Source organism: Salvia hispanica, chromosome 3 (genome assembly GCF_029641045.1).
Source record: "Salvia hispanica isolate PSC_SH4W2 chromosome 3, Shi_PSC_v1, whole genome shotgun sequence".
NCBI classification, from domain to species: domain Eukaryota; kingdom Viridiplantae; phylum Streptophyta; class Magnoliopsida; order Lamiales; family Lamiaceae; genus Salvia; species Salvia hispanica.
Window position 1 is genome coordinate 60,821,388 of NC_142694.1, and position 71,569 is coordinate 60,892,956.

Below are 71,569 nucleotides of genomic sequence, written 5' to 3' on the forward strand. Positions count from 1 at the left end.
TAACTTTGAGGAATGATTGAAGCTTGTACTCTAATTGAATTTTGTATCTTCTTAATTACGTGGTGTGTCTTTTTCTTGTATATTATCTTGATTGGGGTATTTAATTACAGGGATAAAAATTTTCCTTGATGACTTTGGAATCGACTTGGAATAACCGAAGATCTATGAAATAATTTTGAATTCTGGCTGGAATCAGATATGTTGGACAAACTCAGTGGACCGCTGAATTCACCATGCCTCCAACTCGGCTGACTCGTCAGCGGACCACTGAGTTCACCTTCTACATGATGCCATTGCCAACTTTTACAACTTTGTGTTGTTTGGAAAATGCATGACTTGAACTTGAACAACTCCAATTAGCATTCATATGCCTAGCCGCAGATGATATCATGGATTGTTACTATCCTGTAATAACCTAACAATGCAATTAATTTTCTCATTACTTCTTGTATGAGGTAGGGCCAATGGAAAATTGTATTAACTTCATTGACTGTTAATATAATTCTATTTATAAATTCAACATTACATTTACAAAAACTCGTAACATCCTTTACATCTTCACACTTGGTCCCAAACATATTTTGTTAGTAGAACACACCAAATCAATCAGTTATTGGCCAAATAATCAAAATTACCCAACTAATGGTTACATAGTCCGTTTATTGAAAAATTTCTTTGAAGTAAATCCAAGTCAAGATAAAAGATAAATAACATTTAGAGTCAGTTACTTTCAAACCATAAAATTCTAAATGTGTAGCTATTCCAAGACTAATAAAATAAAACAATTTCAAAATAAAATATGTTCAACATAAATAAACTAGATAAACCATTATGAAGAATTCTGTCAACTTTAGGATCATTGCCTTGTTTTGCTTGATACGTACCTCTCAGAGCTTTTAGACGGATTAATAATTAGATTCTAATACTGTATCATAATATAACGTATTAATGGATGACAAAAATAGGCCCTGGTAGAATTAATCTAAACCTATAGAGAGATTTGACTTCAAAAGATATGTATATCTTGAAAATCACAAATTTCCACCGAAATCTTGTCACTCTCTAAAATGGAAAATGAGCAACAATGCAATTCATTTCCTCATCATCTTGTATGGGGTAGGGCAAAGGAAAATTTTCATACCTTTTTATATTAATTTTAAATAATTCAATTTATAAATTCAACATTATAATAAAAATTTTCATACCTTTTTGTATCGAGTAGTGTATATTAAAATTAAAGTGCATGATATATATTTTTGATGAAAGTGAATAACTTATTCACTTATTGCCATTTATTTCCACTTCCTTAATTATCTCATAATATAAACTCAAGCATAATTAACTCTCTATATTCCCAAAAAACCTTCCCAAAATAAACAAAATTCTCTCATAGGTCACTCACTAATGGGTTCCAATAGGATCTGAACTCCATACTTGGGTTTCATGGTGAGCACAACTAGGGGAGCGTGACGATAATTTGGGGAAATAGTGAAGCTGAATTTGGATATGAGCATTGCTAATATGATCTTGGCCTCCATTAGGGCAAACCCCTGCCCCACACAATTCCTCGGCCCGGCCGCAAATGGAATAAAATGGCGTCCTGCTGCGTACGATTTTGATGCGAATCGATCCGGGTTGAACTCGTTCGCATCTTTCCCCCATATTTCTTGGCTGTGATGGATTGCTAGCACCGGAATCCATATCGATAGCCCTTTCGGAATGAAAAGATCGCCGAGTTTTATGTCTTCGAACGCCATTCGAGGTAGAAGCGAAGCCGGAGGGTACAGCCGAAGAGACTCATTGATCACCATGTTTAACTGCATGTCACAAGGGAGATGGTTATTCACTTTTGTACAGATGAGATAGATCATCACCAAGTCGATGTGGAAAAGATGACAGAGATTTTTAACAATGTACACTATTGGAAAATTTAAGAATCCATACATGTGATCGGAAAGTGACTTAGGTATTGTGTAACCGTGGATGGATTTTAGACACGAAAATGACACTCAATAAATTCATATATCAAGGGCACTATCGAAAGTAGGTGTTTGTTATTATTAACAGCTGAAGATGCACTGAAAAGCCTTTGAGAAGTTAAAGTATTAGATCAAAATAAAATCTACTTTAAGAGCAAAATGTTACTTCTTGGGCTTAATATTTTTAAAGAAACTATTGGTATTATGATGGTGGCCTAAGATAATGATACAGTGACATGCACTAGAGTTATTAAAACTATAAAAATGAAATGTTGGTTTAATATGGGGGAGAAGTTCAAATATAGAATATAAAATGTCCATTAGCAACAAAAAAGTTTATATCACTAAATGAGCATTTATCTGAAATGGAAAATATGAAAGCTATCAACACTAATAAAAATTTGTCCTAGCTCACAATTTAAGAAAACCTAGTTAAGAAATCCAGCTCATGCTGCGCTAGCTTCATGTAGTTCAAATGTGGTACAGGATAAAATTAAAAAATTAATGACACGATATTATAATAATAGTAAGTGATTTGTGGACTATTGTACGCAAACACAAAGTTAAGGCGAGATTTTTATGAAAAGTGAAATTCCAGGGCAATAATTTAATAAAAAAATTATTCACATTATTCTGATCAACCTAAGTTTTATTTGATGTTGACTCATTTGTCCACGTGACATGTCATATTGCTAGTAGAATTGTTTAACTATTTTGTATTATTATTTTGAGATAAAATTTCATAAGCTCATATTATTCCCTTGTTCATCCATGAGGAATAGTCAACTTAGTGGATGGCATATGTTGGTGAAAAATAAGAAATATAGAAAATTGAGATAAATGAAGTGCGAAACTCACTTATTTTTAGTTTGTAGTATTTGTTAAAATTGAGAAATTTGTAAAATATAAAATGAGAAATACCAGAGTGAGGTTGGAGAGGTGGTGAACGCAAAGAGGGGAGCCATTGCAGAGTTGGTTAAGCTGAGCTCTGATTCTGTGCTGCCACGTGGGATTGGTGGCGAGGAGCATGATAGTCCACGTGAGCAGCAGCGCTGTGGTGTCGTGGCCCGCGAAGAAGAAGGTCTTGCATTCGTCCATGATGAGCTGCAGATTGGATTTGGATTTGGATTTGTTGTTGTGCATCTGATTGAGCAGCATTCCGAGCAGATCGTTGCCGTGGGAGGTGCTCCGCCCGATCTCGACGCAGTCTCTGCGGCTCTGTATGATCTCCATCAACAGCCTCTCCACCTCGGTCTTGAGCGATTTTATCTCTCTGTTGTACTTGCTTGGGAAGAATCTGTTCACACTCAGGACTCACCATTATTATTGTTTGTTTTTATCTTAATTACTACTACATAAAGATTATTGATTGGTATACGGTATACCTGCTGCCAGGAAACCACAAATGGCGGGTGGATCTGGCGCACAGATTTTGCAGAACACTTAGGCGATGGAATATTTGCTTCCCCTTTTCGTAATTGGTGTCGAATTCAGTTCTGGAAATGATATCAGCGGTGAGTCTGGTCATATATTCTCCGATTTCGATTTCTGTTTGGCCGTTGGCGATGGCTGTTTCCAGTGACGTCAGCATTTGGTTCGTGCAATCAATCATGTACCCTGCATAGCTCTGACCAACAATAATACTAATAATGTAAGTATATAGGAGTAATTAATAAAGAAGGAAATGAAGGAAATGAACCTTGAGCTTGTCGCCCATGAAAGCAGGAGCCACGATATGGCGCTGGTGGAACCAATCGTCGCCGTTAGCCATCAAGAGGCCGCGGCCAATGAAATGCTTGGAGCCCTGCTGCTGGAGCCAAGACTTCCCAGAGAGGCTGCTGTATTTGGAGAGAAGCTCTTTGATGAGGTGTGTTTCGGTGAGGCACAGGCGTGGCTCCACTCCGTTCCAAAATATGAAGCGTTTTCCTGATTAAAATGAATGAATTAGCAAATGATATAGTAGTCCTACTACATACGTACGTACCGTATGTTTTGGACCAGAGGATGTAATGGGGGAGGAGGCGGGAGACGATGTCGTGGTGGAGGGAAAGGCAGTCGTTGGCGGTGGATTGGGAGAGGAGAGAAGCCATGTCTAAGATGTTGCCGAGGAGAAAGCGGGGTTTGGGGCCACGCACACCTTGTTTTTCCATTATTTTCTGAATGCGTCGAGGACTCACCCAGTAGCATATAATGCTTGAATGGACTACTTTCAACACGCATAAAACACACATACATATACCCATACACATCCATCCTACCAATTCCATTCTCTCTCCCTCTCTCTACACCACGTACATATATGGAGTATTTATAGACTCTGCGACTGGTTGTCTGCAGGCTAAGAGAGCTCTGCCGTGACTCTAATATTTATATTACTATCACCACCAATCTAAATTTCTTACTCCCTTCGTCCCAAGAAAGATGACCAATTTCTTGGGCGGCAAGAGATTTATGCATTTTTATATTATGTGAAAGAATAAAGTTTGGAGAGAGTAAATAAATTAGAGATAAAAGGATTTTTAGTTTTAATAATGAGTTATGGACAAACTAAAAAAAATAAAGTGTATCATCTTTAATGTACAAAGTGTATTAAATTAATAAAATAACATTACCATAATATGATTCAGATGCCAACTTTTTTTACTTAGGGGAAATATGTATTATATGGTTTGAATATTATTTGTTTGTTTTCATATTTGGTTTGGTTCTATTCGGTTCAATTTGATATATACAAATTAGATAAATTAATATCCAATTTTTTAAAATAGTACTATTCCCTTGGTTTACAATTAATTGAAATGAGCTAACTCGGTTTAGATTTTAAGAAATATAGTGGAAATAGAGAAAAAAAAAAAAGGTTGTTAGTATGAGGGTCATACTTTTATATAGTATACCATCGTTCACAAAACATAAACAAACTTATAAATGATACTCCCTCCGTCCCGGAGTATTAGACTCACTTCTTTTGGGCACATCATTTAAGGAATTGATATTTAAATAGTAAAAGTGGAGAGAGTAAAGTATGAGAGAGGGAAAAAGTAGGGAAGATAAGAGAGAAAAAAGTAGGTGGGGGAATAAAATAAGATAGATGCTTTTTGCTAAAAAAGGAAATTAGTCTAATATGTTGGGACATCCCAAAAAGGAAAGTTGGTCTAATACCTTGGGACGGAGGAAGTACATGTTTAATGTGAAATTGGTAAAGTAAGAGAAAGATGAATTAAAGAGAAAGGGAAAAAAGTAGTATCAGTAGTTTATGGGGTCCACATAATTAGTGGTGTGCAATTGGTAAAAACTTTTAAACTTAGTCTAATTTTAGGGGACGATCCAAAATGATCAAATTAGTCTATTTTTTTTAGGATGGGAAAAGTATTAATTTTATAGTAAAATATTAATAGGATGGGTTAATGAAATTTAAAGTCCATTATCAAAAATAGCAAAAAATGCAGTAATTGTGGATCATCGAAAACGAAACTTTGCTGTACCCTACTGGAGTATATATATTAGAAAATAATAGAAATTATATAGGTGCTTTTAAATAAGGATGTTGTGATATTCAAATTTTATGAACATTTTAATTGTAATTGGCGGTGGATGACACTAAGTGTTTAATACTAAAACTAATAAACAAGTCAGAGCGAAAATGTGTAAGTTGAAAATTGGGCACATTCCATAAGAAATGAAAACTTACCGAGGTAACTAATTTTTACACGGAGAGCCCAAAATGAAAAATAAAAACTAACGGTTGTGGATGGATGTGTTATATACTCCCTTCTGTCCTATAAAAACATGTCATATTTCTTTTTTCTTTTTTTTTTTCTGTTTTAAGGGTGTCGAAACGGATATCTACGGGTACCCACAACCGATTTCAGCTTCAAAGGCAGTCCCGGATACCTGTCCCGCACTGTGTTGGGTATTACCCGATACTCGATCCGACCATTTTTTTTTTGTTTTTTTTTTAAATCTTATTATTGTTGTTATAATATGCTCAATTGTTGATAATCATCCGTAAATATCCTTTATTTAGATGAATTCATCTTAAAACAAATAAATAATCCAAAGTCCAAAGATGAGTAATGAGTGTCCAATCATTCATATATACATGTATATGTATGTATATCTAAAGTCTAAACCTTCTACTATATAATATACATAATATATGTATATGATTAGTATGTTACTGAATATGTAAATGCAGATTCTAAAAATTATATTAGTATGGGTACGTGTAACTGTAATCAGAAGATTATAAAAGTTAAATAAACTTAACTCTGATAAAAAAAAGTATAAAAGAAAAAGAAAATAGTGTTGTGAGTGTATATTTAAAATTTTAAATGATGACATACAAAATTCTAATATAATTATAAACAATCTGGTAATTGTCGGGACTAACGGGTATACTTGTTCGGGTATCAGGTATATCCGATACCCACAAATTCCAAAATTTGAATACCCGATCCCGACCTGTTACCCGTTTCGACATCCCTAGTATGTCTTATAGAAATAGTCCATATTCATTTGTGACAGCCCTTTTTCATCTCTTTTACTTTCTATAGGACGGAGGAAATAATTTTATGTAAGTTTTGGATTTCGAGTTTTGAGATATATATTTATGCAATTTTGATTTTTTGGTTGGTTCAGTTTAATTTAATTTATGTTGATTTTAAATTTTTAATTTTTCCCGCTGAATTCAATTTTGTCATAAACTCGAACCAAAAACTGGGTGATCACCCTTAGAAGTCATTGTTTAGCTGAAATCTTCAATATTAATAGTCTTTGTGAACATAATACTTTTATTTCTTTTACACCAAATCACTCATCTACAATGATAAATTTTGTAAAATGGACAATAATATAAAAATATATATACCCCGTTCCATCGCAAGTTATTTTTAACATTTTTGATTGTCCCACAGTAAGTGATTGATTGTTACTCCCTCCATCCCCTAAATTTCGTCACCATTTGATCCGGTACGGGTTTTAAGAAATGTAATATAAAGTGGGTTGAAAAAGTTAGTGACATGTGAGTCCTACTTTTATATATTAGTTTAAAATAAAATGTGAGTGAGAATGAGTTAGTGCAATGTGGGGTCCATTACCAAAAATGGTAAAAGTGAAATGTGACAAATTTTTAGAAATAGACGAAAAAGGAAATAGGTGACAAATTTTCAGGGACGGAGGGAGTATTAGCTAAAAACGAAACATCTAATATTTCTTTTTTTACTCTCTCATATACTCCCTCCGTCCATGAATAAGAGTTCCATTTCATTCTGGCACGGGTTTTAAGAAATATTAAGAAAAGTGGGTGGAAGAACGTTAGTGAAATACGGGTATCACTTGTATATATTAGTTTTAAATGATTTGTGAGGGGAATGAGTTGGTGGAATGTGGGGTCTTCTTACCATTTATAGTGATAATGAACCGAGACTCCTATTCGCGGACGGACAAAAATTGGAAAACGTGACTCCTATTCGCGGACATAGGGAGTACTTTATAAGTCTTTCCTAATGTATAATTTCTACTTAACTCAATAATTATCATTTTTCTTAAATTTCGTGGCAAAAAATTTCCATCTGTACTGAGGAAATATACGACTTCAAAGGTTGGGCCAGATTAATTTATTGTTGGACTGGAAATTGCGAGAATTAATTTAGAATTGTGCTTTGAGAACTTAAATAATTAAATTGCAAGTAGATTAATTAATTAATCTCATGTGCTCCTTAGGGCATCCGCAGCGGTGCGTTGCCGCTGAGCACCAAGCCGTCCGTCCGCCGATGGAGCTTGTCCGTCCGTGCCAGCGGCACGGCGCTGCTCTTAGCTAAGAGCACGTCCGTGCCGCTGAGCACGATTACGTGGCAGCTGCTGATTGGCCAACGGCATAGCCGTTGGCAATTTCATTTTTTTTTTTTTTTAAATTCAAAATTTATTTTAAAAAATATTTTTAAATAAAAAAAAATATTTTCCCTCTTCCCAAAAAAAATATATCCGTTTTCTACCCACTTATAATTAATTTTTCAATTTTTTTCCCCCAAAATTCATATTTTCATCTATAAATATCCCCACTCCAACACAAAAAAAATCACATTCTCATCTATTATCTATACTATCATCATCTACATTCTCTCATCTTTTTTCCTCCTACTCTATCATCTAAATTCCCACCACACTACACAATGTCCGGCTCCGGCGATCACCCCTCCGGCAATCGCGGTTGGAACCACGATTGGTTCGACTCGGCCGGATATAGTCCGGAAACCCAATTTACGGCCTCTCCTCAAACCCAAGGTTCGCAAGCTCCGGGTGGCTACCGTCCTTACCCGTTGCACGACCTAAACGCCCCCGGGTTCGGGTGGGCACCCGAACCCGGATCGGGAGGGAGCAACAGCTCTACTCCTACTCCTACTTCTGGTTCTACTCCTCCTGTTCGTGGCACCCGCACCCCGTACACTCCGGGTGAGATGATGGCGATGTTCAAAGCCTACTTGGCAGTCTCCGACGATCCGGACGTCGGCACGAACCAAACCGGGGAAACTTATTGGTGGCGCATCACTCGCCTTTATAATGAAACCCGGCCGGCGGGAACCATATATCGCAATGATAGTATGGTTCGCAATTGCATCTACAGATGCAACGAGGCAATCGGGAAGTTCCAGGGGATTTACCTCCAGGAAGAGCGGTCGGCGGGGAGCGGCACGAACGAGCTCGACATCATCACTGCCGCCTTGGCGGCATACCAACGGGAGGAGTACAAACCGTTCAAGTACCTCGATTGTTGGCAGGAGGGGCGCCAACATCCGAAGTATAGGGGCGGCATAGCAGCATCCTCCTCCAGCTCCTCCAGCAAATGGTCGAGGTCGGTAGCTCTATCCTCCTCCGATGATGTGGCTACCCAGCTTGTCGGAACTAACTTGGGTAGCCCCGACGCTGGCCCGAGCGGTTCCCGCCGGCCGGTCGGAAGGAAGAAGGCGACGACCACCCGCCGCCGCGCCCCGACTCCATCCGCCGCCGCCCGCGCTCCCTTTGTGCCTCCTCCACCCCCGACCAACTCGTTGTGGGCCATCTTGAGTCAACTTCATATGACCGATACGTCTCACATGACTCCGGAACAACTTGCAACACATGAGCAATTGATCCGGGGTCTCAAGAGGCAATTGGGGTTAGAGGAATAGTCTTCCACGTTTGTAATTTTTAATTTGTAGGATTTTAATTATGTATTTTTTATTTTAATTATGTATTTTTATTTTTAGTATTTTAATTATGTAATTTGTATTTTTTAGGATTTTAATTATGTAATTTTTATTTTATAATGTATTTTTATAATGTAGAAATGTTTTTAATAATTGGAGTATTTAAATTGAATAATAGAATGGTGGGACCCTTGAGCTTGTCCTTAGCTAAGAGCACGGATGTGGGTGTTGTGCTCTTAGCTAAGGAAAAGGAATAAAAGTGGGTCCGGACCCACCTCCGTGCTCTTAGCTAAGAGCACGGATGGGGATGCTCTTACAACTTAGAAGTCACACGGATCGATTGAAATTATGTTTTTTGGAGTGAGTTTAAGAGACTGGACTAAGAGCATCTGCACAACAATGTAGGCACTTGACAGCATTGCAAGCTTTGAAAACCGACCGCGTGCTTCTCTGCCTCATTCATGGATAATCACCCAAACTCCATTGCATTGGTCGCATGGCCACATAAAATTTAATATAATTTATTTTTATTTATAAAAATCCATGAACTCTTGCTGTATAAACGCAAAGTTGCAGTATATAGGATTTTGCTTAATTTTAGTTTGATGTTCTTACCTTTAGATGGACTCAAACTGGCCTGATGATGAATGTTAACGAAAAAGTTAACGGAGAAAATAAGATGAAAGGGGATTCTTTAATCTAAATAAGTTTATTGAATTTTTTATTTCTTACTGTCTAATCTGATTATTTCTTCATTAATATAATTGATTAATGGTCTATTGTTAATTATTCTTAATTAGTAGAATTATCGAAGGCTAATTGAATTTAGCATGGAGAGTCTAAATCTAAAACTACAACTTTACAATTAGTAATATTTTTAGTTGTTACTTTCCATAATATTGATATCAATTGAGTAATACTATGGTGCCAATTGGAATATTTAGATCATTCCATCGCTAAGATTATTTCAATATTGGATGTAATTTAAAATATGTTTCCCCGTCCTCGAACATGAGTCTAATTTTTTTCGACACATGTATATATTAGTTTTAAATGAAATGTGATTAGATTGAGTTAGTAGAATGTGACGTCTCTTTTCTAGTTATAGTTAATTATGAACCGAGACTCTACCTGGGACAAAACTCTTGTATTATAGCTTCACTTTAGAAGAAGTTGATTTTATTTTTCCAAGAAATATAAGAAAAAATCATTGTCCTTAACCATAATTTTGTAGAATAAATTTGATTAGAATCTATAAAAATGATATTTCCTCTATCCCATTATTGTTGAGTCATAATCCTTTTTGAATAGTCTCATAGTTGAATTATTCTTTATTTTGCAAAATCAATACAATTAATCTCTTTTATTTTACTAGCTCATACTTCGTTTTCTATAATACTTTGTTCTCATCAACTTAATTAATTCCCTAAGTAGTTATTAAATTATACGTATAATTTCTTTAATTTCAAATTTCTATTTAATTAGTTTTTTGTTATATTTTGTAAATAATGGAATAAAAATTTGCAGACATTTTAAACTAACTTTTGTTTCAGTGTTATAAAAATAAACTAATAAAATACTAACTAAAGCTATAAAAAACGAAATACTGCCACAACGGCCTTAAATTTAAAATTCAAATACTACATTCAAATCCTCAGTGTCTCCCATCATCTCAATCTTATTCTTCGCCCAATCTAGAGAGAGAGAGAGAGAGACGGGGGCAGTGACAACAACGTTGATAGCCATAGCGGCGGTGGCGCTGGCCACAATGGCGGACGCAGAAATATTTTTCGGGAGGGGCTATACAGTAAATTTTTTAGTTGACATACACTTCTTTCGTCTTTAAAAAATAGAGATTTTTACGATGACACGAGTTTTAAAGTGAAATTGATATAATATGAGATATAAATTGATAACTAGTTGAAATAGTGTTATTTGTAATGGATGGAGTCCACATCATTAAATAATACTCCCTTTGTTCCATAATAGATGTTACATGACTCACATTTTTCCTTTTAATTTGTCCTGTAAAAAATGTCACATTTCCATTTTTTTTAAAAGTTCTTTCTCACATTAATATAAAAATGATATTTTCTCTCTTTATTTAACATACAAAACAAAACCTTCTAGAATCTCATGTTATCATCTTTTATAACATGTGCTAATAGTAAATTAAAGTGGAACAATTACACATTTTTTAAACACTAAAACATACTAATATAAGTAGACCACGTATAGGTTTAGCCTATAGGTAGGGGACTTGACATTTGCAAATTTTACCATATTACTATTAGTTTAATTAGCCTTATCTCATCTTCTTCTTCAAGAAGCAACTAACAGCCCATTTTTTTTTATCAAAACTTCCTTTTGCGATTTCAAGTTTCAGCCCCTCCTTCTTATTCAATTTTTCACATTTTAGACTTCAGATACATCAATTTAGGGAGGGCTAAAGACATTTTTTCAGATATTTCGAAATTTTTTGAAGTATGAAATATTAAAAAAAAATGATTTGGGGAGGGCTTAAGCCCTTCCTCCCTTGGCTGTGTGTCCGCCACTGGCTGGCCAAGCCCTGTCTGGAGAAGGGGCGATTACGATCCAGATGACGATTTAGACACCGCCGCCGCCGATTCCTCCACCGTCGTCAAGGCCATCTGATTCAGCCAGAAATTGAGCGATCTCGTCATCGAGGAATACTATTGTGCGTTAATTGCGTGTTTAATATATAATATATATTTTTTTAACTTCGTAATTAACTGCGCCTTGATGCTTAATTTGTTTGTTCCTTTTGCTTTGCCACCTGAGGATTGGAAATTGTAAGTGTTTCTCTCAAAAAAAAAAAAAAAATCATCTCTGTCTTATTCATGAACTCCTTCTCTCAACAGCTACGGCTGAAAAATTGTTCCCCTTCCTACCGAGGGCAAACTCCACTATGCCGGAGGATCTACTCGGGTTCCATATCATACGCAGGTATTTAATCTGATTCTGTTTTTACTATTTATTACGATTTGCTGATTTACCATGCATTGCTTCTTTATTTGAATTCACGAAAAATTGAGCGTTTCCCTTTCCCCCAAATATCACGTACACAACTATTGGTGAAATCTATCAATATATAAAGTGACAGTTTTTTAAACTGCCACCTGTCACTGTTTTAGGCGGGAAAATGAAGTTCTGTGTATTTTTGTTTTTATTACTTGGCTTCTTTCACGTGCGATTGTTACTGTTTTTACACGAAATCTGAAAGCAATTTATGGTTCCAAGATTTGTTATTTTGTTTTTTTTTCGTTTTTTATCTATACTTTTATTGGTATGTGCACTTAAACCTATTCTATTACAAATATAGAGATATCAGATAAACTTATATATTCATTTTTGAAAAGGGATTGAGATACATATTTACTCCAGATTCCAATGCAATAAATATCTGAACAAACATAAAAACAAAATATTAGTCTGCATACATTTAGAACCTGAACAATAGGACGAAGAAATCTCATTTTTTGAACCAAGCATCTTTGCAAAACTCTAAGAGCATCCACAATGGATGCCCGATCGCGCGCCCGATCGGCCGAGATCGGGCTCGGGCGCGGTCGGGCATCCATTGTAGCCCTCGGTCGCGAGATCGGGCGCCCATTGCAGAGCCGCGCCCGATCACGCCCGAGCCCGAGCACGCGTTTTTGATTTTTTTTTTTTTTTTTTTTCTTTTTCAATTCTATAAATATACCTTCATTTCACTCATTTTTCACACAACTCTCACACATCTCTCTCAACTCTCTCTCCATAGCAATATCTCTTTCACTCACTTTTCCAAAATATTTCCCGGGGAAGATATTGGTCGGTCTATGGAACGCGCAATGTTTGCTTTCGGGAACCAGATTCTCGCCGGTATTCGTGCAATACATGAGCAAGAGCAAGCCGAACAGCAGGCCCAAGAGCAGGTCCCGAGGCCCATCCGCCGACGGACATCCGTCCGTCGAGAGCATGTCCTAGCTCATCAACGTCTGTTCGAGGACTACTTCGCCGAACATCCCCGGTGGGGCGCGCCGGTTTTTCGCCGACGGTTTAGGATGCGGCGAGAGCTGTTTCTCCAGATTGTTCACACGTTGGAGGCGCGCGACGAGTACTTCCAGTGGCGGGAAGATGCGGCCCATAGAAAGGGTCCATCCCCGCTGACGAAGTGCACTGTTGCGCTTCGTCAGTTGGCATACGGCACTACGGCGGACATGTTTGACGAGTATCTTCACGTCGGGGATACAACTGGCCGGGAGTGTCTGGTAAATTTTTGTGCGGGCGTTATTGACGCCTTCGGCGCCACATATTTGCGCAAGCCGAATGCCCAAGACTGCCAGGACCTGCTGCGGATGCACGATACGGTGCACGGCTTTCCTGGAATGTTAGGGAGTATTGATTGTATGCACTGGGAGTGGAAGAATTGTCCTGCAGCGTGGAGAGGCCAATTCACCAGTGGGTATAAGGGTACCCACCCGACGATGATCCTTGAAGCAATCGTTGATCACAGTCTTTGGATTTGGCATGCTCACTTTGGCGTGGCGGGGTCCAACAACGACATCAATGTGCTGAACTCGTCCAGTCTCTTCACCGAGCAATGCAATGGCAACGGTCCGGTTATCAGCTTCACTGCCAACGGACGACAACATCATATGGGGTACTACTTAGCCGACGGCATTTACCCGAGATGGCCAGTTTTCTTGAAGACGATCTCCTGTCCAACGGGTGCGAGGAGAGAGTTTTTTGCGGCAAAGCAGGAGTCTGCACGGAAGGACGTGGAGCGAGGATTCGGTGTGCTTCAAACGCGTTGGGGAATAGTGAAAGGCCCGGCCTGTTCCTGGTACAAGCATCATATCGCCAATGTCATGTACGCGTGCATCATCTTGCACACATGATTATTCACGACGAAGGTCGTGCAGCTAGCCAGTGGTCCGACGATGAAGCCGCTCCGAGCGCAGGTCATGCAGCCCCGCCGGTCGTTCGAGGTTTACCTTATGGACTCAACGAGAGATTACAAGCTCATGAGAGCATGCGCAACCAACATGCTCATCTTGATCTCATGAACGACATGATTGAAGAAGTTTGGGCATGTAGTGGTCGTTGAAATTGTACCTCTTTTTTGTGTAACTTAAAAAAAAAAAAAATTAAGTAATGTATGTTTTTTGCTAGTTCTTTAATTTAGAAGTCTAATTTTGCTATTTATATGGTAAACATAAAAAAAATTAAAACTAAAATTGAAATGAAAAGTGGATAAGAGATAGGGCATGCAATAGGACTCCACCATTGCAGAAAGATAGAGCATGCTGACGTGGCAACCACTAGGGCTCTCACTGGGGCATGCATTAGGGCATCCATTGTGGATGCCCTAAAGAAGAATTTATTTTGATGGATTTCGACCCAGAGAAATATGAAGAATTCGTTTATACTTTAATAATTGACAGAATCTTGATTCAATTTAAAATTTAAAAAAATACTGAGAGAGATTCACATTTTCTACCAATGCAATTAATACCTGTGATATGAATAGTTAGATAATAAAATCACATATTTATAACATAAAAAATAGGGGGGGGGGGGGGGGGGGGGTGGTGGCAGGTTATTAAATGGAGAACAAATGACTACAAAAGTCATTCATGCAAATCAATAGCAATTACTTTATCAGATTCCAATGCAAGGTCTCATTGAACAAAGTTAAAAAACGTGTTAGGTTCTATATTTAAAATCTAGATTATAAGTTTAAAAGTCTGTAATGATAAACTTTAGTATTCTATGAATAGTATTCTAGATCATGAAATGATAAGCAGTTATAGAAGTTAATGTGCACCCATTAGGACTAAGTTCCTAACCTATTTGTGAACATACTTTATATTCATAGATTAAATAGAAAGAATGTGCAGAATTGTAGTAAGCATATGATTAATATTTTTGTATTAATCATAGATGATAGAATGTGTAGCAGTCATAGTATTAAAGTAAAAACAATTAAAAAGCAAGAATTAGATACCTCTTTTTAAAAACTAAGTTCAGAATCAGTAGGAGTAGGCTTTGTTGCCTCTCATACTTGCCATCTCATCTTTTTCTTTTTTCTTTGTAATAATAATACTCTGTTTATTAAGATGTATACTAAGATTTACTTCAGCTAATAAACTATTTCATTTATACTTTACTAACCGTAATATTATGTTTCCAGGTGGTTGTAATAAATTCTATATATTAAATGTAATCGGTTTCCAACTGACAGACTATACTAAACTCTATTTATTCTAAGATTTACTAAACCTTTTATATAATACATATTTAATATTTTACTAATCATAATAATATATTTCATGAACGATAATTAATTTCTGATTCTTTTTTAATGTGTTATTTGGAAGGTCCTTTCTATGATTATGTTTTTATGGGGAACATGCATACTTTTGGAGTACACAACAGGCCCACCTTTTATTAGAGCATCCGCAATGGTTAATAGGCCAGCCATAGGCCAGCTATTCTCTCCTCTGCCACGTCAGCAACACTAAAAAAACCACCTGCCACGTCAGATTTAGGCCAGCCATAGGCCAGCCGCAATAAAAACAATTCAAAATATACTACATTTACGGAATTAAAATTGCGATATACGGAATTAAATTTACGACACATATACGGGAAAAATAATCCATTCCATTAAAAAAAAAGTACAAAGATTTAAAAAAAAAGTACATGATTTTTTTTAAAAAAAAAAGGGTTCAACACCCGAGCCCCGCCACTCTCTACTCCTCATCGCCGTCGCCGTCGCCCTCCTCGTCGCCGCCGCCGTCTCCGCCGCCGCTGCCGCCACCCGTGGTATCTGAGCCCACGTCGGAACCCCCCAGCCGTGACCTCGTGATCTCTAAATCAGCACGCATGCTCTCGAGCATCTCGTAAAGAAACCTCTTCTCCGTGGGGTCAGTGGCGTTCTTCCACTCTCGGAAGACCTGTAACATCTGAGCCCGCGTTTGGTTACGCGAATGGAGAGTGTACTCGAGTGGGGCGGCTGGGAGGGCGGAGGACTGGACCTCGCGGGGCGATAGGGGGGATCCGCCCCTCGCAGCCCGCAGCGCCCGCTTCTGTCCAACCGGGCGGGGGCGACCAGTAAATGAAGGAGGGGATGGAAACTCCTCAGCATCCGGGGGGAGGTCGTGGGATCTGTTGGAACCGGCAGCGGAAGCGGGCGCATAAATTAATCACATAATAATCAGATCTATTTAGCAGATTATTTAGACAAAAGCTATTCGCGTAATTATCACATGTATCATGCTCATAACTTGAATCAATCATGCTTTAAGAATATTGGAACCTAAAACATGCTTTTCTACGGAGCAGAAAAATACCTAATTAATTCTCCAAAGAATTGAAGATGGCTAGCTTCTTCTCCACGTGATGCTTTGAGTACTAAACCACAAATCTTCTCTCTGGTTCCCGAACTGTATCCCAGTATCAGTGTGGGCTGATCTTACTAGAATACTAGGACTTAAATAAAGAAGACAGAAAAAATCCTTTTTGGAATAGGAGAGGAATTCGAAAATTCCTACAGCTTGTGACAGCTGAAATTTTCGAAAATTTTAGCAAATAAAATTGTGTTATTTCTGTCTCCTTTATTCTCCTATTTATATTAAGTTCCTTTTGGGCCCAGACAGGGATCTATGGAAGGTTTTGGATATGGGCTCATCCAATTTACTTTTTACTAATTAAATTGAACCCACAATTTAATATAAGTTATAATTGGAATATTACGAGCAGCCACTACAGAAGTAATATTGAACTCTCCCCATCCAAATCCGAAATTACAAGTAATCCGGGTTTCCGTTTTAACTTTCATTTCCCGTGCTTAAGATTAAAATGTCCATTAATTAATTAATGTCTGCTATTGACTTAATTAATTAACTTCTTATTAATTCCAAGAGTGGACTTAGCATGAAACGCTTATTTATTATTCATAGAGTAATCACACTCCAACTAGCTAGGTTCCGAATAATAAAACCTTGTTTCGCGCTCCTCTTGAGGACATTATCAAACGAGACTCAGCTCGCGCACGATTCAATATAATAGCAATCCTAGCATCGCTAGATATCGATCACCACTACCCAATATATCAGGTTCATTGGGTTACGAAAAACCCGCACCATTTGATAAGTCAAAGTAGTGCATAATCAATACCGTATGCTCAATGCTAACCTACATTGATTAAGAAACAAATATTTATCAAGACCTCGCCTTTCAGTAGATAGCCTAAGGCAAGTCTCGCTATTAGATCCGTTCAGTGCTATACCACACCAATGTCATCTTATTTCAGTAAGGCTTAGAAATATGCGGACTGACATTGCAACCTTTCTCGATGGATAGTCAAATTCCATCTAGGTTGTGAAATTCATCTTTTTCTTTGTTTTAGAACTGACCGTATTACCTTAAAGTGGACGACGCCCACAACCGGTCTACTAAAACAAAGACATAGACTTTGTTAAGTTAACTTATACACTTAAACATGCATTAACATCCATTAAATGTAAAACATAACAACATTATGACAAAAATAATCTGTTTTATTTATTGGAAAATAAAATAAGAGTTTTACAGTATTCAATCACTCGAAACGTGATTTCTAGTATACAAACTCTAACAATCTCCCACTTATACTCAAAACACTTTCGAGTATACAAAAAAATGTGCTAACGTCTAAAATCTCCCACTTATACTGAAAGCGGATTGAGGTCTTGAATTAGTCGAACTCCCATTCCTTCAACATGGCTTTCATACGGCTTTATCGCTAATGCCTTCGTGAAAGGATCTGCCAGGTTGTTCTCTGACTCAATTTTGACCACTTGTATGTCTCCTCTCTGCACTATATCTCGAATGATATGATACTTCCTCTCTATGTGCTTGCTCGCTTTATGAGCACGTGGTTCCCTCGAATTTGCCACAGCACCAGAATTATCACAATAAATGGTGATGCTCTTGGGCATATTCGTAACCACACCTAAGTCCAGGAGGAAGTTCTTAAGCCATACAGCCTCTTTTGCAGCCTCCGAAGCGGCCACATATTCGGCTTCCATGGTAGAGTCTGCAATGCATTTCTGCTTTACACTCTTCCAAATTACGGCTCCACCTCCTAAGGTAAACACATATCCGAAAGTTGATTTCCTCGAATCTACATCAGATTGAAAATCTGAATCTGTATATCCTAAAGGACAGAGCTCGGCTGCATTGTAAACTAGAACATAGTCCTTAGTCCGATTAAGGTACTTGAGTATGTTCTTTACGGCAGTCCAATGTCCTTGGCCGGGATTAGATTGATATCTTGCTACCATGCCAACAGCAAAGCAGATATCGGGTCTAGTACAAAGCATAGCATACATGAGACTACCAATTGCCGAGGCATATGGTATTCTTCTCATCTCTGCTATCTCAGATGCTGTCTTAGGACACATCTCTTGAGATAAATGGATGTCATGTCTAAAAGGTAGAAAACCTTTCTTGGCATCTTGCATGCTAAAGCGTCTAAGTACTGTATCGATGTAAGATTCTTGGGATAAGCACAACATTCTCTTACCTCGGTTCCTAAGAACCTTGATACCGAGAATGTGTCCCGCATCACCCATATCTTTCATCTCGAACTGGCTGGACAACCAAGTTCGTACTGATGACAACATCTTTTTATTGTTTCCAATTAGAAGAATGTCATCTACATATAAAACTAAGAACACAACATTTCCTTTTTCAACCTTCTTATACACACAGCTTTCATTGGGGCATTTTTCGAATCCAAACTTTTGAACTGTTTGATCGAAACACTGGTTCCATGATCTAGATGCTTGCTTGAGGCCATAAATGGCCTTCTTAAGCTTCCAAACCATGTGTTCCTTGCCTTTTACTACATAGCCTTCGGGTTGTTCCATGTAGATGGTCTCCTCAAGACTCCCGTTTAAAAACGCAGTCTTGACGTCCATCTGCCATACTTCCCAAACCATGTAAGCTGCTATAGACAAAAGTATGCGGATCGATTTGAGCATGGCCACTGGGGAGAAGGTCTCATCGTAATCGATGCCTTCCTTTTGGGTATACCCCTTAGCCACTAGTCTTGCCTTAAAGACTTTAACTCGTCCATCGGGTCCACGTTTACGTTTGTATATCCATTTGCTCCCAATGGCAGTACAGCCTTCGGGTAGGACAGACAAATCGTAGACGTCCTTGTCTATCATTGATTGTAGTTCCGAATCCATTGCTTTCACCCATTCGCAATGATCGACATCTGCCTGCGCCTCTGCAAAATTCCAGGGATCAAGTACATTGCTGTCCGGGGAGTGATCCATGCACTCTCCCAAACCAATGTATCTATCGGGCTCATGAGAGACCCTCCCACTGCGGCGCGGCACTACAATATCTGGAGTGTTAGTTGAAATTTCTGGAATTGTTTGTACACTAGGTAATTGTTCTTGGTTAATGGAAGTTGTAACTTGAGTGAGCTCTTCAAGAGCTATCTCACTGCTGGGCTTATGATTCATTATATAGTCTTCCTCTAAGAATGTGGCATGAGTGCTCACAATCACTTTCTGATCTCTGAGACTATAGAATTCATAAGCTTTCGTTCCTCTAGGGTATCCTATGAACACACAAACCTCCGTCCTAGATTCCAGCTTAGTTGGATCCTTTTCCAATACATGAGCCGGACACCCCCATACTCTGAGATGTTCCAGATTGGGCTTACGCCCATTCCACAACTCATATGGGGTAGTAGGAACTGATTTAGAAGGTAAGTTGTCTAAAAGATAGTTTGCTGAAAGCAAAGCGTGACCCCAAAACGAAACAGGTAACCGTGCATAACTCATCATCGATCGGACCATATTCAATAAGGTCCTGTTCCTTCTTTCAGCCACGCCATTCTGCTGGGGTGTGCCCGGCGCAGTCGTTTGGGATTCAATTCCCGCCACTGATAAATAGTCCAAAAACTCGGCACTTAGGTATTCGCCTCCGCGATCAGATCGCAGGCACTTTGATACTCTTACCATGATGCGTCTCTACTATAGACTTAAACTCCTTGAACTTGTCAAAAGTTTCAGACTTGTAGCGCATCAAATAGATGTATCCGATTTTCGAGTAGTCATCTGTAAAGGTGACGAAGTATCGAAAACCACCCCTTGCCTCGGTTGACATTGGTCCACACACATCAGTATGAATGAGCTCAAGTACTTCCTTGGCCCTATTCCCTTTTGACCTAAAAGGTCTCTTAGTCATCTTGCCTTCGAGACAGGACTCACACTTCGAAAACGGTTCCTTCTCAAGACCTTTAATAAGATCTTGATCAACCATCGCATGAATCCTTCTTTCGTTGGCATGACCAAGTCTAAGGTGCCATAAGTACGTTTCATTCATTGAAGTTGAAGGTTCTTTTCTTTTCTTAGAAATTTTTGATGTAGCATTGAGTTCTGATTTACGTTGATTAAATTGTGTAGAAGTGATTGTGTACAGATTGTTTTCCATGATACCACGACAGATATAAGAGCCATCTTTCTTAATAACGCAATTGTCATCAAAAGAAATCGAATATCCATCAAAAGACAATTTAGAAACTGAAATTAAATTTCTTCTAAAAGAAGGTATCAACAAAACATTCTTCAAAATCAAAAATCTATCACTAGAAAAACGCAAATAAACGTCTCCCACTACAACGGCCGCCACTTCCGGAACTTCTCCGAGTCCTTCAGCAACAAGAAGCACTCCCAGAAGGTGAACTCCTTATACTTCCCCTCCAAGGGGAACTGACTCGCGGCTATCCTCCTGGCGTCGTCCTCAGTCTGCCCACTTCTGAGCTGACGGAGGGCGTTGGCGTACAAATTCGCAAAACGGCCAACCGCGGCCCTGGTGCGCTCCCACCCCTTCCGGACCTCCTCGTTGCTGAAGTCCTTCCCGTGCGGGCAGTGCCTCTTATAGGCAGCACTGATCTTCGCCCACATGTTGACGATCCGCTGGTTGTTCGCAACCAGTGGATCGTCGCACACCTCCAACCACCCCTTGGCCACCGCGGCGTACTCATCCTCCGTCCACTTCCTCCAGCCGGTGGTAGTGGGCTGCGAAAAAAGTACAAAGATTTAAAAAAAAAAAATCGAAAATCGGTGCTGGCCGATCGGGCTTCCACAATGGCGGCTAGCCGATCGGCTAGCGTTTCGGCCAGCGACGAGCGATCGGCGAGCCCACGCCGATCCGCTCGCCGATTTTGCGCTGGCCGATTGCAATGGTTCGGCTAGCCGATCGGCCAGTGCGACGAATCGGCTAGCCGGTCGCTAGCCGACCATTGCGGATGCTCTTATGTAAGCCCACGTTTTTTCCTCTATAAAACTTACTGATTATCCTTCCAAAATTACTATCAACTGAAACAAGCAAATGAAATATTAGGTAGTTCAGCCTTTTTACCTCCACATTTCTTTCTTCCCAAATTTGTTCTCTTTTCATCTGCTTCGAATAAATCTTCTTCATTTCATGATTTTTAGTGGCTTCCTTTCAAATCTGCAATATTCAAAAAGTAGCATTGTTGAATAATTATTTATTACATTGCCAACATTCATATGAACTGAATCGTGCAACTGTTTATTGATCTTAGCTTCAGAGTCTTTACCTTATTGTTTTATGCGTTTTGAAACACACTCTTGATCCTCTGTAGTGGATGTTTTTCGTTCTATGTTTGTTAAATTTTCTTCTCAAACCTGCAAGATACAAGAAAAGTTAGCAGCCTTAAGAGCACTCCCAATGGGTCGGCGTTGGAGTGAATTCGGCGATAATTCGGTGATAAAACTCCCTTATTATCGCCAACTCCCTTATTATCGCCGATTTATCGCCGAATCATCGCCGCCCACTGTGGGCGCGATTCGGCGATAAATCGGCGATAATTTTTTTTTTTTTTAAATCTTTGTTTTTTAAATCTTTGTTTTTATGGTTTTTATTTGTAGTTTTTTTTAAATCTTTGTTTTTTAAATCTTTGTTTTTTATGATTTTTATTTGTAGTTTTTTTTAAATCTTTGTTTTTTATGGTTTTTATTTGTAGTTTTTTTTTTCTCGTTGTATTATATTTTCCAATGATTAATACAACGATGAATTGTTCATTATAAATCTATTTATTAAACACATTTGTAGGGAAAATTAAACAATATTAAAAATGATGATGTAAAAATGAAATGTTGAGTTAGGGAGAAATAAGGGAGAAATAAGGGAGAAACCATTGGAGCAGTTGGCTAAAAGTTGGCTAAAAATTGGGGATAAATTTTGGTGTTGATGTGGCGCTGATGTGGCAGGAGTTAGGGAGAAATAAGGGAGTTTTTAGGGAGAGCATTGGGAGACGTTTATCTTCAACTGATATTCATATGTTGGAATATAAGTTTCTTAACTAAATTTTTATTAATACTCCCTCCGTCCCAGAAAAGATGTCACACTTGTGGCGGCACAAATTGTTTGACAGAAGCATTATATGTTTTTGAGTTAATAAGGTTTTAGAACTAAGTATGAATAACTAAGTGTTGCTTTTGTTTAAAAATCGTTTGGGCCTTTATTTTCGGCTATTGTAATGTATCTGAGATTGGGCTTGGCATTTTATTTTTTTTGGACTTTTCTTTATAATTGAATTGGATTGTGAGTTAAATTTAATAAAAAATCATCGGCCCCTTTGTCAATTTATGTCTTAATTTAGAAAATTTTGGATTTTTGTAATGAAATTGTGCTTTTATGTTGTAATTGTTTTGTAAATGTGTTAATTCTCTCTAATTTTCTAAAATTTTTAAATAATTATTGATTTGTGATTTTATTATAGTTAATTTACTTTTATTCATCTAATAATAAATTTTTTGGGGTAGTTGATATCGGTGGATCCGTTGATATTCCCATTGTATATATAATTAATTTACACATTCCTTTGTGTTTTCTATATTAATTTCTAAATTATTTAGTTATATACTCGTATATGATTAATAAGATGTTACTATTCTTTACTACTCTCTTTGTCCTTCTATAAGCTAGACGTTTTTTTTCGGGCTTCGACTGTTGTTTTGCGAAAATAATAATAAATATTTAAATTGAAAGTGGATCGGAAGTAAAGTAAGAGAGAGAATAATACAGGAGAGAGTCATATTTACATTATTCTCTTACTTACATTACTTTCTCTTCACTCTTACTATTTTTCATTATTTTCGCAAAACAACGGCCGAAAAAAACGCCTCACTTATAGTGAGACACATAGAGTACATTTGTTTCATTTAGAGCATCCTTAACCCCGTCCCGGATTTGGGCCGCAAGTCCCTCCACGTCATCATTCCCTCAAATTAGGGGTTCCAGGCCACAACTCCATTAATCCCGCAGGCCACAACTCAGACCACAACTATTCATTTGCACTATTCACAACTACAACATATTTTAATCGTAAAATAGAATTTGAACAATTAAAACCGGGAAAATTCATTGTTCAGTCAAAAAATAGAAAATTAAAAATCCGAGGAAAAAATTTTACAAATCCTAAAAAAAAAATTATTAAGACCTAGAAAATAAAAATTACATCCTAGAAAAAATATTAAAATAATTTAGAGGATAGAAATGGAGAAATTGGTGGAAGAATGTTGAAGAAATGGATATAATAAAATGGCAAAAAAATAAAAAATAAAAATAAAAATAAAAATTTTGGGAGTTTGCGGCCTGTCCCGATGCATATAACCCTGAGCCGGGCCGGACCACGGGAGCGGCCCAGGGACGGAACTGTGGCCCCGGGACCATCCCGGGCCGTGACTCTCCCCCCTCCAACGCTGAAATCGGGCTGGGACTCGCAAGTTGCGGCCCGGCCCAGCAGCGTTAATGATGCTCTTAACATCCACATAATTGCACTTTATTTCTAATTTTTAAAGTTGAAGAATGATTTTAATTGGTTCATCAAAGGATTTTACTTTTAACACGTGAATTTAATTACTTTATAATACTATTCTAAATTCTTTAATCCTTAGTCGCACACCTCCTCTTTGTCATTTAATTTATTTTATTTTATTTCACTCATATAAAAAATTTAAACGGTATATAATCGTTTTGGTTTATATGAAATATTTCAAAAGAGTAGGTTGAGAAAAGTACATTTCTCTTTTTATTATTGTTTATAATTTTATGAATACTTATTAAAATATTTATTTTAATTAGCACTATAAACATAATTATATTATTGTTATCCCTTTTTATATTTTAATATACTTACCTTAGAATTTATCTTCATTATTTGAAAATCTTATGGCCCGTGCATAGCACGGGTGGTAAAACTAGTTCGTTGAATCGTGTGGATCTTCAATCAAGTCAGACGAACAATTACATATTGTGATCGAAGAGTAGTAAAGACTTTCGGTGGAATCAAAGATGAGAGCCGTTTTGTTTCCATTCTCACAGCCACCTTTTCCCGTATCCTGTTTCGATCTGATCTTGGTGGCATGGAGAAGCTTCTGGATGAGATGGAGTCACTAACTAAACCCTAAACATCTTTGTTGTCGGCTATTATAATCAGTTGATCTCACTATATGCTCATCTAGGGCAAAAAGATGAAATGATAAGGTTTGTGGGCTTTACAAAAATTGTATGTAAAAAGCAAACTAACAAAGACTACATCACCATGTTTTGTACAGGGATGGTTCTGGTTGCCATCGATGTATTTGTGCGTTAACAACCACCACCCCTTCTTCCTCCTCCGTACGCCATACCTCTCTCTCCTGCTTTCACTCTACGTCTCTCTAATCTGCATACACACCATATTTCCCTCTTCATTTTGCTATTTTCGCTAAATCAACCTCACATTTTATTGCTTTCTTGTCTCTAAACAATAGTTTCATTACTTCTAATTTTGGCAAGTTTTCTCTCGTATAAAATAGATCTACCCCACACCCTACTAAACAACACTTCAATTACTTTTTCTTTTTATCTTTTTTCCTATTTTATCAATTTTACATTAAAATCTATGACGTACCAAAATATCTACTTTTACATTCTACTATTTTTTTCCATCTACATTATTATACATTTTTTTTTAAATATGAGCATTTAATAATTGATAAAGAGAATATATACATAGACCTCGGCGATACTCCCTTCGTTCCATGTTAATTGAGTCATTTTTATATTTTGGGAAGTTCCAAAATAATTGAGTTATTTCTATTTTTGGCAACTCTCTCTCTTACTTTGTTCTTTCTTATTTTATTCGCCACCCGTTTAATGCATTATTCTTAAACTCCGTGCAAAAAAGAAATGTCTAAATTAACAAGGAATGAAGGGAATAATACTCGTCCTTTGATGATACGGGAATAATACTCGTCCTTTGATGATACGAGGTAAAAGTTAAATGCATTCCAAAATTAGAAACTAATGTCTGAATTTCTTTGACATATCCGTATACATTCCTTTCTACGGCCTGAAAATATTTTTCATGTTCCCATGTTAGAGTAAGATACTCCCACCATTCAAAAAAAAAAATAGTGCCATTTTATTATTTTGTGACGTCTCATTTCTAAAAATGAAATTTTTCTCTCTCGTACTTAACTCATTTTTTCTTCTCTCTCCAAAAAAACAATTTTTTGATGACGGAGAGAGTATCATTTGAATCTATCCAAGTATTAGATCCAGATGGAGTAGACTGACCTATCACCGGCCCATAGCAATGATGAAAATACGCGATTGCTTGTGTAGGATTGAACCCTCATTGGTGTTGCTTCACTAGTTGCCTTTATCTCCATCCTTATGTCCAATTAACTCTTTTTTTTTTTTCTTTTTTTTTTTTTTTTTTTTATCTTTTCCCATATCACGCCATTCATTCTTTTTTCTTTGAAATATCTACAAATTTAAATGCCTTTATAGCCTCGTGCATTAACCATTCTACCATTAGATGTTACTCGCACGCACCACACAGTTTATTTTGTCTTCTCTCTCCGCTGGCTCTCTTTTGCTTCTTTTCAGCAGATTTCTTTGCTCAATTTAATTTTGTAGCACGCTAGGAGTAACTTTAACTACATGATTCAACTAATCACGAGAATGGAGCATCATTGCATTGCTTTCAGAATACGTTATCATCTTTTTACTCCACATGTATACAATTTAGTCGACCATTTTCATTTTCTTTTATATGAACACAATGTCCAAATATTTTTTATTATTATTAACATGTAATTTGTAAGCACATTTTGATACTAAAACTAAAATTTAAATTCTTTCAAAAATTACTAAAGCTCAAAATCTATAGTTTTAGTTATATTCAAACTTCCAATTCAAAGTTTAATTTAATAATTTCATTCTATGATATCTAATTTAATAATTTCATTCCATTGTTACTCCGTTTGAAAACCAAATATTGTAGCTTTTGATCTTTTTCCCTCAATATAAATTTATTTTATATTAGCACAAAAGGCTTTAGAATAATTAACTAGGATTCACGAATTGAATTATGATCAGCGTTTTTATATATCTATTTTCCATTTGCTAATTGATTATTTTTTTGGCTTAACTAATAATCTAGACTTAGTGTTTCTAGTTTTTTATATTTCAATTTTCAGTGAAAAATATTAACTAGACTTCATTATATATTATATACTTCATTGGTCCACGATTAAAGGGCACCTTTTAACTTGGATGTAAATTTTTAATAAATTATTTGACTTTGAAAACAAAACAAAAAAATTAGTGGAATGTAAAATCCATTTTTATATCCCCTCCGTCCTGGAAAAATTTAATATGTAGACTGCACGAATTTTAATGAGAAATTGGTAAAGTAAGAGAGAGAAGAAGTGAGTAAAGTACGAGAGAAAAGAAAATGTGAATAAAGTATGAGAAAAACTTTCTATTTTCTTAATAGTTTTCGTTTATGGAGGGAATACATAGTTTTACAATAGAATGTGAAAGTAATGGGTTAGTGCATATAGTATGAAGTCTACTTACTATAAATGGAAAAAAATATATACTTTAAAATTGTGGACATCATAAAATGATAAAATTTGTTTTTATATTCAGGAATAGATAAAGTAATAAATAGAGTAATAATAATATGTCCCTTAAAAATATAAATTATTTTCATTTTTGGTCGTCTCTTAAAAATAAAAACTTTCTAAACTATTTATTTTAGGACGTGGACCTCACAATCCACTAACACCATTCTCTGTCTTCCTCTCTCTCTCTTTATTAATTTTCTCTTTCTCTATTTTACTTTATCAATTATCCTCTCTTACTTTACCAAGTGTGCATTAAAATCCGTGTCATTTTAAAAGTTATTATTTTTCAAGGACGGAGGTAGTAATAAATAGTGTAATCAAGCACATCAAATTGGGTAATTAATAGAATTTCTTCCGTCTCACTCAAGATGTCCACCTTTCCATTTTAATTGTCTCATTCAAGATGCCCATTGCTATATTTGGAAATAAATCCCTCTCTCCTCTGTTCTCATTTAAATATTAAACTATTTTTTTTCTATATTTATTTTACTTAACAACTCTTCATAAAATCCCATGTCACTAAGAATATGAACTTTTTAAGTGAGGGAGTAAGTAGTATAACTAGAGCACAATTAATTGCGGAATAAAGAACTAAATCTGGTGATGGCTAGTTCAGCAGAGTTGCATTTGCATAATTAAATGATCAAGTGATAATTTTGTTGATTGGGCCAGAACACAAAGTATATCTTTCATTTAAATCAATTTATAAGTATAGTTTACATTACAAGACACTCACACAGAGTTAGCGAGAGAGCAGATTGAAGTTCTATTTAAACTTGTGAAATTGATGAAAGGCAACTTATCTCTGTGGAGTGTGGATACTAACTATGTATGAATCATGTAATGGAAATATCGATACCAAACTATCCTCATCAAATCAGATCTACTGGAGGTTCGAAGACAAGAGGTAAACAGCTCAAGAGCAACACGAAGAGGGAGAAATACAAAAGGGATTTGCGAGGATCCGAATACCGTCTAACAAACGTGATTCTTTCATGTTGACTTGCTTCTGTAGACGCATCCTTCACTTGCACGATTGGGCTCGTAACGAAGCCATACGATATACCCACAAAAGCTGTGCCAAAGTGCGCCCTGCAAACACCATACAGAGTCATTGTCATGATCATCACAAACATATGTTTTTATTCTTAAATAGTTTAGAGATACCATCTCTTCATCAGTTTAATGCAAGTGATACCGTTGGCTCAACAAGATTATGCATGACAGGACAATGAACTTCAAAGAGTCTAACAAGGCATGCTTATGGTGTTTAAGGTAAATGGTAGCTCAGTACCAGTCGTCAATAGGGCCGAAATTGCTTAGGACACATATACAAGCTGTCGTGATAATGGCATTCCGAAACATTCTTTCATAAGCATCCCCTGATATCTCATCTTTGCTTTGAAATTGGTAAATAAGCCAAGCTCCAATAATGGCAAACACTGGTTCCTGCATAAGGAAAGTCGGGTTATATATAATTCAGCATACATGAAAGTTAAGCATTTGGGATCTAGGGTCACACTGTCCATGACAGAAAGTGAGTAACTGGAAATTTTATAGATTTTAGCTGAATCTAAGCAAAAAAATTTCCATGCAAAGAACCATATGCATCAAACGTATAGAAATTTCTATAGCCATCCGAGACTGATCATCGAATCTCCTAGATCACATAACTTCGATGTGGAACAAGTTGTTTTTGGCTTTGAACCTGTTCATTTAGTTTCCAGAAGGAAGGAAATGTTATGGAAAATGTGTAAGTGCAAAAGTGACTATGCATTAAACCTCCACTTGATCAGCTGCAACTCTAGAATAATAACAGATGACTAATAAATATGTGAAGACCAACAATATGCAACTGCAAATTTTCAGTGATTAGCTTACCGTACCACCAACGGATGCCTCTGGCGTGTGAAGAAAGCTGAATAGGTTTCCAGAAATTCCTCCAAGAGCATATAGCAGTAGGAAGGTGAATGAGCCATATTTTCTGCATACTTCAAGGCCAAAAGTGAAAAGGGCCCTGCTCCCAACGGCTATGTGAATGATACCAGAATGCTGCAAAGAACTAAGCTTCAGGCAAATAGAATTACTTACACAGAAAATACTGTAATATAGGAGAGGGACGTATCGGAATTGTAGCAAACAGACCATGTAATCTTGCAGAGCTACAAGTCTAACAAAATCAAGTTCGAGCAATTGCTGCAATTATGAATCAATATTTCAAATTTGCATAATTTCTGAATCTAATTCTTTTTAAATCGATAAAATTTAATCATCAAGAGAGATAAATACTGCTGTTCCTCCTGCTTGTCTTCTTAAACACGAAGTGTTCTTGTTGCAATATATTAACAGTTAAGGTAGAGTGAACATTGTAATCACTTAACGACGAGAAAACCAAAGAAGGGGTCAATAGCTGATAAACACAAATGTGCTCCTACCCTCCTATAGTAATACATTTGAGGTACACAATTAAATAGCCCAAGCCACATACTTAGAGTAGTGTACATTGAGTAACATCTCATATGTAAACCGAATATACTTCCATGTTTGCGATAGTTACAGATAGATTTAAATAGCTAGCATTTCTGGTTTCAAGCACATAGTTTTAGCAGAACAAAACCAAGGACAGAAACTAACATGAAGCCCTAAATACAAGAAGAATAAAGTGACAATAGGAGGTTAACATGTTGGCCTTTTTTGCAAAACCACTTATTTGGAATGTCCAAAATTTTATTCTCTAGTCTATACGAAACATTTTAAAATTTCAATTTCAGTTATCTAGGTTCCTGCATCTAAAATATTAATTTATTCGCAGACTTTAATCTAATTGTTTTCACATGAATATTTGTCAAACGGAGCTAAACTAATTACAAAAATGAAGCACGAACCAAGTCATCAATCTTGTACCAGAAAGATGGGTGTCACTAGTCTCCACCACTCTCCCTGTAGGATCAAGTTATTTATCTTCGCTCCATAAACCGTGGGCAGTGAAAATAGCTCGAAAGTAGAGCTCTTTACTGGAGTGGCAATCTCAAAGAGGAAAACCGCTATGTTTATTGACACCAATACACCACTGCATTAATGAAACAATTATTTATAAACAAGAAGTTAATATGAACCTTGGTGTGTAATCAGTACAGTGCAGCAGATAGACGTGAAGGGAACGCATATTACATTAAATAGAAATCAGAGGCATCAATGCAAGATTTTTCTTTGCCTTCAATATTGGCGAGTGTTAATCCCTTATAATTTTTAAATGACATCTCTCCAACCATTCCGAGGTCCTTCCCCGCTGAGCTATCTACTGACTCCTTTGTGTCTTTGTTAAAAATGGTTTCTGATTCCACCTCTGAAAACAGGAAGATAAAAAAGAGGAAACAGTTAGCAAATGATCAGCTGTATCTTGTTAGAACAAATTTTTTTTGTGGTATGACCATATTACCACCTTTAATTTTGACAAGATAATTCTCTAGAGATCTGAGTCCATTATCTGCTTTGACATCATCAATTTCACCAAATGATTCACTCATCTCCTTAGAATCTCTTGAAGAAGGCTGTTTTGTGTAGTCGTGAAGCTTTTCAAGAAAAGAATTCAACGAACTCAAATGCTCCACAGAGGAACTCGTTGCTTTTGTAACTATGCAATATTTTTCCATTCGGTGACTCCTGGTAATGGAGGGGCATAGTAAGCCTTCTTGTTTCCTCGGTTGCAGAGATGCTTGAAGCATGAGCTCATCCACTTTCGTTCCAGTTTCACATTTCCACCTGTTTCTTTTTATTGCTGGAAGGAAAGCATCACATGAGACAAGCTCCCCCTTACCTAAATATTGCATGTTGCAGAATAGAATTAATAAGAGCTGAAAAGGAAGTAAAATCACAAATAAGTCCGTCTTGGTTCTTTCCCTATTACCTTTTGCACATAAGAGATTATTATCTGTACAGAACAAACTACGAGTCCCCGAAACTGACGCCATGTATATCTAAATCAATAACTGCAAGCATAAAAGAATTTGTTAAAGTTTCATGGACATGTATTCTGCTAAGATACCAAAACAGTGTAAGAACTATTCAACAGTCATCAGTTTTTGAGAGCAATATATGAACCATAGTAACAAACTCCAAGGCAAGAATTTCAGGTGAATATGCGACGAGAACAGAAACACATTTTCAGCATTTGATCCATCACATAACTCACTTTGGAACCAGCAATAAAGACTAAAGAGAGGCTCTGATCACCAACGAATTAGCATCCGAGGATGATTTTTAAAAAAAATCGCACCAGCCAGAATATATGAATCTACAACAAATGTCAGACATCTTAAACAAGATACATGAAGATAGCACTATCGAGCAAACAACAGCCTTTATGCAATTAACAATCAAACGAAGAAACCAAGAACCCAACAACCGATACTCCCTCCGTCGTATTCCATTTTAGGATGTCCAACTAAGTTGAGTCATAATTTTTTTTTACAAAAAACAAAACATCCAATCACTCTTAATTTATTCCATCACCTAATTAACTCTGTCTTTATCTTTCCTAATTTATTCCTCTCCCCGCCTTTTCAACACAAATGCCCAAAAGTTTTGAATCAATTTAGTTGGGACAGAGGGAGGGTGACTTATCATAATTGTAAAGTTTTCTAGTCGGCTCCAACACACCTTTTACGCTCTTAGCTTTTGCAGCTTTACAAAGTGACGACGGCAGTCACAGAAAACTAGTGAGACTTATCGTATGCAAACATCAAACATAACCCCAAACAAATTTTGATTGAGTCATTTCAACAAACAGGTAACCTACCTACCTTAAATTGTACTAGGAGGAAACAAGCGAGGGAGAAACGTGGTTGACAGATTGTAGGAGATCCCACACCCCAGAGAGTGTAGCTTCATAAAAAGCAAGTTTGAACTCAAGTCTATGTGCGTACTTGGACAAGCACGGAATTCTGCCTTATCATCGCTTCACCCAACCATTTTTCGACACGTGTACGACTTAATCCAACAGCCACTGCTTTTCTTTCTACGCGATCTTGTGGGCCCGCCGAGTCAACGTCTAGCTCCCCTCTCTCAAGATTCTCACCAATCTAACATTTTCTCAGTTCCGCTTGGATTTTACTAATATAAGTATCATTCATTTTAAAAATATCTATCACTTAAAATGGGGGAATAATTAATTGAATTTGGATAGAATATAAGTATCCTAATAATAGAATAGTTGATTATCATCAGCGACTCTAAAATATTAAATTTTATAATCTTATCAGTCGAACTTGTAGATAATATAAATGGCTTACAAACAAATTTTGTACTACCTCCGTCCGCAAATATTAATATTATAATAGTAGAGACATTTCTTTCTGACATGGAGAATAAAAAAAAAGTGTGTAATATATTAAATAAACGATATTATAAAGGAGAGAGAGAAAAATAGAGAGAATAATCTCACAACGATGACTTATGAATCTCCTTTAAATTCTTTCTGCATGGTTGACTAGGCTTGCTTTGAGGTAGTCACCGTTGCGATTCTGGAGAAGACGTTTGTCGTGGACCGCTTGTTGGATGATTGCCCTTTGAGTCTTTTTTCTTATTCTCCCACAATCTGTTCGCCTCGTCGGAATCCCTGTTCTATAAAGTCCTATAGATCTTGAGAACTATAGTAGAGTCTGCATCCGAATACTCCAGTATTCGTAGCCTTCTCCTTTGCAGACTGGTTCGAGTGGTTGCGCAACATTCATCGAACTATCGTTATTGAACCTGGCTTTAGATGCCACAAATGTTGGAACTGGAAAGCAGAGAACAGTCCATAGTAGTGAAAGCGTTTCTTTTCGGCCGAAATTTAAGAAAAATTGTGGTTACTGAGTTAAGTAAATGAAGAATAAAGTAAGAAATGAAAAAGGTAGAAAGATGAACAAAGAATAAAATAATAGAGAGTAAGAGTAAGAGACAAAAAATGTGTTGAGTTTTCCTAAAAAAGAAAATGACTCCTCTATTATGTAATGTACCAAAATGGCAAAAAGACTCCATTACAGTGGAACAGGGGGAGTATATCATACGAAGGAGTTGGAAGAATCTATGAGAAGTCAGGAGAATGAGCCTGTAGGAGATTTGGATTTTGCGACGCAAGAGTAGACTACCCCGACACCGTCGTCGTCGATCAAGAAGAGGAGGTCCTCGCGACGAACGCGGCCGCCGCCATGGTTCGGCGACTTGTTGTCGCACTAGCAGTAGTTATTTCATTTGTTTTCTTTAGTTAATTTCCTTTTGAATTATTGAAATTTGAACAATTCAGTCAATTGGGCTTTAAGATCCTTTAGGGTTTTCTTTGTTGATTATTTCTCTAATCGAATTGTCGAATCAACCCTAGGGTCCTTAGATTATAAATAGGCTTATGTTATCGTTTTCCTCATGATTGAACAATATAATTTTGCCTATTTCCTTATTTATTTTCATTCTTGCAAACCCTAGTCTTGGTTGTCGACGGGAAGGACTCCCGAGACTTATATTATCCGTTATCCGGCATCTCGTTAAGGAGAATATCCTTAACAGTTGATGCTTTCACCGAACTCATGGCTGTCCAGCAATACGGTGTCAGACGAACGTAGAATCTAAGTACGGTACCCACATTCGCGATGACTCGCGGCATAGATACGTCGCTTGCACTGGATGGACAACCGATACTCCTGTGCTCGCGACCTTGGAGCATCTCGGGGCGTCTGTGGCGCGAATGGAAACTCGTATGGATGAATTCGATCGTCGATTAGTGCTGCCTCATTCAGAGGCGGAACCCCTATATAATACCCAACCACTGGTTGGTTTACAGACCTTCTTCCACAATCTTTGCCGATCCTGATCCCCACGAAATCGGTAACCGTTGTCGCCTCTAGGCCGCCTGTTTTTGGACCGACTGGGATACCTCCGCTTTTGACGCCTCTCGCATTGCATGTGGCGACGAACACCTGGTTCACAGCATCCAACCTACCCCACATTGAGTCAGCCCTACGCCGGGTACAAACTGCAGGATTCGGGTCAATTTCTACAACCATCAACCGCCCCTTTGACCACGACTTTCCCATACCCTAACACGGGATGGAATTTTGTGCGGCCTACATCCGCGCATATGCTAATTCCGAACTCCTGGGATCATCCCAATTGGAGACCGGAGATTGACCAGGGGCAGTTCCGATAGCCCTCGTCGTGGGATAACTCAGCATGGCGTTCGCCGAACGGGCTTCGACCCAATGATCACCAGAGATCCATAAGGATGAAACCCCCTAGGTTCGACGGGTCGAATGCAGTAAACTGGATAACAACACATATATGACACGGCACAATAACGACACTATATTAATGTTACTCCATTTCTTAACGTGTAACACGAACACGACACTATGCTAATACTAAGTGCTCTATTAGCCTAAACCTAATGAAATTTTAAAATAAATAAAATAATAATATTATTATAATATTATTTCTTAACGTGTAATACGAACACTACACAAAATTTTTGTGTCGTTATCATGTCGACACGACAAGGACATGAACCCAATAAGCTTTGACACATACCCATTAATTTCGAGCGGGTTCGTGTCGTATTATCGCGTCGTGCCAAAGATTGTCAGCCCTAAGTGTTGTTTTGTGAGTTAATGAAGTGAGAGTAAAGTAAGAGAGATGAAAAAGTAGAGATAGTGTTGTTTTCAGTTAAGAAAACGTTTCATTTTTAATGGGACAATCAAAAAAGAAAAACGTTTCATTTTTAATAGGACATAGAGTGTACACGTTAGCAAATAGTTGCATGTGTACAACTATAGCTCTAATGGATATTAAATGTCCATTTACAGAATATGGCCATTTCTTACAAGTAGAAAATGCTCCAAGTATATCTATGATATTACAAAGACGAGCTATGACAGTCAGTGCATCATTTTCGGGAAAACTCCAATTCCGAAGCATGCTCATACAAATGAAAAGACATAGTCAGTACATGGTAAGTTGTATGCGATAAAAAACTACAAACGAATAGTGTTGTGAAGAGTGCGATGAATAGTTACTCACATGTAATAAAGAAATGTTTTCAAAATCCAACATGATGAAGCACTATTACTCTTCTTTTTCAGAAGCATGTGAGAAAGGCGTAATAGGAATTAATTTGACATCTTTTAAACCTCATCATTGCACGATTTATGCACACTTGTCAAAGATCTTGGCAACACACCATTGATGCACTTTTATTAGCATTAAATAAACTTGCAAGTATTGATGCACTTTTTATTAGCACTAAAAATACCTGCAAGTATACATGGTAGATCTAGTATAGCTAAAGGTTAGTACCGGGATATCGAACACGAGAAATAAATTTACAGACTATCTACCACATACTCAGTCTCATATACTATTTGGACACAGTTGAGATTTGATTAAACTAAAAAAAAACAGAAAATAAAAGAAAGTAAAGAAAGCAATTAAATGAAAACAATGAAACAGTTTCGCAGTTTGAAGTTAACTTGGTTTGAGAAAGCAGATGAGACAAGGGAATCCTAGGGTAGTGATTTCATCAACTCATTAGTAATTCTAATTATTTAGTTGTATGTTCATCCGACTCAAGCTCTACTAGGAGTTATTCCTATCGTTTATCAACACTCATGTCACAAATATTGCATTGACATATAAAATATAAATCACTCAAAGTCATCACCAATAAGAGATTAACAATAATCAAAGTAACAACCAAGCAGTTAAATATAAACCAAGGAATAATTAAAGTAAAATGAGTTCTGAACATTAAACAAAATAAAAAGAACTACATAGAGTCAATTACTTTCATCCCCTAGGATTCTATAAATTAGCTATCCATAGACAGATAATCTAAATAAATATAAGCAAAATAGACATGTTCAATCTAACAAAAACTAGATAAAACCCGGAAGAATTAATCATGTTCTTGCTTGATCTCCCTTGAATTCTATGCTCCTTGTAGAAGATGGAGGAATTTATGTGTAAGGTAGGAGATGGAATTAAGGCTCTAAGATTGGTGAATAATATGAGTTAGGTTATGGGGTATTTATAGGCATGAAAAAGGTTTGGAGAAGGTAAATTTTGTTCCCTATAGTGTAAGGAAAAGATTTGTTTTCACAAGGTAATATCTTCTTTCCTTCCCTGAATTTCCGCCTAAATTCCCACCAGCATTTGACAGCTTTGCGCGGCTTTAGTAGAATGGCCATAACTTTCTTCACAGAACTCCAATTGAGATGATCTAGGTACCATTGGAAATCTCTTTCAAATAAAAAGAGAATGACATGTAGAACGCCCTAATCGGACTTCAGGATCGCCGGCAAATTGAGTTTGAATACAGCTGTCGTGCACCGCGTTTTCCCAACGGTCGCTGGCAAGGGTCTAGCGACCGCTGGAGAGAGTCAGAGCCCTCTGGAGTCTTTGCAGCGACCGTTGCATTTGTTCCAGTGGGCCGCTGGGCGTCCCTTCAGTTCCAGCTTCCGAAAATTCACCATTTTATGCCCTTTTTCTGTTCTATTTTGCACATTTCTCACAAAACACGTCAAAATACCAAAATAGACAAAATATACTAATAATGGACGTGTTATGCAACTTTGACACTCAAAACGGACCAAAAAATGGTCTTAAAGCCGTGCAAAATCTGAGCGTATCAAGTGTACAAAGTATATATAGTATAGCTAAGGTCAGTACCGGATATCGAACATAGGGAAAACAATCACCAATTGACTACCTTCTACTAAGCGTCTTTCACTATTTGGAAAACCGAGAGAATTTTGAATTTTTGAAAATAATTTTGTTTTAAAAAGCAAGTAAACAACTAATTGCAAGTAAATCACAAAGATAAAATATGTGAGATAAGGGAATTCTAGGGATGTGCCTTCACAGTTATGGTCATACAAATTCCTACTACAATACCCTAGCACAGTTCTTACTTTAGTAGGACGAGTCACCTAAGTTTTGCCCATGGCACAAGCATAGATTACTAACACTAGGGTTGTCAATCTTAGATCCGTAACTCCTAAAAGCTCCTAAGACCCTTAAGAAGTTCCCACTCTCAATTAACAGTGTCGTTTTAAGGGAAGCTAATTGTAGTGTCTACTAAGTGGACCTAACTTGCCAACCTCCTCTCACGATTATGTAGCAAGTTATATTAAATCATTCACAGAATGTGTCACTCAAACGTGAAGCATTATCCAACAATTATAACGAAAATGGAAAAAATGTCTCCTCTTAATTGACGATTATCAAAATTATCACTTAGGGAAGAAACGAAGTAAAAATAAAATGGATATTAAATAGCAAAACAGAATTTTATAACCAAAGTAGTTACTAACACATCCCTGGAATCCTATTAGTTTAATTTCACATGATAGAATAATCTAAAAACATAGATTGTAGGAAAAATAAAGTGAACATAAGAACTAAAGCAATAAAACCCAAAGGTTGAATCCTTGTAGCCTTTATCTCTCTTGATTCCTTCTTCAACCCCTTGCACTATGAAGAACTCTCAAATTTATGCTATTGAATTAATTGGCAAAAAGAAGATCCTTAATGAAGAGGTTTGAGGGGGAATATATAGTGCTAAAATCGTTCTTCATCAATTTAGGAAAAAGGTGGCTAAGTTTGTTAAATCTTGGGGAGAAAGTAGGTCAATTCTGTGCGCCGCGTTTTCCCAGCGTGCTGCTGCACCTTAGCCAGCGGTCGCTGTGGGTTGATTCGTAGCCTCTGACTCATGGGTAGCGGTCGCTGGCAATCGTCCCGTAGCTTATGGATCTTTTGAAGCGGCCGCTGGACACTCCCCAGCGGTCACTGGGCGTGTCCTTCGTTTCAGCACAACTTTCTCCGGAGCGAACCGCTACTGGCTCAGCGGTTGTTGGGCCTCAACGCTCGCTGGCTGTGTTGAAGCGGACCGATGGGCTTCTCGAATGCTCTAGATTTTCAACATCAACTTTTAACTATCGTTTTAGGCTCAAATATGCACATTTCTCACAAAGCACGTCAAAATACCAAAATAGATAAAACATGCGGACATGAATTGTGATTTTGACATTAAAAATGGACCAAATAAAGACCTTAAAACAGTGTAAAATCCGAGCTTATCAACCATTCATCTCCATGCAGAATGGTATCAAACATGCTATAATGAGAACTCCCATGCAAAAATATACTCCATCCGTCCTAGCTAGAGGCGGACCTACGTTGATTAATGGGAGATCCTTGAAACCCACAACAATTTGGATTTTACTATATTATACATATACGTACAAGACAAAATAAGTTCTAGCTTAGTTAGTTCGTGGAGCTACCTCGGAACTAGTAGAACATGAGATCGAACACCACCAGCACCAATTTTATTTTTGAGCGCACTTTTATATATTTTTTTATTTTCTCAATCTAGTAATTTTATGTAAATATTGTTATTGTAAGATTATAAAGAAATGTATCTTTAATTTATATTGCTCATTCTTAAATTATTTATCTCTCATTATCCATCTCTATCTCGTAGCTCTATAATGTTCTTGTCGGACTGTTTGTGACGTAGTTGACACTAAAAATATACCACAATTGTTAATACTCCTCCATTCGTGGAAAATATTCTCATTATAGGAAGAAACGAGTTTTAATTTGTAATAGGTAAAGTATTTAAATTATGAATGACTTTTCATTTTTAGTATGAGACTAGTTTTGATACACGGAATGAAATAGAAAGATCAAACTACTTTTTTTTTTTGGACGAAAGAAGTACTAGTAATTTTGACCGCCCAATATCAAAATCATGTGTCCGCCACTGGTCCCAGCCTAAGTGACATATGTTTTTCACACGTATTCTGTGAAAATGATAAAAAAAATTAGTTAAAATGAAGGGAAAGTAAAGTAAAATAGATAATACTCCCTCCGTCCCCCATTAAGAGTCACACTTTTCTATTTCGGTCCGTCCCCAATTAAGAGTCACACTTCATTTTTGCCATAAATAGTAAGTAGGTCCCACATTCCACTAACTCAATTTACTCACATTTTATTATAAAACCAATATAAAAAAATGGATCCCACATTCCACTAACTTTTTCAACCAACTTTTCTTTACATTTCTTAAAACCCGTGCCCGGTCAAAGAGTGACTCCTAATAGGGGACGGAGGGAGTAATATAGAAGAGACTCTCATCTACATTATTCTCTCTCTCACTTTACTTTCACTCCACTTTAACTATTTATTATCATTTTCATAAAACACGTGCGGAAAAAAATGGTAACTTATGCTGGGACAAATGGAGTATATGGTTTTGGAAAAGAGAAGATTTCTACGGTCGCCACATTTATTTTCCTTGCGTACATTGTCGAGGAAATCTTACTATAAAGAAGAGAGTTTTTTTCTTCACCAATCATCCCTCCAATACTTTCAAACACTACACACTTAAAACCTCTTTCACGAGCAAGTTTCCACGCAAGCACCAAGTACTTTCAACAAGTTTTGCACCTCTTCATTTAAGTAAGTCTTTTATTCAAAATCTTTTACTTCAAGCATGCGTTTTTTTTTAAAGAAAACCCCGTTGCATGTTTAGAAAAAATCTCGAGAACATACTCCCTTTCGTTCCATAGTGGAGGCATTTCTTGTGAGCATGCTTGGCTTTAATCTACTCCCTCCATTCCGTAGTTGTGGAATCATTTTACCATTTTGGTACGTTCTACAGTAGTGGAGTCATTTCTCTTTTTAGTAAATATCAACTATTTCTTCTTCCTTACTTTACTCTATCTTACCTTATTCTCTCTTCATCTTTCTACCTTATTCATTTCCTACTTTATTATTCATTTACTTAACCCAGTTAACACATTTTTAATCTTTGTACCTACAAAACAAACCAATTTTCGTTCTTACAATCATCTTTTGATCTTTTTGAAAATAAGCATTTTAAAACGGCAGTACCTTTGGATATTAATAACAGAAGATCGAACAATTCAAATTTAATTTCCTTCAGTGAAAATGAAGTTGGATGAGTTGTTTACCTGCCTTTAAAATTTAGAACGATCGGACAACGTTTGAACCTCCGATCGTATAGAAAACCGACACCGCTACTGTTGAAAACAACCACCACTTCGGAAACTAGTAACAGAAGATCTAAGAGTGTCCACTATAGTTGGCCAGGCCAAGCCACAAAATCGTGGCCGGGCCACCAATGCCCATGTTTCCCACTATAGTGGACATGGCCAAGCCACCAAAAAATTTATTTTTTCCATTTTGTTTATATTTTAATTCTACTACAATAAAAATTGTAGACTACAATAATTAAATAAAATGCATAATTTAATGAAAACCAAATCGAAAACCAAATCTTCGTTGCATTATAGAACGGGGTAAAATTATACAACGAAAATTGTTTTAGAACATGCAAACAAAATCATAAATAAACACCGCCATCGCCGACTACTCGGTGTCATCATCAGAATCCGCCGCTTCATCTTCACCCGTTGCATCGTCACCGCCAACACCACCGCTCTGAGGTCCCGTCGCCGCCGCCTCCGTGTCCTCCCACCCCAACAACGACCTCAGCCTCACTATAAGGTCGTAGTACATCATCTTGGTAGTCGGGTCGGTCGACTTCTCATACAAGGCCAGAGTGTCCTTGAGTTCCTTTATCATCTGCACCGCTAGGGTGTTGTTCAACGCCGCTTGGGCCGATCCGGGGGAGGGTACAGACGGGCCCGCAGCAGAGTGTTGGGAGGCAGCGGCGGAGGCGGATCTAGGCTCGGATTGCGGACTGTTGACCCAGGGGCCGTGGACGCCGGGATAGTGAGGGGGGGGGGGCTCCTCCATAACCTCGTAGTTGAGGTCGAAGGTCCTTGAACCGCCGCTACTACTGCTGCAGTTGTCGCCCCTGCCCCGTCTTGTACGGCTCAGCCCAGAATCAGACGCGTTCTCGCAGATGGCTCTGAATTTTGGGGAGTCTCGCAGAACGAGGAATTCTGCCCAGTAGGTAAACTTCTTGCCTACTTGCACATTGAACAACTGCATCGACAGGGATTTTATGTCGGCTTCGCTGCGGCCACTCTGAGCAGTGCACATTTGGTTCTCGTATATACCAATGAACTTCCGAAGAGCTGTAGTGATCCTGCCGAACTTCTTCCGAATCTGATCGGGTGTACGGTCGACGCTCCCCGGCGGTTTGAATTCATTGTACACCACCAGGACTTTCCGCTAGAAGCATAAGTCGGTCTGATCCGTGCCAACTATGGCAACTGTCGTCACCGCGTCCCATGCCCTAGCAATAGCAATGGACTCGGCGTCTGTGTACAGAAACCCTCGTCGACCACGACCGCCATCGCCATCTCCGTGACCACCGCCGCCATCGCCTTGTCCGCGACCACCGCGGCCGCCTTGCTGCCCACCGTCGCCGTTGCCGCCACCTCGCGCGGATCCTCCGCCTCGCCCGCCGCCGCCGCCGTCGCCACCCCTTCGCCCTTCGTTGCCGCCGCCACTTCGCCCGCCGCCGCTTCTTCCACCGCCTCCTCTCCTCGTCTCTACATGACCGGGCGTCGGCATCGGGGTATCAGGCAACCCCATCAATTGTTCCCATGTGAATCTATCAGATTCATCAAGCGGAGATTGACTGCTCTGGAATGGGGAGGATTGAAATTGGGATGGGAAGTTTATCGCGTCCATGTTGGGTCGGTAGTCGTCCGTCCCTGGTTGGGTACGACCCGCATATCTCTGCTGATAAGTCGGGGACTGACCCCGGTTTTGGGGTGTTTGTTGACACGACGCCAGTGATGGCGGACTCCACATCTGGGATGGAGAAGGGGTGGGACTCGATCTCTAGCGTTGGGGGTGAAAAGCTCCCCTGTCCCGAATCTCCATAACCGGGATCATCTCCGCGTTGCATTTCACAAAAATTCAAATTGAAGGGAATATGGTAAATTGTGTGTGAGAGTAGAGTAAAAATAAGATTTGAATTTTAGGTATATATAGAAAAAATTTCGAAAAAATAAAAAATAAAAAATCAGCAAATAGGGGGAGCTACGGCCCGTGGCCGATGCAATAGGAGGGCCGCGGCTCGAGCCCAAGCGTCGCGGCCAGGCCACGATCGTGGCGCTCCCATGTCCCCCCACCCCCGCCGCGGCTGCCCATCCCCGTCACTATAGGGAGCCGCGGCTCGCGGCTCTCCCGTGGCCCGGCCGCGGCTCCCCTATAGTGGATGCTCTAACCATTAAACATTAATTTCCTTCGGCCAAAATGATGCCTTAAGAGTCATCTACCTTCGTGTATAATTTTAGGATAATCGGAATGTTTGGACATCTGATCGTAAATTAAAATCGAGACTATCTTTTCCTCGATAGGAAAGAGGAGAGAAGGAGAAAGAGATGTTAGAGAGAAAGAGGCGTAGAGCATAGCCAAGATTTGACGTAAGGAGGGGTAAAAATATATTTATAAACAAATTTTGTTGTAAAGAGAAGGGACATTAAAGGGAGAATTTAAAATAAATTTATAAATTTGAAGAAAAATGCATTGAAATAAATTTTTGAGGGCCAAATGCCCCACCACCCCTCCGCGTATATCCGCCCATGGGCCGTAGGTAGTGAAATAAAAGAAAGGTTGGAGGCAGTGTTTTAAAAATCGGACCGGACCGACTGGTTGGACCAGTTTGGCCGCGAACCGATGTCGTGTCCGGTCCGGTTTGCCCCTTAAAACTGTTGTGTTGTTTGGCCGTTTCAGACCAGATAAACCGGGCGGTTGGACTGGGAACCGCTGGCCGGTTTAACCGATTTGTCAAAATATAAAGAAATTTTTTCACGCTCTCAGACTCTTTTGTGCCCTTATCTTCATCGCAGCCCAGAATTATTCTATTTGTGAGGAGCAATGACAGTGTAGCTCTAGAGAATGACCAACAAATATTGAGATATAGAGTAGAGATCGAGAAATAGAACAAAGATTGAGAGGATTTAGAAGTAGAAGAGAAATAGATAAACTATATCTAGAGAATGACCAACAAATTTTGAGATATAGAGTAGAGATTGAGAAATAGAACAAAGATTGAGAGGATTTAGAAGTAGAAGAGAAATAGATAAACTATGCGATGGAGAAGAGGTTTCAAAATATGGAGGGGGAGGTGGGGGTATTTTCTTGGCGGCGCATGAGGGAATAAGACTAGGGTTGAGAATTGTGATTTAAATATATATATATATGGGTGTACCGTGTGGTGGTTGTATGGATAAGTGAAGTTTAATTTTAAAATCTCAAATTTATTTTAATTTAACAGTACATTATGTGTATATATTTTCACTTCAATATTTTGATGTGAATATGTACCGTATGGGTTTAGGGAAAGTATAATAATTTTTAATTTTAAAATTAAATTATAGTACTCCCCCCGTCTCAGATAATTTGAGACACTTTGATCAGGTACAAGTTTTAAGAAATTTAAGGAAAGTGAACTGAAAAAGTTGGTGGGATGTGGGTCCTACTTTTAAAGTATTAATTTTATAATAAAATGTGAGTAGGAATGAGTTAGTGGAATATGAAGTCCATTACCAAAAATGGTAAAAGTGAAGTGGGATAAATTATGTGGGACGACCCGAAATGGAATATTGGGTCGAATTATCTGGGACAGAGGGAGTATTACACAATATGTGAAGTTAGGATTGAGAATAATATAGTAATGTAAATAATTTTTGAATATTATGATTAGAGTTTATGAATTTATATTTGTTGTTATGTTTAAGTATTTTGTTAAAATATTTTGTTCACTACTTTCACATGAACTCATGTGTAATTGTGTAGACTTATAGGCATTTTAAGTTATTAATACTCCCTCCGTCCCGCTTAAGATGACACGTTTTCCTTTTTAGTTTGTCTCAACTAAGATGACACATTTCCTTTTTTGGTAACTTTCTCTCTCCAATTAAATACTCAACCACTTTTTCTCACTCCTATTAAAATATCCATTTTTCTTTATCTCTCTACTTTAATACCTACACCCATTTCTCTCTCTCCAATTAAACACTTTAACTAATAATTCCTAAAATCCCGTGCCGATTAAGCAATGTGTCATCTTAGTCGGGACGAAGAGAGTAGAATAATAGATATTTAATTATATATATGCTACAGTATTTCGTTTCAACTGGTGGGATCCGACCGGTTGAACTATGAACCGATAGCTGCATCGATTCACTCACCGGTCTGGTTTTTAAAACATTGGTTGGAGGCGTGTCTTTGCAAATAAGGAAATGGGAATGAGTTTGAAATATAAAAAAATTGTACAACTTCGGGCTTCAAAGCTCTCTTTTGGGCTGATAATATTATAACTTGGGCCGAAATAGTCAAAGTATGAGCCCAAATCTTCGTTCAATTATGTTGGGCCAAAAATTTTACTGGAGCCACTTTAAATTTAATTATTTGTGGGCTAATTTAATTATTTCTTGAACCCTATTTAATTAATTTTAGATTGAGATTAATTAATATTATGGAGTATAAATTAATTTAAATGCTTGGACTTTTTTGAATTAATTAAATTGAGTGAACTTGTATAATTTTGATTCAAGTTAATCTTCAGACTTATTAAATTAATTAATCTTTCAATTAATTAATGTCAATAATTAAATATTCGGATTTAAGCGAAATAGTTAATATTTGAAAGAACAAGAAGATATGATGCATATCATTGGTGCATATCATTTGTTTATTTGTCAAAATTAAATAGATTATTATCTTTTATTGGACAATGTCCATAGTAAGGAATTTAACTCCAAGTGAGTTAATATTGTTTTATGGAGTTTATAAGTATACGAAGTGAATTTTTCTATCCTACATACAAATATGAATAAAAATATGAAGTATATTTGAGATAATATTTATTTATGCAAATAATGTTGTCTTGCCATAGTAATTTGTTTATGCATAATGCCTATCTATTTTGGCTATACTGAATATGTAATGCCAAAATTTATAAATCAAATTCGGGTACTAGCAAGGGAGAATTGTCCATGTACCTTTTCTCCAATTCCATTCTCTCTTCTTGATTTCCGCCCCTAATCACAATTAATCATGTTTAATTATCCTTAATAAAATGCGATTGTGACAAAGATCAAACTTTGAGTTTAGGATCAGTTAGAAAGATTTAAGGTCGAGTTCTACATCATCATGTGGAGAAGTCGCAAGCAATTTTCACTCTTTTGATAATAGTTCTGTAATATCTGAACTGCAAAATTCACAATTATTTAAGTTTATTATTTTGTGTATTAGTTGTGTTCTGCAATATATGTTTAGCATGTAAATTTATTTATTCACATAATTGATCAAATATATTCTTCATCAGATTTGTTTTATATATGCATGTCTTCCGTCGTGTATATGTCACTAATATCCCAATAACCTTTAGACTACATGATCACCCTATTACTAACCCATCTCACAGAATGATCATTTGAAAGTGAGAATGATATTGTTATCATTACTTTTATTATAACTAACCACCACTACCACTACTTTTGTTGGCTTATGCTAGAATATACCATTAACTTAAATGTGGTGGATGTATGGCGTAGTTGAATTAATTAATCTACTTTTGTTGGTTTATGCTAGAATATACCATTAACTTATATTTGTTGGATGTATGGCGTAGTTGAATCAATTAATCTACTTAATCTACTACACGTTGTTATATTGCGTAGTTGAATTAATTAATCTACTTTTGTTGGTTTATGCTAGAATATACCATCAACTTATATTTGTTGGATGTATGGCGTAGTTGAATCAATTAATCTACTTAATCTACTACACGTTGTTATATTGATAACTCCAATGTTAATACTTTTATTATAAACACATATTAGAGTAATTAATTGTCAAACCATCATTTAATTGCTAACTACAACTACTTTAAGGCCATAGGATTTTAGAAAACGTGTGGTCTACAATTTGTCGCGTGTAATTTTCATTTTAATTAATAAAATAAAAAAAGATAGAAAAAACTCCAAATTAGGGTTTTGGATGAAAATGTCAATATAGTGTTTCGAAAATATCAACACAATGCTTTGAGAATGTCAACACAATGCTTTAAGAATGTTAACCCGTTGCTTATGACATTCTACATGTATTATATTGACATATTTTATATAGTATGTTGACATTTCTGCTGTACGAAAAAACTAAAAAATTTTGAATTTTTTTTCAAATTTTGACGTCGGAACATATGCATGTAGGATATCGTTGGAATCCCTATGAAATTATCTTTAATTTGATATGTGTTATATGAATTTAAAGTTTTGGGATTTCTTTTAAAAGTTAGTTATAACTAAACATGTAGTTAATTGACATTAATACCCATATTGATATTTTTTGGAATTAATCTTATGGCCTTATTGACGTTTTTCATAAATCGTATTGACATTTAGGGATTGATGATCTAAGCCCTTAATTTGAATATCTAATGCCTATTATTTAGTTGTAGTTAACAATTAAGTTATGAGTTAGCAATATAACACTCCCCTCTCGTGATATAAGCTCATAAGAATAATAAAAGGTATTTTACGTGGCATAAAAAACTTATAATTACTAAATCACTAATATCAAGTACTAATACACTATTTTTTTTGTCGTGCAGCATCACTTTTATTATAAATATTTAAATATGGACTCGAGTTTAGTAGTAAAAAAATTCGGTGGGACATCACTTTTAATATTGGCACCCAGTCATACTTAACATTCACAATGTACGTGTATTATAATAGAGGATCCGGCATTATATATATACTGTATGATTTTAAATTGTGGCATATATTCCATTTAACACCAACAAACAAGTTGATTATATATCTGAAAATAAAGGATCAGAGAGTCTAAAAATGTATGTGATAGAAAGAATAAAATTAAACATCGTAACAAGCATTAATATGATATAGAAAGGTTGGTGATGAGGAAGAATGAGTTTTGTAGTTTTTCTTGGGTTTGCAATTGCACTTGTTTCTTCTTTGCCACAAACCCTTAAATGACAAACATCCTCCTCTTCTTCTTCCCCCTTCTTGGCTACACATCATCATTGCCTTCTTCTTCCTCTCTCTTCCTTGTTCTGTATTTCTAATTTCTTTCTCCTTATTTTCTGTCTCCCCCACCTACACACCATTCAACCATGTTGACATAGAAATGGGCCATACACTAGTTGATAAAATGATGAAAATTGTGACCACATTTCTCTAACTTCATATATGCATGCATGTGTAGGAAAGAAGCAAAGTGTGACCACATAAGCACTTTACATATGGGTTGGGCACTTGTCACATGCGAGAGGGACACCCATCATGATTGATGGCTATCTAACATAAAATCTCAATTGTCTTCTCTCTTGCTACATCAATTCTTTCTCGTAAATCTCACACTTTATTCTACGAAAACCTCTCAATTGTCCATTTCACATTTGGTACTAATACTCCTTCCGTCCACTAATGTAAGACCAATTTGACCGGGTATGGGTAAAAAGAAATGTAGTTGAAAGTGAGTGGAAAATGTTAGCAGAAGTCGGGAGTCGGGTCATACTTTTGTATATTAATTTTATATTGAAATGTGAGTGAAATAACATTAGTGAAATGTGAGGTCCATTACCAAAAATAAAAATGCAAAGGAGATATTTATTGATCGACAGACGAAAATAACAAAATGAAACACTTATTGGTATACGGAGGGAGTAATATATAGTAGTTATAATTTGCACGCACAATATTTGGTACTAATGAAACAAAAGTAGATAATAATTAGTCACCATAAAACAATTAAGCTGTCTCCCTCCTATTCAAATTTCTAAGTCATTCATATTCCCATTTCCAAGGGAAGGTGATATTTTCTGTTTTTAAACATACTCTATATATCATTGCAATTTTTAAACAGACTTTGCAATTTGCATATATATTATATTTAGGATAGTGAAAAAAAAAACTAAATCTTCATACATAATCAAATAAGCAAACACAGAGATAGTGCATACCCCTCGTATTATTTTTGAACTAATGGTTGAGATTGGGTTTGTAGTTATATAGTATTTCACGATTACCTTTTGTTGTGGCATCTGTTTGTGAGTAGAAAGAGAGGAATCTACGGATTCTCCTCGGGGCGAAGTTTCTTGAATGGAAGGAGTGTTTGGTGCACTAACACTAACACTAACATCCGCGCTCTGTGTTCCGACATCTCTAGTCTTCTTCTCTGAGAGGAAATGAATAATATATGTTTAAATTAAGGGCAATTTAATTTAATTTAATTTAAAGCTAACCTTGGATTTTGAAAGTCTGAAAATGGAGTGGCGCGGAAATGGTGATTCTGTTACTAGTTAGAGTGCTGAAGGATCTGACGCCTAAGGCTTTGGCCGACAAGCATTCCACGGGCACTTGGCCTGAAAGCGGATTCGATATGTATTTCTCAGCATCGCTCCATTTTGACTGCAGCCCACCTATGTATTCACACGACCACACTCCTCGTCTCTGCAACCCTGGCATTCCGCTCTTACAAATTATACTCTAAATACTTTTAATCATCATTATTTGTTATTCATTGCTTACCTTTGATGGCTGCTGTGAATGAATATGTTGAAGGATCAATTTTGTCTGCCAACCACAATACTAGTAGTATAAGTTAAGTTTCAACTTGTGAGCAGCTTAATTGATTTTTTGTTTATTTATTTATTTACCTGTAGCAGTATATCCAGGAGATGACACAGTGCTGGAAATTGTTGTAGCTGTTCTTAAAGACCTTTCATCTTCTCTGAAGCTCTTCCAATTTGATGCTGAAAACCGCCTCGTGTTCGTGCTGATTTGAGGCTTGACACACCATTCTTTGTGGTTGAACTCAGCCATGCTTTCTAGCTTAGAATAGGATCTTGATTTTTTTAGTATTTGAAATTTCTGTTTGGTTTGATAGAGTTGCTACTTGTAGTTTAATACTTACAAGTAGAAACAAAAAAGTTGAATGTTTTTTTTTTTGAAAGGTGCTTTTGAAATAGAGTTTGAAATGTGGCCAAGCAATTCAAACTGCATATTCTTGCATTGATTGGAACCTTTTCTGCATACATCTTTTTAGATAATGGGCCATGCCACTAGTTGGCATCTACTGCACAGGAGAAAATCTATGCCTAAACTCCCAAATTTTTTTTTTGGAATTGTCTGACTATTGAATTATTACACTACTAGAATCCGTAATAGATGACAGATGGTTTGAATTTTGAAATGATTGTAGGATTTTTATGAATTTATTCCGTTATAAAAAAACATATGCCTACTGATCAATTAGACATTGTTTTTATTAGTAAAGTTTAAACAGAATTAATTATATCATTGTAAATAATCGTTACAAGTGCTACAATAAATTATTAAACAATACTACATGGTTGAATATATAAATTGACTTCCAATAATCGATAAAATTCAGCTTAGGCCATTTCACAATAATGGACTATAAATTCAACCTATAAAATACAAACGTGTCCATCTCCAGCTATTTTTTCCTGCCACGTCATTATTTTATCTTTTAGCCTCAACACCTGCAATAGCGCTCTATAATTCTGCCCAATAAATTGGCTCATTTTCAATTTCCACGTTAACACAATTTTTCTTCTTTTATAATTTAATATAAATTAATTAAAGGAAAAACCAACTTACTTCAATTAGAAAAAAGAACTACAACTTTAAAAAAAACGAAGAAAACCTTTGGGTATGGAGCAGCTTTAAATCCTTAGGCTAGCTGTCCCACCCATTGAGGTGCCTACAAATCAGCGCGGAGAATAGTCACTGGGACCGCCAGTGGATACCCATGGTAATTAAAAAAAAAAAAAATAGAAACAAACTAATTGTCGGAGGAGTTGTCTTGTTCAAGACCTTGGACCCAACCCTAATCGTCTCTTGACGTCGTTGAGGAGATTCTATAGACCGGCTTTTGTTTCCTTGTCTTCGCACACAGAGATGGACCTAGTGGTGTCCAACATCGTTCTCTACATCGACGCCTTTGTAAAGGTTGTGAGAGTCGGGTCTTCAGATTAAGGCGATTTGGCTTTTCTGACACGGTCAGCTCTGTCTTCCCCTTCCTCTTGGCCGTTTTAACGCCTATGGGACGACTTTGTGTTGGCTCTCATGTGCCAAAAGTCTCATCCATAGGAGAGTTCAAGTCGACCCGATAACCTCCGTCGTTACTGGTGTAGCTGCCATAAGGTTGAGTTTCATCCTCTTCAAACCGTTCGGCTCCAACCCAACTTGGAATTTGGATATATCCTTCAAAAAGAGCCTGACTTCATAGTATTTGAAAGCGGGAAGTAGACCCTTTTTTGAGTACGTCTTCATGGCCATGTCGCGGTTGTCTTAATGATTCGTTGTGGAAGAAGAGCAAGTCAACTATACAATAGACTTCAATTTTTTCAGCCTCTCCTATTTACCATGTCAAAGACAAAGAATAAGGGAAAGAATTTTTAATGTTATAAACGAAATGGGTGGTTCAATGGGATATCTATTTATAGTAGTGTGAGTCAATGTTCCACCATCCGAGGTTTGAGTGGCTATGACGAGAACTACTCTCTCCGTCCTTGAAATTTTGTCATATTTTTCTATTTCAATCCGTCCAATAATATTTGTCACTTTTTACCATTTTTTGTTGTGGACCCCATATTCCACTAACTTATTTTCACTCACATTCTATTATAAAATTAATATTTCCTACCAACTTTTTTAACTTACTTTCCAATATATTTTAAAACTTGTGCCCGGTCAAACTGTGACAAAATAATTAGTTTAAAATTTTAAGTTCAGTTGATTGAGATAATCGTTTCTTCGACCAATTTTAACCGATCGATTATAATAGGCAAACCTATTGCTAATCGATATCAATATCAATTTTGATTATCGTTTTGATGCCTTTATTTAATCAATTAACCAGCAAATCGATTCGATTAATAACTGAACCAATCAATTAACCAATCCTACCTCAAATAGTTTTCTATGCAATGTGCACAAGTAAACGTCGTTAGCTTGTTGTGACGTTGTCTACACGGAAGGTTTAATCCTACTACTCGAGACAATTGTATATAGAGGATAAATAAATATTTTAGTATTCATCGAAACTCGAACGTGTAATTTAAACAAGATTCAATTATATCTTTACTTTCGGCAAAGATACAAATTTGTGTTGGATCATTAAACCGAAAATTAATTTAAGAAAAGGAAAAGTCGTTGATTAAGGTTGGATATGGTGAAGACATTTGGAATATGTTATACTCCCTCTCTTCCATAGTAATGGAGACGTTTCTTTTCGCATAGAAAGTAAAAAAAGTTGTGTTAGGTGAATAATAAAGTGAAAAATGAAAAAGGTAGAGGTATGAATAGAGAATAAAGTAAGAGAAAGTAAAGTAAGTGTGGAAAAATGTGTTGATATGACTATATTACTATGGAACGTACCAAAATGGCAAAATGATTCCATTACTATGAAACGGAGGGAGTATATGACATAAGACAAAACAAAATAAGACAAGGGAATACGCATGATGTTGGGAAATTAAAAAAAAAAATGTAAGTACACATCAATGTAACAATGTTAGCTTATTTTCATGTTTTTGGTTCAATTTTTGATAGTAGGTAAAATTAAACTAGGAATATTCTTGTGGTTTTAATGATCAACGAATTTTCTTTTTGTTTAATTGAATATATCTACTCTTTTTAGTTACAACACACATCAACGGCCAGGAAGGTTCAAGCTAATGATTAAGGGCAAACGCTTTAGTACTAAGCTGATTTTCGCTGTTAGTTGAACAAATTATGAATATTTGATTAGGTATAAATTTTTAATCCATAATTGATAAAGTAAAAGAGATAGAAAGAAAATGTTTTTAAAGTATTGTAAGAGAAGAATGAGTTCAACCTTATAAGAGGGAAAGAAGTTTACAAAATTAGAAAGTTCATATTTTCCAGAGATCAACTAAAAAGGAAAGAGTTCATACTTTTCAAGGACGGAAGAATTATACGACAATGTCGTTTGCTTAAATTAAATAATTGAACTCGTTTTATGTTGAATACTCTTATTTTTCTTCCATATGTTATTGATTTTTTCTATAGTTTTCTCAACTATATTTCCCAATTATAACTTGAGTTTTATTATTTTAATTTTTAATTTGGTAGAATATTCTTTATTCTTGTTAGACGTTACACATAATATTATTAATACACAAAATTATAGACAAATTCACCTTAATAGTGAGATTTAAACGTCATTTGATATACGAATAAGTTATTTATAGAAAAATTTACATTACAATAGGAGTATATGTAATGAAATAAGTGAAATTTATATAAATAAATTTGTAGTAATAATTCATTATTGAACGCTTTGTGTTTTGTTGTAAGGATCTATGGCTAGGGGTGACAAATCGTGCGTGTCGGGTCGTTATCGTGTCGACACGATAACGACACGAACACGATAACAACAAACACGAACACGACCCGTTAAGAAAACCTCAAACACGAACACGAACACGACCCGTTACCCTCAGACACGAACACGACACGAACCCATTAACGACACGAACCGTTTCGGGTCAACACGACACGAACCCATTAATGACACGAAAATAAGTATTGAAAAATGAAAATAATAAGAATAATAATATTAAAATATTATGTGTTAATAAGAATAATAATATTAAAATATTTATGTGTTAACGGATAACACGAACACGACACGAACACGCATTGTTAACGGATAACACGAACCCGACACGAACACGACACGAAATTTTCGTGTCCTTAATGGGTCGACCCGATAAGGACACGAACACGATAAGCTCTGACCCAAACCCATTAATTTCGTGCCGGTTCGTGTCGTGTTATCGTGTCGTGTCAAAAATTGCCAGCCCTATCTGTGGCACGAAACGGATCTGAGGCTGAATTTAAAATAGGCAGTTTGTTTTTAAATGGTGGCAGAGAACAGAGAACAGGTACAGTTATTTGCCGTCTCCTTGTTGGTTTTAGAGTTTAGGGTTTTAGAGCATCCACGATAGAAATAGATCATCCATAGGCCAGCTATAGGCTAGCCACTCTCTCTTCCTGCCACGTCAGCAGCACTAAAAATCCACCTGCCACGTCAACATTTACTCAAATAGGCCAGCCGCAGTAAAAATAATTCAAAACAACTACATTTACAGAATTAAATATATGATTAAATTACGAAATTAAATTTACGAGACATATACAGGAAAATTCATTAATTGCATTAAAAAAAAGTACATTCATTTAAAAATATAAATTACATAAATAAAGAAAAAAAATATCGCCGTGCAATCTTCCGTGCCCGCAACTCTTAAATTATATCCTTTTGGAGTTGAATATGAGCATCCACTTGGAGCATGTCGGCATATACCTGGAGGCGGCCGACTTCATCGAGAGGTACCCTATGTCGTACGCTAGGGTTGGCCGTTCCGTGGCTTGGACCGGCTTCATCGTCATTAGCCCAACTAGTCAGTTGTACGCCTTCGTCTTCGACGATCATGTTGTGCATGATAATGTAGGCGTACATTATATCAGCAATGCATTTGATATCCCACAAATGCGTTGGACCCTTAATTCCCGCCCATCGAGACTGGAGCACACCAAATGCGCGCTCCACGTCCTTGCGCGCCGACTCCTGCCGTTCCGCAAAGTAGGCCTTCTTGTCATACGTCGCGTGCCTAATCGTCTTAACAAAGACAGGCCACCTAGGAAATATCCCATCCGCCAAGTAGTAGCCCATATCATGCTGGTTGCCGTTGGCCACAAATGAGATGGCTGGACCGATGCCCTGACACTTCTCGTTGAAGAGGGGCGACGAGTTGAGGTCGTTGTTCGACCCTGCTACCCCAAAATACGCATGCCAGATCCACAGCCGGTAATCAGCTACGGCCTCGAGGATCATCGTGGGATTCTTTCCCTTGTAGCAGGTCGTGTAGGCCCCTTTCCAGGCAGTTGGACAGTTCTTCCACTCCCAATGCATACAATCTATGCTGCCTAACATCCCGGGGAACCCATGCTGCTCCCCGTGCATCTGCATCAGATTCTGACAATCTTGGGGGGTAGGGCTTCAAAGGTACTGCTCACCGAAAAATTGAATCACGCCCTGACAGAAAAACTTCAGACATTCCAGAGAAGTCGTCTCACCGATGTGGAGGTACTCATCCCACATGTCTGTCGCGCCTCCGTATGCCAACTGCCTGATTGCCGCCGTGCACTTTTGAATAGGGGTGTGGCCGGGTCTGTCAGCCGCATCATGCCTGAAGCGGAAATAAAGATATCGACGCTCCAAAGCGTCAACGATACGCATAAACAACTCCCTGCACATTCTAAAACGCCGCCTGAACATGGTTGCTGGAAACCGCGGGTCCGAAGCGAAGTAGTCGTCATTCAGCCGCTGATGTGCAGCTACGTGATCCCGATCAATCACGGCGGTGGACAACCGGTGGAGGGCGAGGTACCGCCTGCTGTTCGACCCTTCGCATGTACCGCTCTAGCTCGCGGTTCATGTAGGCCTCCATAGCCTCGTTTATCTTCGTACTACTCAGTATCCCCACCACTACCACCACCACCACCACCACCACTGCTACCACTCGCGTTACTCGATGTTGCTCTTGTACAGAAATTCAGAGAGAGAGAAAACTCGTTAAAACAAGTGGTGCAAATGAAAATGAAACTAAAATCGCGTATATATAGGTTTTAAAAAAAAAAAATTAGAAAATGAAAATTGGCGCTGGCCGATCGGCACGCCACAATGGCGGCTAGCGCATCGGCCAACGCCCTCTAATCCGCTAGCCCACACCGATTTTTTCGCCGATTCTCGGCTGGCCGATTGCAATGGTTCAGCTAGCCGACCGGCTAGCGACGCGAATCGGCTAGCCGGTCGGCTAACCGCTATTGTGGATGCTCTTAAGCATCACTACTGTTCAAACACTTTATTCATATCTGCTTTTGTCTTTTGTTTACAATGCTTATAGACTTACTAATAAAAAATGAACAATATTTTTTTCATATCTATGAACTGATTAAGATTCTATAATTTTCTAATTTATAGCCTAAATAATGTCACATGTGGAGTAGATTATAATGTAATTTAACATATAAGTTTATCGTCATCTTTCGCTCACGAGTGGTTAAAAAAAGTTCACAATTAAACATATATTAGTATACTACTACATCTGTCCCTGAAAATTTGTCATTTATTTTTATTTTCGCCACTAACTTTTTTCAACTCATTTAGTATTATATTTCTTAAAACATGTGTCGAGTGAAATAGTATCAAATTATAAGGGAGGGAAGGAGTACAATTTATTATTATAATGTGCTAAACTGAATGTTTATAATTAATGAAATCGATTCAATATTATAATGGTGTAGATTCCAAATTTATAGCATCACATGTCATTTTCAATAACAATTGACAAACCTAAACTTAAATATCACAAAAACTTTATTTCACACAACTCTTTTCATTTAAATTTATTTTTTACAAATCATATACTAAATCAAAAATAATTTTTTGAGAACTCTAACAAATCTGTTCACATGAAGAAATTTGCAGGAAATATCTATTAATTTGCATTATAACAAGACACATTGTTATGTTATCATGAATTAAGTTGAATGTATTAATGCAAAAAATATTATACTGTATCTTATATTTTAAAATTTGTAATTGTGCAAATGACATCATGGAAATAGAAATAACTGATGCCAACAATTTGCATATAACAAGATCTATTGCAGTGTGATAATGACCTAAGATCAATACACAAAAAATTAATTGAGAGATATTCATGGTTTTTGGTATGCCAGATAGTTTGGCCGAAAACATACTTAAAATGGAAGAAAGATAAAATAGTTTGCCTTTGGTTTGGCAGAATACAATACATAGTTTTATACCCTAGAAAATGGCCGCAGATTTGCACTACATCATGATTATTAACTCACAAACAAATCAAATTCAAAAGTAGCACAGATTCTATCAAGTACTGACATCTGACTGCATCAAATCACCAAGAACGGACGTATGATTTCATGATCTATGACAGAATCAAACAATGTTTACAACAAATTCACACATCAACAAATTTTCTCTCCAACTTCACAACAGATGGAAAAATTTGAAAAAACAATAAATATTACTCCCTCTGCCCCGGCTAAGATGACATGCTTAGCCGGCACAGGATTTTAGGAGTTATTGGTTAAAGTGTTTAATTGGAGAGAGAGAAGGTGAATGTAAGTATTAAAATAGAGAGATAAAGAAAGATGAATATTTTAATAGGAGTGAGAAAAAGTGGTTGAGTGTATTAATTGGAGAGAGAAAGTTACCAAAAAAGAAAATGTGTCATCTTAGTTGGGACAAACTAAAAAGGAAAACGTGTCATCTTAAGCGGGACGGAGGGAGTAGTAATAATCTGTAATTATATAAATGATATGAAGACAAGTTTAGTGGATGTGTAAACTTCCCCCCAATACCCACAAATTTGATGCTGCATATTCCAAACTGAAACATCTTAGGTTTTATCATAGAAAAAAAGCATATTTGTGCCCAAGATTTCTTTTGCTTGACTAAATTCAGCCATGAACTTAACAAAAAAAATCTTATTTAGCCTTGTGCATAAGAGGAGACAAATCGATACACGTTTTCGGTCAGATCACAGTCAGAGGATTCCCATCAACCTTATCTGGTTATTGCTCATATCCAACTCCTCTAGCATTTCAAGATTTCCAATGGACCTTGGCAGATACTGTAAGTCTGCAAAATTGTTACTTATGTTCATCTTGTTGCAAAGCACAAGCTCTTACTCTCTTAAGTTTGCCAATGAAGTAGGCAACTGTCTGATCTTATTGTAATGAGAATCTCCAGAGATTCAATCAGACAGGGAGTGCTTTTAGCCGGTTATAGTCTTCGTGAAGCTCCTTGAATTGTGTGTGGGATTTCCTCAATATTGTTCATTTCAATGTTCAAAACCCTGAGACTGACCAGCGACCCAATAGCTATTATAGGAGGCGGCGGGCAAGCACCTAGCTAGATGCCCTTTGGATCAAATCGTCCAACACCAAATGAGCACCCTTGAGATCCAATACTTGAGAGCCTCTCTGCAGTGCTCCTTTGGATTTCCTGAAACGCCTCCAAACGCAGCTGATCTTCCCTCTCCACGTTTCGGATCAGAGTTTTTGCACCAACGACTTCATCAATGACTTCGTCCGTCGTCATCAATGAAGACTCTGTTGAAGAATGAACGTAGTGCAAGAATGGTGAGGAGGCATCTAGAAGGAGCTGAGTTGGAGCATCTAGTCGGCATCTTCTTCATGATATTTTGGAGCTCATGTCATGTGATATATAAATAGAGTTTGATCTTTGTATTCCTCATTTTACTATCAATAAAATTCCTTCTATGCATATTATCAATTTCTACCGACTCCATTTACACACCCACAATTCAAATCCAACCAAATTGCTTAATCAAAACTAATTCTTCCTTTCTTATTTCACAACTGCAATAGTATGGCCCTTTAATGTTGGCCCAGTCTGCTCCATTGGTAACCAGCCCAAGATGCAACTTGGGCTGGAGCCCAACTCCTTGGAAACCCTAGCTACGTGGCAGATTCTGGTGGGGTGTTGATGCTGAGTCTTTTATATACTCTCAGCCTCTCTTTCCTCTCCCTAATTCGATTCTGCCTCTTTCTCTTCTCTCTGAATCTTGAGTGATGAAATTATGGTTTGTGTGCTTCTTCTTCTCTGGTGCTCTCTGTGCTACAAGCTTGAGAGTGTGGTTCTCTTCTTCCTCTGTTATGCGTGTGTATATACACTGAGTCAGTGAGTGAGTTGAGTGTGAGGGAACTCCTGGTTTCTGGTCAAGATCAATTGACCTATTGTGGTGGTTCCTGGAAGACTGGAGACTTGAAGTGTGGTGTTTGGCCGTGGCTTTGATCCTTGGGTTGTTCTGCAACAAAGTGGTTGCTGGGTCTAGGGTTACAGTGGATACGGTGGAGCAGATTTGTCAACTGCTGTTGTATTCTCCTAAGTGTGGCAAATCGATCAGTGAATAAGGGATTGGAGGGTCGGATAAATAGGCCTCATGTCGAGCCAGTTCCTAGTTTGGAACGCTCAGGGTGTGGCGAACGCCCACACTAGGAGGCATCTGAAGAATTTAATTCGAGATCACAAAATTTTATTTGCTGTCGTGATTGAGCCCCAACGGGCGGTGCCGACAGTGGGGAGGAACCTTCATGGGCTTCGATTTATTGAGGCCAATGTGAGCGGTCATATTTGGAATTTAGCTCATGAGGATTGGACGGTGGAGGTAGTTGATGACTCGAGACAGGTCCTACATGTCAAGGTCACGACTGCAATATTCCCCTTCCCGATCTACATCTCCATTGTTTATGGCAGACACACGAGAGAGACGAGGCATGAGCTGTGGGAAAAGCTTGGGGACATCTCCTTGGCTGTGGAAAAAAGACCGTGGCTAGTGGGAGGTGACTTCAACATATTCCTTACTAATGACAGGGGAGTGATACAGACAGACATAGAGACATGATGGATTTTGCGGATGCTATAGCTGACTGCCAGTTGATAGATCCGGGGTTCGACGGGCCGATGTTTACATGGTATAGGGCAGGGCTTTGGGAGAGGTTGGATAGGATCTTAATCGGGGAGCATTGGACATTGGTGTTTGCAACGACGAGGGTGACCCACTTAGTGAGATTCAGCTCTGATCATGCCCCCTTGCTTGTGCGGTGCCAGTTCTCTGTTCAGACCATGAGGCCAGCGTTCAGATTTCAGAACATGTGGGTGAGGTACGAGACCTTCAAGACCGAGATTGCTAGAGTTTGGGAGGAAAGAACATGATTCAATGGAATGATGAACCTTAAGCTCAAGCTTATCAGAGTTAGGAAGTTCCTAAAGGTGTGGAACAGAGTGGTGTTTGGAAACATACATCAGAACCTAAGGGTGGCCGAGGAGGCGGTACTACAGGCTCAGATCTTATATGACAGCACGCCCACATCAGCACACAGGGCCGACTTGAACAAGGCCTTAGCAGAGTCATAATTGTGACTAAGATGGAGGAGGAGTTCTGGAGGCAGAAGGCGGCCATTAGCTGGGCAGCGGATGGAGAGAGGAACTCCAAGTTCCTCCATGGCTGGGTCAAGCAGAATAGAGTCAAGTCTAGGATTCGCAGCATAGAGGCAGGAGGGCAGACCTTGACAGAGGAGACAGTGATTAGGGACTCTGCGGCAGCCTTCTTTCAGTAGCTCTTGACGTCTGATGTTGGAGATCCTGAGAAGCCAGATCTGTCTCTTATCCACACCCTTCCGGAATCAGTGGACCAGGAGGCTTTGTGCTTGGCGCTGCAGGAGAAGGAAGTCCGGGAGACAGTTTTTGGGATTAGTGGAGATAGTGTGTCGGGTCCACATGGGTTCTCCACCTTGTTCTTCCAGCATTGTTGGGACATTGTGGGGGGCGATGTGATTGCAACTGTTGGGGACTTCTTCAGTGGAGCTTTCATGCCTCGGAGCTTCACGGCGACTATGATTATCCTCATATCGAAGATTCACGTGGGGGGATTACAGGCCGATAAGTCTCTGCAATGTCACGAATAAGATCATCACAAAGTTCTTGGCATCGAGACTTGCACCTTTGCTATCCCTCGTCATTGCACCGAATCAGAGTGGTTTTATTAAGGGGCGGTTACTTAGTGATAATGCCTTGCTTGCCCAGGAACTGATACATGATTTGGGGAAGGAGCTCAACAGTAGGGGTAGGTCGCCTAATCTGGCTCTCAAGCTAGATATGGCGAAGACATATGATAGAGTGCAGTGGCCTTTTCTGCTGAGGGTACTAGAAAAGATGGGTTTCTCACCGACTTGGGTGGGAATGATTAGCAGATGCATCTCTAGCAGATGCATCTCGTCCTGCTGGTTTTTGGTCCTGGTGAATAGTGGCCCGACAGGATTCTTTCAGTCCTCTAGGGGGTTAAGGCAGGGGGACCATTATCGCCTTCTCTTTTTGTGCTTGCAGCAGATTACCTCTCGAGATGTCTTGATAGACTGATCAAGGGGGATAAGGAGATGGTTTACAGATGTCGCAAGAAGGCTCCAGTTATCACTCATCTCTCATATGCTGATGATATCATCATTTTTTCTAGAGCTCACAAAGAGGCGATGGAGAAACTGGTGGGATGCCTAAATCACTACATTGCTGTTTCTGGTCAGATGGTGAACAATGGGAAGACTCACTTCTACTTGGTGGATGAGCATATGGAGTTTGCTGATGTTGTGGAGGACGTTGGAGGCTTTTAGAGAGGGGAGATGCCTTTCACATATCTGGAAGTGCCGATTTTCCGGGGGGCGAGGAGAGCGGATCACTTTTTGCCTCTCAGGCAATGGATGTTAGATAGGATACATACTTGGTCCCATCGTCACCTCGCTTTTGGGGACGGCTGGCTCTGATTAAGAGCACACATATATTACAGGTGATGAGTCCTCTGGTTGGGTTTCTTGATGAGCTGGAGAGGATTCTTGCCAGATATTTTTGGGGTATGGTGGGAGAGAAGAGGAAGCTGCATTGGATTTCTTGGAGACAGATCTGCCTTCCAGTGGCGGAGGGAGGTTTGGGCATTCGCCGGTTTCGGGAGGTAGCAGTGGCTTTTGGGTTCAAGCTGTGGTGGAGGCTCCTTGCACAGGAGTCTCTCTGGGCCCAGTTCATGACCCAGAAGTACAGTATCCTTCCTTGTCATTTGCATACATTTGCATGTTGGTCACATGATAGTCCTACTTGGCGTCGTCTGCGTCGTATTTGGTCATTCATGCATGATTATATTCGTTGGTCCTTGGGTGAGGCGAAGATCAGCTTCAGGGATGACGTCTGGCTTGGAGCTAGCTCCATCCGGAGTCTATGCGTCCTGGAATATGATTTTTCCGCAATCTCAGGTTGTTATATCATATTGGCATGAGCATGCATGGGATGAAGATATGCTGCATGACTTGTATTTCAGGTTTGGCGTACCTCTCTACACGATCGATCTGATTAGAGCCACGCCAATCGAGGTGGGGGCGAAGGATGTGAGGTGTTAAAGTCTAACTAGTCATGGCGAGTTCTCTGTGACCTCAGCCTGGGAGAGCATCCGGACGAGACTGCCAAAGTATGAGATTTTGGGACTGATTTGGAACGAGGGGATGACCCCCACCATCTCAATTTTTATTTGGAGATTGCCGTATGGTAGGCTGTCGGTGGATGAGAAGTTGGCAGCATCGGGGTGTTGAGTTAGCGTCTAGGTGCGCACAGAAGGAATTTAACAGGTTCCCTTGGTCCAGCAAATCCGCTAGATCACGCGGTCTAGGAACTCGTTGGTCGTAGGAAATCCTGGTCGTCGGACACACAGAGCACTCTTTCAAAAAACCCTCAACCACTTTACTAAACCTAGTATAGGGAAGTAGGGATCGATCCCACAGAGATGGATGCGTAATAATCATGTTCAAGGATTTGGACTTGTTTTTGGGGTTGGCTGCTGCCACGCATTTTTCTTGGGTTGAGGAAAATAAACTTAACTTGGTAATTTAAAAAAAACTGCTACGCTAACAGCTGGATCTAGGCGAAACAACAAGCATGCTAAAAAACTACCCGATCTATCGCTAGATTTAAGAAACTACTCTAATCACCTAGACATGAGAAACAAACTGACCGTGGGGACCATGACTGAAAAAGCCGAGTACGGACGAAAAGCTGGCAAAACAACTAACTCTGGTACTAACGAACATCGACATCATCTTCTTCAACCAAATTGCGTAAAAACTCAGAATAAAAATCACATGAACCAAATCGGAACAGAGCAGACTGAATCTAAACCATTTTAATGAGTAACAATTAAGAACTAAACAGATCCACAGATGCTAGACGAAGTAAAATAGAAAGCAAGCGGAAAACTCAAAATCCATGCACAACTCAACCTCCTCGCTTCGGATCCAACCTCAGACGCTAAATCCACTCCGGATCCAAGCGCCTGACACAAACTCCAATGTTTCACAACTTCAAATTTAAACAACAACCTCCAATAAATCAACAAACCACAGATCTATCAACAAAATTCCCAGATCGAGTACTACCGCAGCAAAAACAGAGATCGACATATAACTTGTCAAAATAAACTCTCAACAGCAGGATCTATGTAAATCAACTTGAACAGATCACAGATAAACGCAAACAAACAGAGTGAATAGATAATCAGTAGCATCGACAACCGAATCGACTCCCAAAAGTGAAGTTCGACCGTAAAAGTGCAAACAAACTGAGTATAAAAGTGATTGTATCTTCGCCCACACGCGGACGGTGTTGCAACTGAAACTTTCTAAAGAAATGAACCCCTTCGTAACCCAAGCTACCCCAGATCTCCCATTCCCATGTGTGTTATGTGTGTGAGCTAAGAGTGAGCGAAAAAAAAGTCCTCCTTTGTGTGTTGCATGCTCTTCTATTTATAGGCGTTGAAGTGGGGCCCAGTGAGGTATAGATAGACTTTGTTGCCCTCAGCTACTGACTCCCTCCTTCACGCCTTCTTTTTTTTTTTTTTCTCCTTAGCTTCTGCTCATTTTACTTCATTCCTTCGCTAGATCGTTTCCTTCAGCACTTCCTTGATCTAGCGATTATGTCACACACCTGGCTTATAAACCGTGTTAGACCCAGCAAAATGTAACGCTTTTCACCATATAACCGATGCATGAAATTACCTTATCAAACTGCTCACACTTAAACCATACTTGTCCTCAAGTATAAAGACAAGAATAAAAAGAAAAAGAATAACGCGAATTTCAAGCAAAGTTATCCCCTGACCGACTCCTTGGACTCTAGACAGACTCCTAGACCTAGACACAATTAAAAACTTAAAAAGTTCAAGAAAAACATACGAACACATAAACACATATGCATGAGCTAGCTTCAACTTTTAGGCAACCGTCCCCACAAGATTAAGGTCAATCCAATAGGTTACACTCCTCCAAATAGGCCCTTTCCCTTCCTCTACCTAGCCATTCTGTCAGCTTGTCAAGATAGCCCTTTTTCTTACCCAATTGTTGGATTCACTCGGTCACTCATTCCTCACCAGGGATGTTAGGATCGATTCTCTCTTAAGTTATTGCCACACCACTGAAGCGTCAGGTTATGAGAGTTCCTCCTTTTCCTGGGTCAGGCTATTACTGTTCCTACCCTTTAGGCAACTTCCCCCTGGACTTCGTCCAGCTTATTCCTCCTTATATATAATTTTTATTATTTTCTCCCCCTTTTTTTTCTCTTTTTTTTCTCTTTTTTTTTTTTTTCTCTGGACTTTGTCCAGCTTATTCCTCCATTTCCTCCTCTCTTCTGGACTTCGTCCAGCTTATAACACCTTACCCTGGACTTCGTCCAGCTTATACCTTCATAACCCAATTTCCCATTTTTCTCCTTCACAACTCTTCTCCCTAAGCATTCAGTGGTGGCCCTTAAACATGTGTTAGCTCGAAGTTAGTTAAGGCTTATAACTCGCTATTATAGTAGGGCTTCACAACTAAGTAAGCAAGAGCATCCTCCATCGTTCTCACTTCACTCTGATTGACTTGGCTTATTAAAGGAAAAAGCTTCTAAGTTGAAATGCCTCCTACTTTCAATTACTCTCACTAAGGGGATCATGCCGTATTATATTCACTGGCTCATGCGACAAAACTTAGACTTACAGACTCTTAACATGCAGACAAATTAATGCATTGACTCCTCTCCCCCTCCCACTTCACTCAAGCTTGTCCCCAAGCCATCGTCGTGAAGGGGGGAAACAGAGAGATCAATGCAAAACAACAAAACAGGTTATAAAAACAAAAACGTCTCACACTTAGACCAAGCATTGGGCTAAGTGGGAGAAAAGCACAATAAAACAGAAAATACAAACTTCTCACACTTAGACCAAGCATTGGGCTAAGTGGGAGAAAAGCACAATAAAACAGGAAATACAAACTTCTCACACTTAGACCACGCAGTGGGCTAAGTGGGAGAAGACACAAACAATTATAAAACACACATAGGTAACAGAAATAACAATAAAAAAAAAACTGAAAGCATGAAAATTAAAAGTTACTTGGTCATGGGGTGGTGATTCACTTCTGGGGCTAGCTCCTTCGAGAGGCAGACTGGGGTGGGATTCCGGGTCGGGTCATCCTTACTTTCTTCTTTGCTGGCTGCTCCAGCTCTTTCTCCTCCTGTGCTGATTGTTCGGGTACTGGCTTCCTCACTATAGACTTTGATTTAGATGGGGCTGGAACTTGTTTGGGAACGGGCGGGGAGATCAACTGCTTGAGCGATCGCTGCGGTTGCCTGACGGAGGGACTACTCTGAATGGGCTGCTTGACTTCACTGCTGGACCCAGGAGTTACCTTCGACTGGGTCAAGGGGAGCGTCTGCTGCAGCCACTTCAACATTTTCACCGAAAGCTCCACCACTTCCGTCATTCGCTCATTTTGTTTGGCGCACTTCACCGCCAAATCTGCAATGTTGCCCCTCAGGGTCTTCACTTCCTCCCGATTCCCGTTCAATTCCTTTCTGATCCCACCAAGTTCCTTTATCATTTCCCTCCTCATTAACTGCATCTCCTTCTTCACATCCTGGACTTCCTTACGTAGCTCTTCAACCACTTCACTTGGCATGGCTTCCTCGGCTTCCTCAGGCTCTGCTTTTACCTTGTCTCCTAACGAGTAAAAGAGGGTCTTAGCGCCATGAGTCTGCAACAACCCCTTGTTGAAAAAATAATCAACACTAAACACTTCCGGGGGTTCGCACATGACTACCAACGGAGCGGCCTTGGCAATCTTCATTTCTATGTTTCGTTGGAGGTAGGCGCCGAGGAGGTGGCAGGTATACATATGACGCGCAGGGTTGCTCGTCATTTGGTGGCATGCCTGAGCCAGCCAATAGCCTAGGTGCACCTTCACGCCTTTCGCCATGCACCATGTGAAGTAAAGGTCGGTAGTTGTAAGAGCTGAATTTGCGGTACCCATCAAGTTGTAACTGACAAACGTCTGAGCAAAGCGGAGAATTCGGTCTTCAATGTGAGAGGCTTTGGAGTAGCTGGACTTAAACGTTCCCGCCTTGGGGTGCGTGATCAGTTCCCATGCCGTCTGCACCTTGAAACCGGGCGTGTTCTTCGGCACTCCAATCATCCTTTCATTCCATGCCCCCTCTTCATCCTCGGCTTGGGTAAACAACCCCATTCGCAGAGACCATTCCTGGATGCTCATCTCATATTCTTCATTAAAAAGCCTGAACGTTATTGAATCCGCGTCGAGATCAGTGGTGTTTTTTAAACGAAAGGTGGAGAAAAACTCCCTTGCTAGATCCACGGGCACCCTCTCCTGGCTGTGCTGTAATAACCACTCAAACCCTATCGAATAGATACAAGCGCGGAATTCCTTGTCACATGCAATCATTTTAAGCTCCCTTGAGTTGTACTGCTTCCCAGATTTGGCCATCTTCTCAGCGCTACATCTTTCCTTGTACACTACGGTCCTCTTCTGATCGTCGAACTGCCTCATCTCCTCTAACAACTCTTTAGTCAGCCAGACTTCCGGACGTCCTGGAATAGGCTCTTCTTCAGCTTCTTCAGATTCATAATCGGGCTCAGGGATGGGCTCGTCTTGTTCCTCGATAGAGGGATCCTCGGTTATAGGGGAAAGGGTCTCCTTGACCTCCTTGACGGAGGGAGCTTTCCTTGACCGAGTAGATGAGGTCGCCGCCGTCTTCCCTTTTCTCGCCATTTCCTTGGCCAGGCGGTGTTCCTCTGCCTCCGCAGCATCAGGAACTAAGTCATCGACTTCATCGAGGAGACTCCTCCTGGTGCGCCTCCTTTCTGCCCTCTCATCTATCTTAGGTTCATCTTCATCCTGGTCACCCTCCCTCGGGCTCCGGTACTCCAGTCGCAAGTAGATCTGCTTCTTCCAACAGCTTTTCTGGGGTTTCCCCTTCACGTTCCACTATTGGGGTCGCCCCCTCAATATAAATGGGGTTCTCCCCCCAGACACTACTTGGGGTCGCCCCCTCTTCCACGAACTCAGGGGTCGCACCCCTGAAATCAATTGGGGTCTCATCCCCAGTTTCCAAAGGGGTTTCCCCCTCAACAACATCCTTCACAATAGGGGTTTCCCCCTCAATCATACTGTCCACAATAGGGGTTGCCCCCTCCACAACTTCATCTAAAACAGGGGTTTCCCCCTCACCATCCTCTTTTCCCTCAAAACTAGGGTTCTCATCACCGTGCTTCTCTGTCTCATCATCTGTTCCGCCGTTTGTTGGTCTATCTCCTTCGGCCGTTTGTGTACCGCCTCCTCTTTCTCCACCTCCTGTGAAGCGGTTTCTGCGCGTTGAGATGTAGACTCTTGCGGTCTTTCTTCACGAAGATTCGCCGGTTGTGCTGCCGAGTCTGCCGGAGTAGTCAGTGGTGGTACGACCGGCGCGGACGTCATCAGGCTAGCGACGAACAGGGCATATACTTCTTTTGCTTTCTCGACGCTCCCCAATTTCTGCGTCAATTCCGCCAACAGGGCTGGGTCGTATACCGTGCTTTGTGAAATTCCGGTGAGTTGGGTTGAATCCATCACTGCAGATCTGAAATTGAAAGAAAATCTGGTCGAATTTGGGTTAGGGTTTGTTTTCTAGAGAGAGAATGAAAGTAGAGAGAAGGGAGAGTAAATTCAGTTTTTTTTTTCTTTTCTCATCAATTTGGGATTATTGGAGAGAGAGAGAGACGACGGTTTCTTTTCTGATGAAAGGATGGTGCAGTAGCAGGCATGATGTAAGCAACCGTACAACTTCCATAATTATCGGCAGATTTGAAATTCAAATTTTCTCCGTCCCTCCTTGACCTCTTCCTTCAAGTTTCCCCTGATTTCTTCCTTCAGATTCTCATCCAGACGACTCCCTAGACCATGACCCTACATAACAAAAAAATTGAAGGTTCCAGACTCCCAGGTCAAGGTTAGAGTATAAAGTATCGGTTTCCTTCGGAGTCTGGTGCTTCGAAAATATTTTTGGATTTTCTAAGTTGGAAAAGTAATTAAACTATTTACACACTTCTTTAGAGAATTCCCAAGATATCCTGGTTCAGTTTGTATTTTCAAAATTGTTAACCTACTACTTGACCTAGGAATTCATCGAGAATATCCCCTCGTCCGTCTAGGCGATAGTAGGGAGTGCATGTAGTGGAACTTCGTCCACCACACACAACTCGGAATTATCCCTATAGACTTTCACTCTATGACCATTGACAAGGAAAGGAACAGAGTTAGGAGCACTTCCCTGGATCTCCACTGCTCCGTTTGCGCGGATGCCGACGATGGTATATGGGCCGATCCATTTAGACTTCAATTTTCCTGGCATTAGCTTGAGCCGGGACTGGAAAAGGAGCACCTTCTGTCCCACATGAAGTTCCTTAACTCTGAGATTCTTACCATGCCATAACTTCGTCCTTTCTTTGTACCACATGGCAGACTCAAATGACTCCAGCCGAAGTTCCTCCAATTCTTGCAATTGTAACTTCCTCTCTTCTTCGCAAGTTATCGGCTTCATGTTCAGTTCTTTCACTGCCCAGTACGCCTTGTGCTCAATACCAAAAGGTAAGTGACACATCTTGCCAAACACAAGCCTGTAAGGCGACATTCCAATAGGCGTTTTAAAAGCAGTTATGTAAGCCCACAATGCGTCTCCGAGCCTCTTGCTCCAGTCCTTCCTTGACGGATTAACTGTTTTCTCCAATATCGCCTTGATCTCACGATTAGAAATCTCTGCTTGGCCATTAGACTGGGGATGGTACGGAGTCGACACTCTATGGTGAACACCATATTTCTTCATCAAAGCCTCGATGGTGCGATTACAGAAATGAGTTCCTTGATCCGAGACGATGGCCCGCGGAACTCCATATCTGTTGAAAATATTGGCCTTCAAAAATTTTGCCACCTCCTTCGATTCGCATGTTGTGGTGGCCTTAGCTTCTATCTACTTAGTCACATAGTCTACTGCAACCAATATATACGTGTTCCCACAAGATGATGGGAACGGTCCCATAAAGTCCATTCCCCACAAATCAAAAATTTCGCACACGATCACCGGGACCTGAGGCATCTCGTCCCTTCTTGAAATTCCCCCCGTCTGCTGGCACCTCTCGCAACATTGGCAGAACTCAAAGGCATCCCTTTTTAGCGTCGGCCAATAAAAACCGTTGTCCAAAACTTTCCTCGCTGTCTTCCTCGGTTCAAAGTGACCTCCACATGCTAAGGTGTGGCAATGAATTCACACATCTCTTTGTTCCCATTCGGGAATGCAACGTCTAATCACTTGATCTGAGCACATTTTCCACAGGTAAGGGTCGTCCCAAAAGTAATATTTAGCTTCACTTCTAATCTTCATCCTCTGGGCCCGGGAAACTTCGTCTGAACTTGGCATCTCTCCCGTGACCAAGTAGTTGGCTAAATCAGCAAACCACGGTTCTGCGTTCAGTGTGCGCTTCCCCTTATCCGATTCCCCCAGACCGGTTAGAGCCAAAACTGCTTCCCAGTTAAGTGGTCGAGGAAATTTCTCCAGAAGGTACAAATGCTCCTCGGGGAAGGCATCGGGTATGGCCTCTTCTGTTTCCCCCTGATGTATTCTGCTCAAATGATCGGCTACTCTATTCTCCGTCCCGCTTTTGTCTCTTACTTCCCAATCAAACTCCTGCAAGAGTAACACCCAACGGATTAATCTCGGCTTAGACTCTTTCTTAGCCAGCAAGTACTTAATCGCCGTGTGATCCGTGTGATCCGTGAAGAATATAACCCTCGACCCATGGATGTAGGGTCGGAATTTTTCAAACGAGTATACGACAGCCAACATTTCCTTCTCCGTGGTGTCATAAGTTTTCTGAGCCTGATTCAGCGTCTTGGAAGCATAGAAGATCACATAGCTTTTTCCATCAATTTTCTGTCCTAGGACAGCTCCCACAGCAAAATCACTCGCATCACACATTATCTCGAAAGGATGGTTCCAGTCTGGTGCCCTGATAATTGGTGCTGATACTAACCTGTCCTTAAGCAACTGGAACGCCCTTTCGCATCCTTCGTCAAAGACGAATTCCACATCATTATGTAACAATCGAGTGAATGGTTGCGTGATTTTTGCGAAATCCTTGATAAACCTCCTATAGAACCCTGCATGACCTAGGAAGCCTCTCACCTCTTTTTGGTTCGTAGGGTATGGTAATTTTGATATCACATCCACCTTTGCTTTGTCTACTTGAATACCTCTCTCAGAAACCACGTGACCCAGGGCAATGCCTTCAGTCACCATGAAATGACATTTCTCAAAATTCAACACTAAATGCTTCTCTTGGCATCTCTGTAACACTAGATCAAGGCTGGCTAAACAAGTATCAAATGAGTTCCCATATACGGTGAAATCGTCCATGAATATCTCAATGCATACTTCCAACAGATCCGAGAAAATGCTCATCATACATCGTTGGAAAGTTTCCGGTGCATTACACAATCCAAACGGCATTCTTTGGTAATGCATAGGTACAAAAGGGGCACGTGAATGTGGTTTTCCCTTGGTCCTCTGGATTAACGTAGATTTGGAAATAGCCGTTGTATCCATCAAGGAAACAAAAGTACTGTTTGCCAGCCAGTCTTTCCAGCATCTGATCAATGAAAGGTAGGGGAAAATGATCCTTCTTTGTGGCTTCGTTCAACTTCCTGTAGTCGATGCACATCCTCCACCCTGTCACTAGTCTGGTGGGTACCAACTCATTTTTTTCATTCTTAACAACCTATATTCCAGATTTTTCGGTACCATATGGACAGGACTAACCCACTCGCTATCTGGAATGGAGTAGATGATCCCTAGGGCAAGCAATTTTAACACCTCCTTTAGGACCTCCTCTCGCATGTTCGGATTCAGTTTCCGTTGTGCATCTCGATGAGCCTTCGCATCTTCTTCTAAACGAATGTGGTGCATACAAAGATCCAGACTTATTCCTACCAAATCTGAGAGAGTCCATCCTATTGCTTTCTTGTTTCTTTTGATGACTTCCAATAACTCCTTTTCTTGCTCCTTGGTCAGGTTGCTGTTGACTATTACCGGAGATGTCTCATTTTCCTCCAAGTAAGCGTACTTGAGGCCTGGTGGAAGCGTCTTCAATTCCTTCTTTGCTCCGTTCGTCTCCTGGGGCATGGGATTTTTGTTCGCAATTTCTAGTAACGCCTCCTTCCCAGACCCAGGAGATTTTTCCAGACTAGCCACGTGAGCCGATCCCTTAGATTTGGCTGACTCGGGACTTCTGCAGAATTCCATAATGGCCTCCGTGAGTTCCTCATCTGTTAATTCTACTGTGTTCATTGCTGCACACCATCCTACAACTTCTCTGTCAATCGAATGACTCAACTCCGAGTTGTCGATTTGTTCCTGCATCAATTCTGTCTCAAGATACTCTTGGACCAAGGGGTTAATAACATCAATAGCATAGAGATTCTCAACATCTAAAGGCCTTTTCATCCCCTCATCTATGCTAAAAGTATACTTCTCCCCGTTATAATCCAAGCAAATTGTTCCATCAAAGACATCGATAATGGTCTTAGCGGTACGCAAAAATGGTCTCCCTAAAAGTACACCACTGGACTCAGCAGACTCATTATCATTCATCTTGATCACATAAAAATCAGTAGGATATAGAAAATCATGCACTTTGACTATAGCATTTTCCAACACTCCTTCAGGGCAGATGCAAGTTCTATCTGCTAACTGGATCACTACCTTGGTAGCAACCATCCTCACTCCAGTCAATTTCTTATAGATCGAAAGCGGTAAAACATTTATTGACGCCCCTAGATCACACATAGCATGCTCGACCTTGATGTCCCCTAGAGAGATGGGTAATGTAAACATACCTGGGTCGGTGCATTTTGAGGGCATCCTTCTCTTTTGTATCACAGCAGACACATTCTCCCCGATCACAATCTTCCCATCTGGCTTGGTCTTTTCTGCAATGAACTCCTTGATGAACTTGCTGAAAGCAGGCATTTTCAGGGCTTGCAAGAATGGCAGGTTGATTTCCAACTTGCTAAAAATCTCCATGAGATCCTCTGTATCATCCTTTTTCTTCTTCGCTTCCCCTCGGTATGGAAATGGTTTTCCTTCCTTGCTCACTTTTTCAGGTTCGGGGTCTAGGAAGAATGGGTCCCTTGGTCGAGGTAGGGATCCCCCTAAATCTCCCTTCTGGAGGTCTTCCTGAACAAGGATTTCCCTGGGTCTAGAGCTTTCCTCTTGATGCAGCTGACTCTGTTTTCCTTCACTAGTCTGCATAGGCACTTCCTCATCAATTTCCAACGTCGGCCCTTCATAACCCCGCCCAGACCTCAAGGTA

The 71,569-nt window shown here is 38.9% G+C and overlaps 4 protein-coding genes and 1 long non-coding RNA gene across 12 annotated transcripts; 1 reads left to right on the plus strand and 4 right to left on the minus strand.

Annotated features, from left to right (window-relative positions):
• Nucleotides 1-1,323: 1,323 nt before the first annotated feature.
• Nucleotides 1,324-4,306, minus strand: LOC125212816 (cytokinin hydroxylase-like). The gene is made up of 5 exons (XM_048113079.2): nucleotides 3,964-4,306; nucleotides 3,679-3,905; nucleotides 3,365-3,606; nucleotides 2,901-3,276; nucleotides 1,324-1,817 (listed from the first exon to the last, which is right to left on the minus strand). Exons 1-5 carry the CDS (start codon nucleotides 4,244-4,246, stop codon nucleotides 1,395-1,397), a joined length of 1,551 nt encoding a protein of 516 aa, XP_047969036.1. The 5' UTR covers nucleotides 4,247-4,306; the 3' UTR covers nucleotides 1,324-1,394.
• A 17,285-nt stretch (nucleotides 4,307-21,591) lies between these two features.
• On the minus strand, nucleotides 21,592-21,912 carry LOC148931196 (uncharacterized). Its single transcript, XR_016136452.1, has 2 exons — nucleotides 21,801-21,912; nucleotides 21,592-21,691 (listed from the first exon to the last, which is right to left on the minus strand). It is a non-coding gene; the product is annotated as an uncharacterized LOC148931196 (long non-coding RNA).
• Nucleotides 21,913-27,822: 5,910 nt separating this feature from the next.
• On the minus strand, nucleotides 27,823-32,112 carry LOC125208904 (Rhomboid-related intramembrane serine protease family protein). 8 transcript variants are annotated; one of them, XM_048108428.2, is made up of 8 exons: nucleotides 31,971-32,112; nucleotides 31,076-31,157; nucleotides 30,611-30,946; nucleotides 30,340-30,514; nucleotides 30,073-30,238; nucleotides 29,050-29,220; nucleotides 28,463-28,617; nucleotides 27,823-28,260 (listed from the first exon to the last, which is right to left on the minus strand). In XM_048108428.2, the coding sequence occupies exons 2-8, from the start codon at nucleotides 31,137-31,139 to the stop codon at nucleotides 28,041-28,043; spliced, it is 1,287 nt and encodes a 428-aa protein (XP_047964385.1). In that variant the 5' UTR covers nucleotides 31,140-31,157; nucleotides 31,971-32,112; the 3' UTR covers nucleotides 27,823-28,040. The 8 variants fall into 8 exon arrangements, with proteins under 8 accessions (XP_047964385.1, XP_047964383.1, XP_047964386.1 ...); XM_048108426.2 differs by having other exon boundaries at nucleotides 30,611-30,985; XM_048108429.2 differs by having other exon boundaries at nucleotides 31,967-32,080.
• A 14,807-nt stretch (nucleotides 32,113-46,919) lies between these two features.
• LOC125212590 (uncharacterized) lies at nucleotides 46,920-49,133 on the minus strand. The gene is made up of 5 exons (XM_048112801.2): nucleotides 48,836-49,133; nucleotides 48,708-48,752; nucleotides 48,422-48,637; nucleotides 48,206-48,354; nucleotides 46,920-47,273 (listed from the first exon to the last, which is right to left on the minus strand). Exons 1-5 carry the CDS (start codon nucleotides 48,999-49,001, stop codon nucleotides 47,031-47,033), a joined length of 819 nt encoding a protein of 272 aa, XP_047968758.1. The 5' UTR covers nucleotides 49,002-49,133; the 3' UTR covers nucleotides 46,920-47,030.
• A 10,101-nt stretch (nucleotides 49,134-59,234) lies between these two features.
• Nucleotides 59,235-60,473, plus strand: LOC125210528 (uncharacterized). Its single transcript, XM_048110071.1, has 4 exons — nucleotides 59,235-59,390; nucleotides 59,460-59,729; nucleotides 59,842-60,009; nucleotides 60,144-60,473. Exons 1-4 carry the CDS (start codon nucleotides 59,235-59,237, stop codon nucleotides 60,471-60,473), a joined length of 924 nt encoding a protein of 307 aa, XP_047966028.1.
• The last annotated feature ends 11,096 nt before the right edge of the window (nucleotides 60,474-71,569 follow it).

What these genes read in the sequence shown, in the direction of transcription:
- LOC125212816 (XM_048113079.2), bottom strand. Translation starts at nt 4,246, where the DNA reads ATGGAATTGGTAGGATGGATGTGTATGGGTATATGTATGTGTGTTTTA. An exon ending in CCTCTGGTCCAAAACATACG is followed by an intron (nt 3,906 to 3,963) that starts GTACGTACGTAT and finishes CATTTTAATCAG; the next exon opens with GAAAACGCTTCATATTTTGG. An exon ending in TTGTGGTTTCCTGGCAGCAG is followed by an intron (nt 3,277 to 3,364) that starts GTATACCGTATA and finishes GAGTGTGAACAG; the next exon opens with ATTCTTCCCAAGCAAGTACA.
- LOC125208904 (XM_048108426.2), bottom strand. Translation starts at nt 31,139, where the DNA reads ATGGCGTCAGTTTCGGGGACTCGTAGTTTGTTCTGTACAGATAATAAT. An exon ending in GCCTCTGATTTCTATTTAAT is followed by an intron (nt 30,239 to 30,339) that starts GTAATATGCGTT and finishes TCATTAATGCAG; the next exon opens with TGGTGTATTGGTGTCAATAA. An exon ending in TAGTGACACCCATCTTTCTG is followed by an intron (nt 29,221 to 30,072) that starts GTACAAGATTGA and finishes AGTTCTTTGCAG; the next exon opens with CATTCTGGTATCATTCACAT.
- LOC125212590 (XM_048112801.2), bottom strand. Translation starts at nt 49,001, where the DNA reads ATGGCTGAGTTCAACCACAAAGAATGGTGTGTCAAGCCTCAAATCAGC. An exon ending in ATTCACAGCAGCCATCAAAG is followed by an intron (nt 48,638 to 48,707) that starts GTAAGCAATGAA and finishes GCGGAATGCCAG; the next exon opens with GGTTGCAGAGACGAGGAGTG. An exon ending in TCAGACTTTCAAAATCCAAG is followed by an intron (nt 48,355 to 48,421) that starts GTTAGCTTTAAA and finishes ATTTCCTCTCAG; the next exon opens with AGAAGAAGACTAGAGATGTC.
- LOC125210528 (XM_048110071.1), top strand. Translation starts at nt 59,235, where the DNA reads ATGGAGGAGGAGTTCTGGAGGCAGAAGGCGGCCATTAGCTGGGCAGCG. An exon ending in TCCTCATATCGAAGATTCAC is followed by an intron (nt 59,730 to 59,841) that starts GTGGGGGGATTA and finishes GCACCGAATCAG; the next exon opens with AGTGGTTTTATTAAGGGGCG. An exon ending in AGTGGCCTTTTCTGCTGAGG is followed by an intron (nt 60,010 to 60,143) that starts GTACTAGAAAAG and finishes TCAGTCCTCTAG; the next exon opens with GGGGTTAAGGCAGGGGGACC.